Genomic DNA, 72,089 nt, shown 5'->3' on the forward strand with positions numbered 1-72,089 from the left:
CTGATTTCATGATACGCCCCTGCCCCCAAAGTACGCAAAAAAATATGTAAAAAAACATATATTTTTTAGGGGGGGGGGGGGGGGTGTCCCTGAATGGCAATTTGGAAATGTGGTCACCCTAGTGCAGACCTTCAAATCTATACAGATCTATCAGTAGAAACACTGGAAAGAAGAAGACTTCTTAGGCCATTATTGGTTCAAATGAGAACGGCTAATATTAAATATAGCTGGGGGTTCCCGACATCCCTAGTAACCCAGAAAGAAGGTAGACCTGTGAGACTAAGATACCCAGAGGACTAATGGCGTGTACAAACGGGCGGACTTTTCAATGGGAAGAACTCTGGCGGAATTTCCGACGGAAAAATAGAGAACCTGCCCTCTATCTAAGTCAGTTGAAAATTCCGAAGGCGGAAATACACACGGCAGGAATAGCCAACGTAAAGCTCCCATCTTTTCTGGCGGAAATTCCTGCCGTGTGTACGCGGCATTAGAAGATTTCTGTAAGGAAATAAGTGTTCCAAAGCTGGATATACCGGGATGGACAGAAGGATGAAGTCATGAAAGAGGAGGAAAAAGATATTAGCAGAAATTGCAGAAAATCGCAAGAAGCACTTAAAAAGGAGAAGAGACTATTCAAGTGGACTTTGGGTGGTTTGTTGTTACATCAGAGGGGGGCGGGGTCACCCCTCGCGTCACTGGGAAAGCCTGGGTTTTCCCTTGCGTCAGAGGGGGACGGGGTCACGTGACGGGTGGCCCTGCCCTCACCTACATAAGAGCTGTCACTGGCTGAAGCCGCGTCATTCCCGGGCTGTCTCCGATGGATACAGGTGATGCGCTGCACTGGATGGACATCTCATCACTGTCCCCAAACACTTTTTAGGACAATAACTTGCATATTAGCCTTTAAATTAGAACTTTGACCAAGTGACCAAGATTTCAAACGTTTGAGTCCCATAGACTTTACCAGGGTTCTAAAGTTCACACAAACATTTGGTCTGTTCGCAGGTTCTGGTGCGAACCGAATGGGGGGGGGGGGGTGTTCGGCTCATCCCTATTGTCAATATATACGTGTATGACTTTTTTCTGAACACATTCATGACCTGTTAAAGTGGACCTTTGCTAGACTTTTACCAATTGTATGATCTTAGTCCTCCCTTTTACACATTTGAAAACTTTTTTGGGAGGTCGAAAGTACTTTTTTCCAGCAGGTACTTGTTTCAGGGCCGTCTTTAAAGTGGGGCAAAAGGGGCAGCTGCCCTGTGCCCTGTCATTGTTGTGGGGCCCAAAGCAGCAGCCTCATACTTGCCAACTGTCCTGGTTTAAAGGGGTTGCAAAGGTTCATGTTTTTACACCTTAATGCATTCTATGCATTAAGATGAAAAAACATCCGATGATTAGCTGCCCCCCAGTCCCCCCGTTTACTTACCTGAGCCCTCGAAAGTCCTGCGTCGTGAACGCGTTGGCCTCTCCACCAGGCTTTTCAGCTCTTCTCGGCTCATTCATTGGATGATTGATAGCAGCACAGCCATTGGCTCCCGCTGCTGTCAATCAAATCAATGATGTGGCACGCCGGGGGGTGGGGTTGAGTGATACAGTCGGCAGCTATAGCTGCCGTCTGTATCACTGTATCATGGGAGCGCACCCACCGGGGAGGTAAAGGAGCATGCTTGAAAGTCCTGCCTTCAACTGTGGTCATTAACCTGTTCCTTACCGAGCCATAGTCAAATGACGTCAGCAGGAACCATCCCTACTTCAGAGTGGACGTCATATGACGTCCACCGCTTCTCGCCGCTACTGCAGGCCCCTGGCTCTTTAACACGTGACCGGCTTGTATGGGAGTTGGCATTCCCACTCTTCCAAAAGGGATATCACATATACATGGACAATTACTACACCAGTCTGCCCCTTTTTCGCCACCTATTCCTGAATAAAACTTTGGCCTGTGGTGCTGCAAGTAAAAACAGGAAAGGCTTCCCACAGTGTCTAGTTACCACAAGGCTACAAAGGGGGGAATCGGCAAGCCTGAGGAACGAGTGGAGGAATAAGAAAGACATTTACATCATGTCCACCATCCATGATGACACCTCCGTGGAACTTCCCAGGAGACACGGTATCGTTCAAAAGCCTTGCTGTATCTACGAATACAATAAGTTCATGGGGGGGGGGCGGTGGATTTAAACGATCAAATGCTGCAGCCCTATCTTTCAACACGCAAGTCCCTCTTTTGGTACAAAAAAGTTGCAATATACTTAATCCGTATGGCCCTTTATAATGCAGATGTCACTTATCAAAAAACAAGGGAAATGCCCATCCCCCTTATCAGATTTATTGAAAAAATTGTCACTGCCCTGATCTATCAGCAAGGCTCCCCCCAGAAAGCATTCGCTCCGATTGTGTCAGCAGACTGCATGGTCGCCGTTTTTCTGACAATATTCCACCATCGGAACCAACCGGAAGAAGACGCCAAAAAAAATGCTGGGTGTGCCGCAAAAGTGTAATTAGGAAAGACACCAGTTTCCATTGTCCCGACCAACCTGGCCTATGTAACGGACAATGCTTCAGGCGATATCACACTCTCGAAGACTATTAACCCAAATTTCTAATTGACTGCCATTTCCCCAGTTTCAATTTTTGTGCTGATTATTTTCCTGCTGCCTCAACAAACCAACCTAATGCCTCAACTCAACTGACCCTGGACTGTTTCTCGACTATGCCTCTGCCTGCCGTCTGCATTGTTTATCCGCCATGTTTCTGCCTTTCACATGAACTGACCATGGACTGTATCGACTATGCCTCTGCCTACCGTCTATTTCAGCCTTTTACCTGCACTGACCTCGGCTTGTTGACCATGTTTTTGCCTGCCCCTTGGACTGATCTTTCACCCTGCTACACAGGGGTCTCACATATGTGAGGGGCTCCAGAATAGTGTTCGGAGTTCAGAAAACCATTTTTTGGTTTTCTGTGTTCCCAGAAAGAACAGGGTCTGGTTGCCCGGAGGCTTCAAAGCGATTTGGGTGGGAGAAGCCTCTACCCCTGTCTCCATTCTTCCCTGACGAGGCCCTAAACTTGATGGTCCTGCCTGCTGCCTGGACCAATACTTTGGCCCGCACTAACCATATCTCTGCCTGTGGCCTGTACTATGGACAGTATTCCTGCCTGCTGCATGGACGATCCTTTTGCTGCTGCTGACCACATCTGCCTGCTACCTGGACCGATGCTCTGCTCTGTGGACCACTGCACTACTAAAACCGCAGGTAATCTTTTTTTTTTACTTTTTGCTCATAAGAATGTATTTTGGTTTGCAATTGGTATGTACAGTACATGCTATGGGTTAGAAATATGAAGGACCTTCATCAATGTCATAGGTTGGCAGGAATTTGTGTATGTAATTTATGCTTCTAGAACGCCTGTAGGTGCTACTTCAATGTTGGACCTCTGTATGTGGCCAGACTATGTAAAAGTCTCACACATTTGGTATCGTTATACTCAGGAGGAGTAGCAGAATGTATTTTGGGTAGGGCTGTTACTGATCAAAATTTTTGTGTTCGATTAATCTTTTTTTTTTTTTATTGATTAATCCACTAATTTCAATTAATTATAACGCACATACAGATCCAACTACTTTTAGCTGATCTCCTTGCAGGCTGATTCCCAGTGCAGCTCCCAACCACTGGAAAAATGGATAGCAGGATACAAAAAACACACAAAGGCAGCGCTCGATGGGAATAGCATTAAAACGTTTATAGTCTTCAAGTGGGTAACAAAATAAATATTGCACTGGAGATAAAATCGATGTAGCTACATAAACTGTAAAAATGGTGCGAGTAATAGCAAACGGTAGCAAAAGCAGTCATAAAAACATGTAGCTAAGTATGATACTGGTATAAAAATGTGTACAACGATACCACTGCTGAATCAAGATGAGGAGAGGTTAACATCAGTCCATCGGCATTTAAATGTCCAATGAAGGGAACTATCACAACTCTCAGTGGATGGCTGTAGAATCCCAGGTTGATAGAGGGAAGTGATAGAGAGAAGTGATAGAGGGAAATGATAGAGGGAAGTGATAGAGGGAAGTGTAACAGCCCTTGTGTGTGACAGATAGGAAGGTCCCACCGGCATGCAGATATGAAGGCACAGCAAAGGAGCCCTTCAGATGGACACGACTAGCCCCGCCGGTGTCCGTGACATCACCGGATCTCCCTGAAGGCCCGGAAAGCCGGGGGAGAGGTGAGTACCAATCAGAAGAATTTTGATCGATCAAAAAAAATTCGATCGATCAAAAAAATTAAAGATTAATCAGTGAATTAATAGGGAATGTATCTGATTTGTACAGTTGACCCCCCCCACATGGTCTATTATGAATGATAATCCCATAGGCATGCGCAGAGGGTGTGCCGGGGGTGCCTGGGCACACCCTAATCACCCTGTGCAGTGCAGATTCCCTCTGCTGATATTTCACAAAAGCCCCCTAATGCGGCTCCTATTTTTATTTTGTTTTTAAATAATAAAATAATAGAAATAAAAAAAACGACTGACAACATCCACTGCCCTACTGATATCAACCACTACCCTACAGAAAAGCCCACTCTGCTCTACTAACACCGTCAATGTTTTATTACCTATTGATAATCCCCATTGCTCCCTGGCAGGATGTGGAAGGGTCGGGATTGTTGTGATTTATTCTATTTCTGGGAAAGTATTTTCAGTTGCTTTCACTTTCCTTTTCCCAGAATATTCGAGATTTCCAGAGAGAAGAAGCAGCTCCCGAGGACTCTCAGACGGGTACGTTTTATATTTACACCAGGACCTGAATACAAAGAGTCTGGAAGGGATATTTTCCAACAGATTTAGGGATTTCCAGGGAAGTGACCCAGACACTAGAGAAGAGAACTTCACCACTGACTGTATAGATCCCGACACTTTACCCCTTCAGATAGAATTGGCAGATCTCCTCCCCCACCCTCCCTGGACTTACATTCTCACAAAAGTCAGATCATCCCCTGCTTCTGCATCTTTATTTTCTGCCAATTCTATATATTTTATATCTGTCTGTATAATATTTATTTATTCATATTACTTTATTATCCATCTTTCTATCGCCCATCTGATTATGCGTGTGTAAAGGCAGGCGTCCCAATACTTTTGGTAATATGGTGTATATGCAGAATCCAGAAGGTGGACTTTAAACATGGGTGTAACATGTCTGTAAATTGAGTAAAACAACATAAATCCTTTCCCTTTGGCAGGTCACTGTAAGGCTCCATGCACACTGAAGCTGATAAAAGCTATAAAAAAAACTCCAGTAGCTTTGCAGGGAGCCTTTCAACATTTTTTTTAGCGTTTTTGCAATAGCTTTAATCAGCGTTTTTCAGTGTAGCTTTTATTTATTTTTTTACTTTTTATTTTTTTTCAATGGATTAAAAAACGCAAAAAAAAACGATGGCACCGTCGTTTTTGAGCGTTTTTGAGCGTTTTGCGTTTTTTAGCGTTTTCTCCCGCCAAAAAACGGCACTTTGAACGTAAATTTCGGGTGTTCAGAAAAAAAGCCAATAAACTCCAAAGCTCATTAACACTAAAAAACGCCCAGGTGTGCATGGGCACATAGGCTAACATAGAGTTCAGTTTATGGGCTTTAAAAAGAAAAAGCCAAAACGCCAATAAACTGCAGTTTATCAGCTTCAGTGTGCATGGAGCCTTATGGTTGTCATGATATTTGTATTGCTTTATTTGTTTGTGATGTTTTTTATTTTTTTGATACTGTGTCAATAAATGTATCACATTTTTTATATATTTTCGTTTTGAAATGATCCATTTATTTTGTACCGGAATAGTCCACCTTGCCCGCTTCCCCTTTCTATCTAGTCTTGGATGATGGTACTACTACTAAATTTATTTTGTATTTTTTATTTAAGAGGCTAAAATTTATTGAAGAGCAAAATACAAAAATGTACACTTTGCAATCTATTTATTAGGAACTCCTGTACACCTGATTTTCATAAATCAGACAGCAATGAATAAAATCACAAAGGTATCTACTGCTCCCTGTCATCGGGAGCAGTGATCACCGTCATGTCACAGGTAGCCCATCCCCCACGCAGTTAGTTTCACTCCCTAGGACACACTTAACCCCTTTCTCGCCCCCTAGTGCTTAACCCCCTTCCCTGCCAGTGTCATTTACACAGTAATCACCGCATTTTTATAGCACTGATCGCTGTAAAAATTACAATGGTCCCAAAATAATGTCAAAAGTGTCCAATGTGTCCGCCACAGTGTCGCAGTCACGATAAAAATCGCTGATTGCCGCCATTAATAGTAAAACAAAAAATAATAATAATAATAATAAAAATGCCATAAAACGATCCCCTATTTTGTAGACGCTGTGGGCCAGATCCACAAAGAACTTACGGCGGCGTATCTATTGATACGCCGCGTAAGTTCTGCAATGCGCAGTCGTATCTTTGTTTTGTTTCCACAAAACAAGATACGCCTGAATGTGGGCTAGAACCGACTGAGGTACGTGTTAGTACGCCGTCAGATCTAAAGTGCATATTTACGCTGGCCGCTAGGTGGCGCTTCCGCGTCGAGTATGCAAATTAGCTAGATATGCTGATCCTCAAACGTACGTCTGTTTGTCACATGACCCTCTTCCTATTGAAAAAACAAAAGTTGGATTCAAAATGGCCAACTTCAAAATGGCCGCCATGGTCACCACCCATTTTGAAAAGTTTCCCCCCTTACATATACTAATGTGCCACAAACAGGAAGTTAATATCACCAACCATTCCCATTTTATTAAGGTGTATACATATAAATGGCCCACCCTGTACATTGACCAATGTGTAGAGTCAGTGGGGCAGATTCATATACAATGGTGCAGATTTGCACCGGCGTGGTGCATCATTTTTAGACTACACCGGTCCAGCGTGGAGAGGCAGTTAGGTGATTCAAGAAACTTTTTTTGTCTACGATGCCCCAGCGGGGTGGATTTTAGACGGCGTAAGGCGGGGTAAGGCCAACTGGGAGTCACCCTATGCTAATGAAGTGCCGACCGTGGCGCAGGGGTCACGCCGGGGCGCATCTTAGACCGCACATGCTCAGTGACATCCAGGGGTAAATGCCCCAATCTGCACATGCTCAGAACTGCGCCCTGGCGTGATCCCTGAGCTACGCCGACCCACTACCAAAGCCCAGTCCATGAATCAGCCCAGACTTCCGCCCTGCAGGTGCAAATGTACTGAAGCTTTTTTTTTCCAAGCTAGGTGGTTTGCATTGTGGTGGGGCAGTTATGGCTGATGAGGAATCCTCAGGTGGGCGGATGACTAATTTCAGCCCAGAGGAGAGGGCTGTAATTATTGAGGGTCTCTCCCAACATGGGGACCGCCTCTATGTGTTGTCCAGCAAGTGTTGTTGCTCAGTGCGTTTGTAACGCTGCTGCTTTAGCTGCTCTCCAGCTGACCTCTGCAAGTCTGGTGCAAAGTTACCCCTGCTTTTATGAGGGGTAACTTTGCACCGGAAATTTCAGCTCCGCTCACCGGGAGTAGCCTGCGCCGGTCAAGCTTAAGTTGATGAATCGGCCCAAAAACCTAATTTGCATATTTAAAACAAAAAAACCATGGCCACGCCAGATCGGACCAGAGTAAATCTGCACCAACGCTGCGCCGGCGTGGAAAGGTTACACTGAGGCGATGAAGTCTATTTGGAGGCGTAATCTGGTTCTCTGGGTACAGCGCAGCGATCCGCCGGCGCAAATCTGCACTTACGCCGTGCATCTACCAAAAAAACGGTGTAAGTGCTTTATGAATCTGGCCCAGTCTGTTTCTTGAACAGATAGACTAGTTTTATTTGAAAAGTTGGAGTTCTTGTATTATATTGTAAAAAAGATACGTGGAGTGTAGCATGGATGGTACAGACTGGTGTAGGATTATACAGAACGTGTAATTAATTAGACAGATAACAGAGACATACTCCTAAAAGGAGAGATATTCTAAACAGGAGGAGAGAGACACATTCCACAGGGATGGGTGAGGAGTGTATTCTGCAGAAGTGGTTATAACATACGTTTCTAGACTCTAATGCCCCGTACACACGACCGTTTTCCTCGACAGAATCCATCAGGAAACTTGGCGGCAGAGCTTTTTTGCCGAGGAAAACGGTCGTGTGTATATTTTTCATCGAGGAAACTGTTGTGGATCTCGACGAGAAAAAAAGAGAAGTTCTCTTTTTCCTCTACAGGAGTCTCAATTTCCCCGTCGGGCTGGTTTTCGACGAGAAACACGTTTGTGTGTATGCTAAGAAACCCGCGCATGCTCAGAATAAAGTATGAGACGGGAGCGCACCTTCGGTAAAAGTAGGATTTGTAATGGAGAGAGCACATTCGTCACGCTGTAACAGTCTGAAAAGTGCAAATTGTCTCTCACCAAACTTTTACTTAACCACTTAAGGACCGGACCAATATGCTGCTAAATGACCCAAGGGGTTTTTACAATTCGGCACTGCGTCGCTTTAACAGACAATTGCGCGGTCGTGCGACGTGGCTCCCAAACAAAATTGGTGTCCTTTTTTCCCCACAATAAGAGCTTTCTTTTGGTGGTATTTGATCACCTCTGCGGTTTTTATTTTTTTGCGCTATAAACAAAAATAGAGCGACAATTTTGAAAAAAATGCAATATTTTTAACTTTTTGCTATAATAAATATCCCCCAAAAATATATATATAAAAAAAAAACATTTGTTTCCTCAGTTTAGGCCGATACGTATTCTTCTACATATTTTTGGTAAAAAAAAATCGCAATAAGCTTTTATCGGTTGGTTTGCGCAAAATTTATAGCGTTTACAAAATAGGGGATAGTTTTATTGCATTTTTATATATATATATTTTTTTTACTACTTATGGCGGCGATCAGAGATTTTTTTCATGACTGCGACATTATGGCGGACACTTTGGACAATTTTGACAAATTTTTGGGACCATTGTCATTTTCACAGCAAAAAATGCATTTAAATTGCATTGTTTATTGTGAAAATGACAGTTGCAGTTTGGGAGTTAACCACTAGGGGGCGCTGAAGGAGTTTCGTTTCACCTAGTGTGTGTTTACAACTGTAGGGGGGTGTGGCTGTAGGTCTGACGTCATCGATCGAGTCTCCCTATAAAAGGGATCTTACGATCGATACGCCGCCACAGTGAAGCACGGGGAAGCCGTGTTTACATACAGCTCTCCCCGTTCTTCAGCTCCGGGGACTGATCGCCGCACTCCAGCGGCGATCGGGTCCGTGGGACCCGTGGTCCCGGTCACAGAGCTTCGGACCGGGTCGCGGGAGCGCGCCGTGGCCCACGGCTGGGTACTAGTACAGGACGTACCTGTACGTGGATGTGCCCAGCCGTGCCATTCTGCTGACGTATATGTGCAGGAGGCGGTCCTTAAGTGGTTAACACGCAGTAACATGAGATTAGCAAAAGCAGCCCCAAGGGTGGTGCCAGTGGAATGGAACTTCCCCTGCCATTGTATGTGTTGTACGTCACCGAGTTTGAGAACGAGGAGATTTGGTCTTGCAGTGTGTACGCAAAGCAAGCTTGTCGAGTTCCTCCACAAGCCTGACAAGGAACTCGTCGAAGAAAACGAAAATGGTCGTGTGTACGCGGCATAAGGAAACAAAGTACAGGAACATATCAGGAACACGCCTAGTACAGGGGATTTCTAATGATTAACTCGTCTCTAGTCATAACGAAAGTGAATTTGCTACCAACAGGAGAGCAAACAACCCGGCGTAGAGTAATATTAAGGGTCTTTATGCTGGTCATAGTTTCCCAACGCCTTATGGGAATTAGTACAGGAAAAACGAGCAGGATTCAAGCCTCTGCGGTGTGCAGTACCGCATTTGGCCAGAGGTGACACTCGGAGCTGTTCGTAAATACTCAGAAACACTCGGAAATACTCCATTCCCCAGTGTTTCCAAGCCTTTCCAAGGGTCCCTGAATGTTCCAGAGCATTTCTGAGTCTCTTCGGCGCCCCCCCCACCTCTGGCCACATGCGGTATTGCATCCAAAATAAGTCAATTTGGAACCAATTATCTTCTTTTTTTATTGACTTCTATGGGGAAACTTGCTTTGATATGCAAGTGCTTTGGATTACAAGCATTCTCCTGGAACATATTTTGCTTGTAACCCCTGTATCTGAAATACTTGCAACAATACTTGCATTGGAGTAGGTACTGCTATCAAACAAGTAGTCGTCAAGTCAAGAGGGTTATGTATATCTAACAAACAAAAGTTGGAGGTATTCGTCAGATTTTTTGCCATATAAAACCATACATTTTCGGGTTGCTTAAACAGTTCCTACGGTTGCCTGTTAACCACTTAAGGACCCCTTCACGCCGATATACGTCGGCAGAATGGCACGGCTGGGCACAGGCACATAACTGTACGTCCCCTTTAAGAGCCCAGCCGTGGGGTCGCGAGCGCGCTCACGACCCGGTCCAAAGCTCTGTGAACGCGCCCGCGGACCCGATCGCCGCCGGTGTCCCGCGATCGGTCACCGGAGCTGAAGAACGGGAAGAGGTGTGTTCTTCTCTGTGGCAGTGTCAGTGATAGTCTGTTCCCTGATATAGGGAACGACGATCACTGACGTCACACGTCCATCCCCGCCCCCCTACAGTTAGAAACACATATGAGGTCACACTTAACCCCTACAGTGCCCCCTTGTGGCTAACTCCTAAACTGCAAATGTCATTTTCATGGTAATCAGTGCATTTTTATAGCACTTTTCGCTGTGAAAATGACATTGGCCCAAAAATGTGTCAAGAGTGTCCGATGTGTCCGCCATAATGTCGCAGTCATGAAAAAAATCGATGATCACCGCCATTAGTAGTAAAAAAATAATTAATAACAAAAATGCTATAAAACTATCCCCTATTTTGTAAACGCTATAAATTTTGCGCAAACTAGGGTTGTCCCGATACCACTTTTTTAGGACTGAGTACGAGTACCGATACTTTTTTTCATGTACTCGCCGATACCGAATACCGATATTTTTTTTAAAATGCAGCCATGTCCCTGATGCAGCCATGTCCCTAATGCAGTCTTGTGTCCCCTAAGACAAAGCTAAGTCCCCCCCCCCCCCGCCGCTGCCGACATCTAGTTGATCAGCGCTGGGGGGACATAACAGCTTTCATTTGAATAGCTGTGTGTTCCCCGCTGCGCCTCGTCATGTATAGACAATCCCCCTTGCCCGGGCACTTTGACAGACAGATCACCCGTCCAATCCTGGGACGGGTGATCTGTCTATCAAAGTTTCTGGGCAAGGGGGAGTGTCTATACATTAGGCGCGGCGGGGAACACACAGCTATTCAAATGAAAGCTGTTATGTTCCCCAAGCGCAAATGAACTATATGTCAGCAGCGGCGGGGGGGGGGACTTGGCTTTGTCTTAGGGGACTAGGCGGCAGCAGCTCTCCTCTACTCCATACAAGGACTGCTCTGCTCCGCTCTCCGCCCCCTCTCCACCCGCACTCCACCCCCTCTCCACCAGCTCTCGGGGAAAGAAAGAAAAAGTATCGGGTCAGGCATTGGGAGTATTTGCGCGAGTACTCGTGCAAATGCTCAGTATCGGTCCCGATACCGATACTAGTATCGGGACAACCCTAGCGCAAACCAATCGATAAATGCTTATTGTGATTTTTTTTTACCAAAAATATGTAGAAGAATACGTATCGGCCTAAACTGAGGATAAAAAATGTTTTTTTATATCTTTTTTGGGGATATTTATTATAGCAAAAAGTAAATATTGCATTTTTTTTAAAATTGTCGCTCTATTTTTGTTTATAGCGCAAAAAATAAAAACCGCAGAGGTGATCAAATACCACCAAAAGAAAGCTCTATTTGTGGGAAAAAAAGGACGCCAATTTTGTTTGGGAGCCACGTCGCACGACGGCGCAATTGTCAGTTAAAGCGACGCAGTCCCGAATCGCAAAAAGGGGCAAGGTCCTTAGCTTAAGTGGTTAAGTTTGATATTTTTTTGTATGGATAGATATAGAAAAATTATAAACATATTATACCTGGCGAAAACACTCTTGGATATTTCAGTATCGGACAATATGGATTTCAGGAAGACCCCATTTTTTTTTTTTTTCATTGAAGCTATAAAATATCATAAAAAAAACAAATCATCAGCAGAAGAGAAAACATAAACCTGCCTGATAGCTAAACCTAATGCGGCCGACACACGACCGTTTTTCATGACTTGAAAAATTACTTTTTTTTTTATAAATGTCATTAAAAACGATCGTGTGTAGGCAAGGCGGGCTTGACAAGAATTGGGTTGAATTAAAAATGGTCGTGTGTACGCGGCATAAGGAAACAAAGTACAGGAACATATCAGGAACACGCCTAGTACAGGAGATTTCTTATGATTAACTCGTCTCTAGTCATAACGAAAGTGAATTTGCTACCAACAGGAGAGCAAACAACCCGGGTAGAGAAGACAGCCGAGAAACTCCTACAACATTGCTAAATCGAGATGAGCTCAGGTAAGTATTGGGGGGGCTGAGGGGGGCTGCAGCACACAGAACGCTTTTTATCTTAATGCATAGAATGCTCCATCTGCCTTTACAACTCCTTTAACCGATTGCCGACCGCCTCACGTAGATATATAAAAAAAAATAATAATAAAAATGCCATAAAACTATCCCATATTTTGTAGACACTATAACTTTTTTTTTTCAACAAAAATATTTAGAAGAATACATATCGGCCTAAACTGAGGGAAATATATATATATATTGGTAATATTTTTTAAAGCAAAAAGTCATAAATATTGCTTTTTTTTTTTTTCAAAATTGTCGCTCTTTTTTTGTTTATAGCACAAAAAAAATAAAACCTGCAGAGGTGACCAAAAGAATGCTCTATTTGTGGGGAAAAAAGGATGTAAATTTTGTTTGGGTACAACGTTGCACGACCGCGCAATTGTCAGGTAAAGTGAGGCAGTGCGAATCTCAAAAATGGGCCATTCAGCAGCCAATTCTTCCAGGGGCTGAAGTACTTGATGGTAATTTCTTTATTTTCTTTTTAATAAAGTCCCACAATGGTACCATAACGCTGAACCATGGAACATACTGTATATGATTATACAGGATTTATATAGTGTAAACAGTTTGCGCAGCGCTTTACAATATAAATGGGGGAAAATATTAAACAGTTCAGAACAGAAGGAATAACGGCCCTGCTCATGAAGCTTCTAAAGGAAGGTGGATGTATATATCTTCTATTCCTCTCTTGTTTATTGTATATATGCCTGCTTTTGTGCCCCCCACTTTTCCAGTACAGAAAGTGAAGGGATATCTTTCAATGAGAACACAAAAAGAAATAAAGGAGCTATAAGACGTCCTCACCCCAAAAAACCTGCCCGCACCCTGAGGCCGCGTACACACGGTCGGACCAAACCGATGAGAATGGACCGAGGTTCAGTTTCATCGGTCCAAACCGACCGTGTGCATAGCCTATTGGTCTGTTTTCCTTCTTGTCCAAAATTTTAAAACATGCTTCAAAATCGAACCGATGGACCGCTGACCGATTGGGCCAAACCGATGGTTAGTACAGAAAAGCATTGGTTCAAAACCCGCGCATGCTCAGAATCAAGTCGACGCATGCTTGGAAGCATTGAACTTTGTTTTATTCAGCACGTCGTGTGTTTTACGTCACCGCGTTCTGACCCGATTGGTTTTTGGAATGATGGTGTGTACGCACATCAGACCATCTGGCCACTTCATCGGTTTTGAACGACCGTGTGTACGGGGCCTACGAGGCCTGCAATGGGAGGGCCCGTGGAATGCAGAAGCTTTTACAAAGTATGAGCCAGGAAATAATGGACATATCTTGGATTGCTTCAACATGGGTCTGTAATTCACAATATATTCTAGGAGATCTGGAAGAACTATTTACAGGTTGTTGATTCTGAACTCAACAGGTTAATTGAAAGAGTGATTCATTCAATGTGGGAACACAGACTGTTAGGTGTTAATGTCGTCTGTTGTGATGTAAATGAATCTAGTTTGGGTATCTGAAGTATCTTCCATTGTGTGGTGCAAATTGACCCTGTATTGTGTGACGGGCTATTGATGATAAATGTGTATTGCAAGTTAATAGACAGTCTAAAGGTCAGATGTCTGACTTATCAGCTGTAGTTAATTAGCTCATGTAAATTATGTATACTAAAGGAATGTGTATTGTATAGCAGGTGTCTATCTTGAAAGGTCATATCTCGGAGTCACCTTGTCTGGGTAAATGATTAGTTAATTAGCTCATGTAAATTAGATCGAGAGCTGGTGCCAGAAAGTCTACCCAAAAGATGTGTATTGGGCTCCTTGTGTCATGTTGTGGGTGGAGTTGAGTCATTGTTCATTGTTGGTTACTGACTGTATATAAGAGCCTGTTTTTTTCATTAAAGGGTCGATTCGTTTTGAACCTCAAACAGAGCTGTGTCTCGTTACTGGGGGAATTCGTATGGGTCATGTTTGCTGGATTGTGGAGTGTCGATAGCTGTCTTGGGTTCGGAATGGAATAACTTAAATGGCTTTAACCCCTGTCCCATTTGGGGTTCCATTACAAGGCCTATATGTATTTATTTAATACTTACCTATTTTTAAATACCTTCAGTTCTGCCACATGTAGAGTTGCCACCTCAGCTGAAGTCTCACGGCCTGTATTTTTTTCCCCCACAGAAAATTTGGCAACCTTAGTCACATGACACACAGGATCTTCTTCTTCTTTGCCGCTTCTTTAGAGCTAGGAATTCTTCAATGATGCAGAACTCATGATTACATTGGCACTGTTCTCTGTATTATAAGAGGGCACCATTGTGACAACCCCCTTGGGGAGGGTCCTTGATGCTCTGTACTGAAGGTGAGGATTGAATGAAAGTGGTTTGCGTGAATCTTGGTGGCCTTCAACCCAGAAGACCAGGGCTGGATCACAGAATGTGAGTCAGCAGGTCAGTATTATAAGGATATTCAGATCTCAAAGACTGTTTTCATCCTTTCTTATATTTTCTCCCCACAGGTCATCTAAAAACTGGGGAAATGAATAACAGCAAAGTGCAAGTGGCTGTGAGGGTCCGTCCTTTGAATCCGAGGGAGGAAGGACTAAACTCAGAGTGTGTTGTTCAGGTCACTGAGAACCAGATTACCCTTCTGCCACCCATTTCCTGCAAGGAAAAAGCCAGAAAAGAACCTCATATCTTCATATATGACAACTGTTTCTGGACAGAGGATAAATATGATACTGGGCAGGAAGATGTTTTTAAACATCTTGGAGATGGAGCTCTTGAGAACATATGGCTTGGTTACAATGTGTGTATCTTTGCTTATGGCCAAACCGGATCAGGAAAAACATTTTCAATGATGGGAACACATGACCAACCTGGTATTGTGCCAAAAATCTGCTCTGCTTTATTTAATAAAGAGTCCAATGACTTGGAAACCATCAGGATTGAGGCCTCTTATTTTGAGATCTATAATGAGGAGGTGAGAGATCTTCTAAGGTCACAAAACAATCAAACAAAACTAAGAGTTAGAGAAGACCGACTACTCGGTCCATATGTAGAGGAGTTATCTTGTCATGCTGTTCAAAGCTATGAAGAGATTAAATTGCTGTTGGACCAAGGTAACAAACAGAGGGCCATTGCAGAAACCAAGATGAATGAGCAGAGCAGTCGTTCTCATGCCATACTAGCACTGACCGTTACACAAGCATGTCACAAAATGTCACATGATCACAAGTCTGGAGCCTCCAGAGAGTTGGTGAGTAAAGTCAGCCTAGTAGATCTGGCGGGAAGTGAGAGGTCCTACAAATCTGGAGCCCAAGGCAGTCAGCTTAAGGAGAGTTGTAATATCAATAAATCCCTCTTAACTCTCGGCCTAGTCATAAATTCATTGGCTGAAATCTCGGGAAAAAAAAGGAAGAGTCAATACGTGAATTATAGAGACTCTGTGCTCACCTGGCTGCTAAAGAACAATCTTGGAGGAAACAGCAAGACGATTATGTTGGCCACAGTCAGTCCTGCAGCAGATAATTATCAGGAAACGCTCTCCACCCTAAGATACGCAGACAGCGCCAAACGAATAGTCAACCAAGCCGTGGTCAATGAGGATGTGAAATCCAAAGCCATAGAGGAGCTACAAGAGGAAATTAAAAGGCTCAGAGAGCAGCTGACAACAACAGAACACGTCAAAACAGAAGTACAAAAACTGAAGTCACAGTTGGAGGAAAAAGAAAATCTTCTCAGTGATCTGAAAACCTCGTGGGAAGAAAAGCTGAAAAGGACCGAGGTCGCCACTCAGGAATGGAAGAAGAATTTAGAGCACATGGGCGTTATTCTTAAAAAACAGAATGTCACATTTAGTAATGACTGCTATCTTATGCAACGTGGTACATCATTAACTATCCATAATATAAATGATATCATCAAGATTGGCTCTGGATTTTCCCAAGACATCCAGATCTCCGGTCCTGATGTTGAGTGTGAACATTGTGTGATCCGGAAGACAGAAGAAGGAGAGGTTTTTCTAATTGCAGTCAACAATTTAAAAACCCACGTCAATGGCTGCTTATGTAAGACAAAAACCCAGCTGTGGCATGAAGATAAAATACAGATAGGAATAAATGTATTTGAGTTACACCAACCCAGCAGACCAAAGCCAGAATATATGAGGACAAATGTTTCATCTGAAGCTGAGGTTCAAACATATGATGAACTGAATACAGAAAATGGCAGGTCACCCATATTATCTGAAAGCGACGGCTGGAATAGTAACATGATTGAGAATGAGAAATCCAAGACTAAATCTGCATTTTACAAGGCAACCGAAAGTTCTGCACCAACCATTCCAGCCTCTGATGATGACCTTAACTCTTCTGAAAACAAACAAACATCTGATATGTTTACCCAAATCTCTAATGAGCCCAACCGTCAGCCTATTGATATGGAAGTTAATACCACCAAATCCGAATATTTGGAGATAGGTGAAGGCACAGAAGACATCATGGTTCCATGTTCACCGCAGTATGGCGAGACCAGTTCTCAAACTTCAGAAATTTTAGGAAACAGTAATGGCCTGCAGAGCATTCAAGATCTGGAAGATCGTGCTAATTTTCCAAGGTATTTTTTTTTTTTTATAACACATGTACCGTAATAGTAAATTGCAGGTGATATATGACCCATAAAGGCATATATCAGAAATTCTTTTTAATTTGGGCATCCTGTAAATACTGGTGAAAATTCTTACTAAACTAGGCAGCAACCAAGTCAGGTCTTGTAGCTGGGCTGGGTACACATATTGCAAATTTTCCTAAACTCCCGTGTAGTGCCCCCTGGGTCTACTGGGAGCAAATGGGTACCTCCAGAGGCAAAAAGCGAGCTTAAATTCACCCCAGAGCAGAGTCCATGGCTATAATGCGAAGTTAGAACAGAATTTGGGCGCTAGTCACTTTAGGTATTTTTCAATGCTTTAATGAGAACTTGAAAGAAGTAGTAGGAGAAAGGATCAGGGGAGGTTTCAGATACCTTTTAGCAAGTCACTTACAGACTCCTTGAATCCAAAGGGCAAAAACAGCTTTCTTTTAGAAGATCTTGAATACCTGGAGAGGTCTCTCACACAGACCTAGCCACCGGTATGATTTCGGGATAAGCCTCTCTCACAGGACTTAGCAGCCAGTAGACAAGTCTCTCTCACAGACTTAGCAGCCAGTAGCACTCTCGGATAAGTCTCTCTCACAGACTTAGCAGCCAGTAGCACTCTCGGATAAGTCTCTCTCACAGACTTAGCAGCCAGTAGCACTGTCGGATAAGTCTCTCTCACAGGACTTAGCAGCCAGTAGACAAGTCTCTCTCACAGACTTAGCAGCCAGTAGCACTCTCGGATAAGTCTCTCTCACAGACTTAGCAGCCAGGAGCTAGTTACCTTGATTTAGATTTGTAGAACAGCTTCACAGTACCAGAACCTTTAAGTCGACCCGGCAGTACTGTAAGGATAGTTTAGATATAGGTGCGTCCTCCAACCGAGTCACCAGGCCCTCCTGAGAGACCAGCCTTCATCCTGGTTCTCTCCAGCAAGGGTCCGCCCCTGCATCTCCTCAGCTTGGCTTCTTCCAAACAAGGAAGACAGCCTGGGACCACCTCGGAATTAGTAGGCCCCAGACAGGCTTCTGGGCCTACTTGCAAAGCTTGCAGTAACGTAGCCTCAGGCCCGGAGGGCCACAAGGTGAGGAGTGACTAGAGCGCATAGATAGGGGATTCGACATGGCGCTGATAATAGCGATCTGTGTCTATTGAATCTGCGGTTGAATGTGCCTAACCTTACTCTATTAGTCCGAGATTATTCTACATAGAGAGAAAAGATTCTACATAGAGAGAAAAGATTTGACATTATAGAGACAGTGTTGGGGTAGACCATTCCACATGAACAACGAAGATTAGACAAAGCAGCAAAAAACACACAAACATCGAATCTGTCATTGAAGGCTTCAATGTTGAAAGTTCTAAGAAGATTCGACAAGCAGCTAAACTGTAGGACGCCGCGATCGTACATTTCTGGCCAAATGCTCCGCCCATAGGTTATAGAAGAATTCTAATACTGGTTGACTAGTAATAATAATTTATAAATATAATTATTACTAGTGTCATATAACATTAGAATTCTACTATAGCTTGTGGGCGGAACATTAAACCGGAAATGTACGATTGTGGCGTCGTACAGTTTAGCTGCTCTGTCGAATCTTCTTAGAACATTTGAGAGACATTATAAGCCTTCAATGACAGTTCAACCTTAATTCATTCAGATTTTCGGACGAATGCATTTTTTAATGGAACAAAATAAACAAAAACGAATTTCGGGAGTAACTAAGGCTGCATTCACACCTGAGCGACAGCCGCGATCGGCGGTAGTGGCGTATTTTGCCGCTAGTGTGAAACCTTCGATTTATTTTATTTTTTTCTAAGTCTTCCCATTGCTGTCAATGGGAAAACGCCTATGTCGCTTGAAAAAAAGGGTCCGGGACTTTATTTCAGGCGACAGGCGTTCAGCGTCTATGAGATGTAAACCATCTCCATAGACAGCAATGGGAATTCTCCCCTCTAGCGGCAGAAGCGTCCGGCGTCGGGCGTTTTGTCGCTCAGATGTGAATGCAGTCTTAATGAAAAAAAAATTGGGACGAAAACGAAATTCCAAAGCGAAATATTTCAGTGTGCACATGTCTACTTTATATACTGTAGTTTTTTTTTAGATATGTTGATTCACAAGAACGACACACATATCATACATTTTTTTGTTATTTTATGTATTTATTTAGTTTAGGCACAGCAGTGCAACATTTACTTATGTACTTTTCATTAATGATGAGTGCTTATAGTCGGGTAAAAAAAAACCTATAATTTGGCAATTTATCTGATTTGTACAGTTGACCCCCCCATGGGTTATTATGAATGAGAAAACACAATGGGGGTTATTTATGAAAGACAAATCCACTTTGCACTACAAGTGCACTTGGAAGTTCAGTCGCTGTAGATCTGAGAGGAAGCTCTGAAATGAGGGGAAGCTCTGCTGATTTTATAATCCAAAGATGTGCAAGCAAAAATGCTGTTTTTTTTTTTCTTCCTTGCATGTCCACTTTGGAGCTACAGGGACTGCACTTGCAGAGTACTTGTAGTGCAAAGTGGATTTCCCTTTAGTAAATAAACCCCATTGCTCCCTGGCAGGATGTGGAAAGGTCGGGATTGTTGTGATTTATTCTATTTCTGGGAAAGTATTTTCAGTTGCTTTCACTTTCCTTTTCCCAGAATATTAGAGATTTCCAGAGAGAAAAAGGAGCTCCAGAGGACTCTCAGACGGGTACGTTTTATGTTTAAGGGATATTTTTCAACAGATTTAGGGATTTCCAGGGAAGTGACCCCGACACTAGAGAAGAGAACTTAACCACTAACTGTATAGACCCCGACACTTTAACCCCTTCAGATAGAATTGGCAGATCTCCCCATGAACCCTCCCCCACCCTCACTGGACTTACATTCTCACAAAAGTCAGATCATCCCCTGCTTCTGCATCTATATTTTCTGCCAATACTATATATTTTATATCTGTCTGTATAATATTTATTTATTTATATATTCATATTACTTTATTATCCATCCTTCTATCTCCCATCTGATCATGCGTGTGTAAAGGCAGGCGTCCCAATACTTTTGGTAATATGGTGTATATGCAGCTTCCAGAAGGTGGGCTTTAAACTTGGGTGTAACATGTCTGTAAATTGAGTAAAACAAAATTGCAGAATCCTTTCCCTTTGGCATGTCACAGAAAAAAAATGTCCTAAATCTCAGAAGCCAACAATCCCGGGAGATCTGGTCATCTCTCTGTGTATGTTTATAGGGGAGTTCTGGCTGCTGATCTCCTGATCATTCAGCTAATATTTATTGAAGAGCAAAATACCAAAATGTACACTTTGCATTCTATTTATTAGGAACTCCTGTATACCCAGAGGCGTATCTATTAAAAATGGCGCCTATGGCAAGCACTGAATCTGCGCCCCTGTCAAAACATTTTAAACCCATCTTTCAGATAACCATAGCAAAAAAAAACAGCTAACAAAATTAGTGATATTTATCATCCCTTGTGACACCTTGGGTAGTGACCTATCCACTTTATGGAGAAATCTGGGGTTTATTAGACCCCCTGATCCCTCCTCTGACCTCCAAGGCCAGGTAAATGCAAAACCAATACTGGAAGTGATGAAATCTTCCTCACTTAAGGCCTCCGTTTTCACAGAGGAGAGGGAGAAACTGATGTTCCTCCTTCTTCTTTGTGCACTGCCAATCTGACCAGATGGAATGGGAGAGCCTGGAAGAACAGGGCAGGGCTGTGGCTGAACGTAGCAGGGATAGCGCTGCCATTGTCCATTAGCAAAGGTGCTGAAAAGGAGATCCTGCCTATGCTTGGGAGGAGGGAAGAAGAGACCCTTAGACCCTGGTAAGTGCCTTGCTGCCCAGCCACTCAACAGCGCCCCCTTCATATGGCACCCATGGCACTTGCCATGGCTGCCATACCCTAGATCCGCCACTGCCACCAGGGCCGCCATCAGGGGGGTACATGCAGTACACCTGGTTTTCATAAATCAGACAACAATGAATAAAATCACAAAGGTATATATTAGAAGCTTCAGATGATGATCACGTCAAATGCTAGAATGGGAAGAAATGTGATCTCAGTTATTTTACCCGTGGTGTGATTGTTAGTGCCAGATGGTCTGGTTTGATTATTTCTGTATTTGTTGATCTGCTGGGAAATGTATACACAACGGTAGAACAGGAAATTCCCAACATGAATGTGCAGCTGAGAAATCTACAGGAATTGTGTGATGAAATCTTGTTACCATGGCACAGAATCTCAAATAAATATTAGAGAAATGTGGAATCCACTCCATTAAGAATTGAGGGAGGCCAGACTCAGGGAAGTAATGCAATATACAAAGTAATAACTAAATATAAACTATATAACTTTTCTTCCGAAAGATGGTTACAGATATATGTATTAACTTGTCTATTCCCATAGTTAGATAGTCTATAAAAACTCTGATAAGCATAATGATATAAGGTTAGCTATGAAAACAAACACATCTGCTTAGTAAAACAACATCTTCCTAGAAAATAGGAATATGCTAACATCAAACACTAAACAGCAGAATATCAAAAATACTTATCACAATCCTCTAGACATAGTCTCATCGGCTGGGCTCTGGATGGCAAAAGAGGGCCATAGCCATGAGGCTTAGGCCCAAGTCAGGATCCAAAGGAAAAGGGAAAAGGGACTATTTCTCTTTTGTGTTACCTTTTTACTCATACATTCACAGCGACTCGTAACCACCCCCACTTGCCTTCTGTCCAATAAGATATTGACAAGAGGTAGTCCTTTTCAATAGATGATATTACTGTCCGTCTTGCGGCCTCTAGGAGCAGTATTGTAAATGTATCATCTCCAGGAGCTTGTTGATTTTTTGATCTTTGTCATCAATCATCCTGGCAGCCATTGCTCTCTTTGAAGCTTGGTCGGCCTGGAGCCAGACCTCTTGCTATGCAGATTCTGATACGCTACAAAGTTTTGAATGTAACTTGTTACCTTACAACTTGGGGCCATCTGCCTGTATTAACCAGGAAGAGAAATTCCAGAACTATGATATTAATCCAGGTTGCCTTCCAACACTCAGTATGAATATAGTATTCCCAATAAATTGCTCAGTGAATCTACCATAGATCTGTGCTCTCCGATATCACCAGCATGTTGTTTCTAAATAGTTTGATAGAGCTTTACATCTTCCTGAAAAAATAAAATATCCATTGCCACAGCATGTGAATTCCTGTAGGCATCCATGTCTTGTATTAAGGTTGTAGAAGATTTCAAATGTGACCAAAATCTTGATATTACAGGACATGTCCCATCCATCTCCAGATAATGAGATGGAAGAACCCGACATCCCACTATGTGACAAAATCCCTAATGACCCTGTAGTCACATCACAGAATGATACTTGTGAAGAAAATCAAAATGTGAAAACCCAAAATGTTCCACCTCAGCAAAGCAACTCTGACACATGCAAAGCAAGTCCACATGAGAACGTTCTACACCCAGAATGTGACTCCTTCTCAGAGAAATCTCAAGCTGAACCTGACCTTAACACCTCATCAAAGAGAGAACCCCAGCAAAATGACAAGGACCACTGTGACAATGACAGAGAAGTTGACAAAGAGTTGGCTTCAGATGGACCCCTGAGGACTCACAGACAGGTGAGATTTATGTTTTAATGAACTGAATACAAAAAGTCTGGAAGGGATATTTTCCACAAAAAATCCAGGGTGCACCAGTTCTAAGAAAGGAAGAGATAAGAGAAGAATGAGTAGACTGGTTGGAGCCGGCAGAATGGCTGCATTCATTTAGATAATCAAAATGTACAACTGTAGTGAGCAGAAAAGCATCTCAGAATACTCAGCATGCCACACCTTAAGGAGGAGGGGCTACAACAGGTGAAGACCATGTCGGGTTGCTATCAGCCAAGAACAGGAAGAGGAGGCTGCAGTAATTGAGCTTTACATCTTCCTGAAAAATGTAAAATATCCATTGCAACAGCATATTCACATTATATAGGCATCATGTATCCATGTCTTGTATGTTTCTTTAGACTTTAAAAGGTTTATATCTAACCAAAATCTTCATATTACAGGACATGTCCCCGACATCTCCAGGTGATGAGATGGAAGAATACAACATCCCAACATGTGACCAAATTCCTGATGACTTTCCTGATGACTCCGGAGTCACATCACAGCACAACACTTGTGAAGAAAACCAAAATGAGAAATCTGAGGAAGTTCCACATCAACAAAGCAACACTGACAACTACAATACAAGTTCACATGAGAACGTTCTACAGCAAGAATGTGACTCCTCCTCTGAGGAATCTAAAGCTAAACCTGACCTTAACACCTCACCAAAGATAGAACTCCTGCAAAATGACAAGGGCCTCTGTGACAATGACGGAGACGGTGACACCGATATGGCTTCAGGTGGACTCCAGAGAACTCGCAGACAGGTGAGGTTTACGTTTGCATATAAAATGTCTGGATGGATTTTTTCCAGGAAGATCCAACAGATTTAGGTATTTACAGGGAAGTGACCACTGAACAGGGAAGAGAACTTCACTGCCTAAATAGACCTTTAATATTATTGTATATGACTTTAAAAAAAGATAAGATTACTAGTCATCACGTTGTCTGTATGTTTTCTTAATGGTTTTAAAAGGTTTATATTTTATCAAAATCTTCATATTACAGGACACATCCCACCCACATCCAGATGATAAGATGGAAGAACCTCACATCCCACTATGTGACAAAATCCCTGATGATCCCATAGTCACATCACAGAATGACACTTGTGAAGAAAATCAAAATGGGAAAACTCAAAATGTTCCACATCAGCAAATCAACTCTGACACAAGCAAAGGAAGCCCACATGAGAACGTTCTACACCTAGAATGTGACTCCTTCTCAGAGAAATCTCAAGCTGAACCTGACCTTAACACCTCATCAAAGAGAGAACCCTTGCAAAATGAAAAGGGCCTGTGTGACAATGACGGAGACGGTGACACCGATATGGCTTCAGGTGGACTCCAGAAGACTCTCAGACAGGTAAGGTTTATGTTAGCAGTAGAAGTTGAATCTAAAATGTCTGGAGGGATTTTTTGCAGGAAGATCCAACAGATTTAGGTATTTTCAGGGAAGTGACCATTGCACCAGAGAAGAGAGCTTCACCACTGCCTAAATGGACCTTTATTACTATTGTATACATCTTTAAAATAGAAAGACTAGATTACTAATCATCATGTGTCTGTGCGTTTTCTTAATGATTTTAAAAGGTTTATATTTGACAAAAATCTTCATATTACAGGACACATCCCACCCATCTCCACATGTTGAGATTGAAAAACCTAATATCTCTCCAAGTGACAAAATTCCTGATGACTTCCAAGTCACATCACAGCACAAGACTTGTGAAGAAAACCAACATGAGAAAACTGAGGGAGTTCCACCTCAACAAAGCAACTCTGACACAAACATAGCAAGTCCACATGAGAACTTTCTACATCAAGAATGTGAGTTCTCCTCCGAGAAACCTAAAGCTGAACCAGACCTGAACACCTCATCAAAGATAGAAATGCAAAATGACAAGGGCCTCTGTGACAATGACAGAGAAGGTGACAAAGAATTGGCTTCCGATGAACTCCAGAGGACTTGCAGACAGGTAAGGTTTATGTTTTCAGCAGAAGTTGAAAACAAAATGTCTGGAGAGATATTTTCCAGGAAGACCCAACAGATTTAGGTATTTACATGGAAGTGACCACTGAACTAGAGAACTTCTCTGCCTAGATGGACCTTTAGTACTATTGTATACAACCTTTTAAAAAGATTAGATTGCTAGTTATCATAGGGTTCATTTACAAAATTGCAGAGTGTAAAATCTGGTGCAGCTGTGCATGGTAGCCAACTGTCAGGGCTGGGCTCAGCCCTTACTTCTCTGAGCTAGCCGCTCAGCTGTCGGCTAATTGCCAGCTCATATCTCTCCACATTGACTCACCTGTTGATGATCCTGCTCGTCAGTCCTGCCTACTTAAGCCTTCCAGCTCAGTTGCTCTCTACCTTCCTGGTCAACATCGCAGAGACTATCTCCTGCGTTCCTGTTAAAGACTTGCTTGGCTGATGTCCCTTATGGCTCCTGATCCTGCTTGCTGTTCTACACGTTCTTCTCTGGCTCTCTGACATTTGGCTTGGCTGACTACCCGATCCGGTTCCGGAACTCTGGCTATGTTTTGACTGCTCTTACTCTGTTGATCTTTTTATTATTATTGATAAACAAGTGTGATTGTACTTCTGTCTCGGTCTGATTCATGGTTTCTGACACCAACCAGCTTCTAACTTCAGTTTGCTCAAATAAACTTTGACGGAAAAAAAATTGTAAGCCGACTGGTTTCTATGCAGAGCTGGACCTGATTTTGTAAATTGTTTTAGTAAATCTCCACCATGTGTCTATATTTTATTTGTTTATAATGGTTTTAAAGGGTTTATATCTGACCAAAATCATCATATTACAGGACATGTCCCATACTTCTCTAGATGATAAGATGGAAGAATCCAACATCCCACCAGGTGACAAACTTCCTGATGACACATCACAGCACCAAACTTGTGAAGAAAACCAAGATGAGAAAACTGAGGAAGTTCCACATCAACAAAGCAACACTGACACATACAACGCAAGCCCACATGGTAGTGTTCTACATCAAGAAAGCGACGACTCCTCCGAGAAACCTAAAGTTGAACCAGACTTGAACACGTCATCGAAGAAAGACCTCCCACAAAATGACAAGGGCCACTGTGACCTTGATGGTGAAAATGACACAGGGATGTCTTCAGATGACGATTTTGTAGAGTGTTCCTCTGAGTTCACTCTTAATGGAGAGCATACCTCTTGTGAAAGTACTATACAACTACAGAATGCAGCTAAGGATTCAACAGATCATAAAGAACCTGATATTGACCCCAATACTTTATCCTCTGAGACTTCCACTCCCAGGTGAGCAAGTTCAAGATTATAAACTGGTTATTATGTGTTAAACCTGAATTCCAGACACAGATAAATATGAAATACATATGTTGGAGCTGATTTACTTGCCAAAAGATTTGCATGCCTGTCCATCTAGGCCTGTTGCTTTCCACTTTTTTCTCTGCTTAATCGATTTATGGTCTCTTCTTTCTTGATTGAAATTACCATGTCCTGTGCCATTAGTATGTAGCATTTACCCAAGAATGAGCCGCTGGTGTTTGGGTCCCCTGACACCGAATCACATTGACATTGACCCTTTCAGCAATTCCACCCCCGCCCCCCACCACACCAACCAGAGGGATTGTGGTGAGAAAGATAGAAGGACACTGCATTACCGGAATACCAGTGGTATATAGCAGAGGAGATTAGAGTCAACTGATGTGCCTGATTTTATATCTCAGAGGTGAGAGTTCTGGGAGACCGGTGTAGGATTTACACTATGGTTCAATACTCCAATTGAGGACATACTATGGATGGGTATTACATTACTTCATAGTCTTTGGCAGTATCCGAGGATTAAATTCCCTTACTGTTCGTCCAATGAAAAGAATTCATGGACAGCCGCACACCAAAATAAACCTAAAAAGGTAGCCTTTTATGGTGTAAAAAGGATAACAAGCTCTACAAAACACAGCACAGCAAGCAGTGGGGTAAAGAAGCTGACGCAGTTCGTCCATTGTATGGGACTCTTCCAGAATACATCTACCCATCGATTGTCATTGAAATATTGAACTATTTTTGCACCTTTACACATTGTTATTGCGTATGGCACGTTTTTGCACATTTGCACATATCTATATTTGTTGGTTCCTTTTACCATATCTATCATGTTCACTTTGATTTTCATTGGTTATTTGTGACTTAGTTGGTGTCACATTGCACTATATTACACTTTGTGATACATTTGCCTATATGTCTCAGTGTAATTCTCCCTGCTTGCCCTGTGTTATTCTGTCCTGGCTAACAGGTTATTGACGTGCTAATGTCCCCTCACTATTTCTAAAGGTTAATTGATCAATTGTGTTGTGTGAAGGAGATCTGTGTTTAAGTGGCTTGTGTTAATTATTCTGATTGCTTCATTGTGGTAATTATCTCTCTATATGCGGGGTCGAGCGGTCTAGTTAATGTATTTAGTACAACTAGTACTCAGCGTCCTTGATGTCATTGTCTAAAGAAAATGTGTTTTCAGCATCGGCCCCGTCGTGTCTACCTAATCATCTGTATGGAAGCCCCAGTGTGAGGGGGCGGAGATTTGTCATTGTAACAGTTTTGGAAATGACATATAAGCTGTGTGATATAACATTAAAGTCTGTCTTGTTCTAGCAGTAAGCCTGGACTAATGTGTGGCTTAATGGGCGATCTCAGGAATATTCCTCCTCGTGGAATATTGGGGTGATGTTCTTATGGAAGAAGGGAATCTTTGACGGGGATATCATACCGATACCGTCACAATTGGTTTGTAGCAGTGGGATTTTCCCTTCTATTACCCTTCACACCCGGATTCCAAGCAGACACTGGAAGAACTACTGGAAGTTCGTGGAAGGATTGCTAGCAACAAAACCAAGCGGGTCATCATAGCAGAATCAATGGAGATAGACCAGGAGGACGGGATTGCAGCAACGCCAGCAGTACAAGAGATGGAGACACCAGTGATTCAGGAGGAGGAATCGCCAGCCAACAAGCTAATGAGAGAGAAGCTAGCATGGTTCGGCCCGAACCCAACGACTGATGTGGTGCTGAAAGTGATGGACCTGTTAGCAAAGGCAGAACTACAGAAGGCTAAACAAATAAGAGACGCAGAACTACAGGAGGCTAAACAAATAAGAGACGCAGAGCTACAGAAGGATAAACAAATAAGAGACGCAGAGCTACAGTTAAAACTGGCAGCAGTCCAACAAGCAGCCGCACATTCTCCAAACAGTGAGTACAGCACAGCAGACACAAGGAAGATTCCGTTTAGCGCTTTTAAAGCTTTTGATGAAAAGGACTGTGAAATTGATAACTACCTGGCAGATTTTGAGCGACAATGTAACCTGCACCGAATAGCTAGAGGAGAGTGGGTTGCAATATTGTCAGGCAAACTGTCAGGCAAAGCTTCTGATGCTTTCCGGACCGTGCCAGATCAGGATATCCATAGCTACGCCAGGGTTAAAGAAGCGCTCCTGGCTCGTTATGCAGTAACCCCAGAGTCCCACCGACAGAAGTTCAGGGACTCACGCAAAACCACGAAAGACTCTTACGCGGAATGGGCATGCCAGTTGTCCCTGTTGGCCTCTAACTGGGTTAACAGCAGCCAGGCCACCACCGCAGAGGACATTTTGCAACTAATGCTCCTGGAGCAATTTTACAATCACATCCAGACGGACGTCAAAGATTGGGTGAGAGATCGCAGGCCCATGACTCTACCAGAGGCCGCAAAGTTGGCGGATGAATATGCGGATACTCGCAAGACAAACCAGGTCACATCACGGGTACAACCTCCACGACCAACGGTGCCCTCACACCCACCAGCCGCTAGATACCAACCTCCTAACAGACCGGTGACATCTAGCCCTCGCTATCCACGCCAGGAGGACAACGAACAACGCTGCTTCCGGTGCAAACAGCTGGGTCACTTCAAGCAGAATTGCCCCATGAACAACAACACCAGGTCAAATTGGTCTCAACCGGGGTACCGCCCACCAGCAGCAGCCCATTGTGTAGACTCGGCTTGGGATCTCCAGGAGCTGGGTCCGGAAGAACCATTGGACACCATTTACGAAGTCCTCACGGTACAATCTGGTATTACGGACAACAGGGAACACCATTGTCAGCTGGTCATGGGCGACAGCCATGAGCCGGAGGGGCCCTGGAGGGAGCTGGGCAGAAAGAGGCACCGCCGGCTACCCCCCAAGAAGAAGAGGTCCTGGAAGCCGTATAACAAGCTGACCTGGGAGGAGAAGAAGCGACTGGAGGAGAGGGAGTCGCAGCGGGCGTCCCAGATGCGGGCCGAGATGTTCGCCAAGGGCCCACCGGTGGCCCCTTACACCACCACCCAGTTCCTGATGATGAAGGACCACGTGGAGAGCCTGCAGAACATGAGCAAGCAGGAGCTGATCCGTGAGTACATAGAGCTGGAGGAGTGCCTAAGCCGCATGGAGGAGGAGAACAACCACCTGAGGTCACAGCAGGCTGACCCCCCCAGGCTCCATGAACTGGAGATGGAGCTGGAGAAGCTCAAAGAGGAGAACTGGCGGCTGCGGAGGGAGCAGAGGGTGGCTGACCCTATGGGGCCCTGATTCCTCCCCCCCCCCGAACTCTGAGCACCGGTGCTACAGCATTTCAACAAATATAACTTTTTATTTTTATGAATCCCCTGTGATTGTCACTTCAGAGCCATAACCTGCCCCTCCCATAGCGGGACACCTAGATGGCGGCGCACAGACCCATTCGCCGTCTTCACACTGACTTCTGGTGACTCTGCAGATCGCACAAAGACTTGGGGACTGAACGGCGTGTGATCTGACGACCCGGTGGCATACCTGAGTCTGAAGCAGTTGCCAAGGGAGGTCAGTCACGCCAAACGGAGTTAACCTCGGACTAAAAGCTCTGAACCCGTCAACCCTACTGGACCAGGGAAGGTCCAACCGGGTTTTCCGGAGCAGGGAGAAAAAGGGGGGCCATTGTGATACATTTGCCTATATGTCTCAGTGTAATTCTCCCTGCTTGCCCTGTGTTATTCTGTCCTGGCTAACAGGTTATTGACGTGCTAATGTCCCCTCACTATTTCTAAAGGTTAATTGATCTATTGTGTTGTGTGAAGGAGATCTGTGTTTAAGTGGCTTGTGTTAATTATTCTGATTGCTTCATTGTGGTAATTATCTCTCTATATGCGGGGTCGAGCGGTCTAGTTAATGTATTTAGTACAACTAGTACTCAGCGTCCTTGATGTCATTGTCTAAAGAAAATGTGTTTTCAGCATCGGCCCCGTCGTGTCTACCTAATCATCTGTATGGAAGCCCCAGTGTGAGGGGGCGGAGATTTGTCATTGTAACAGTTTTGGAAATGACATATAAGCTGTGTGATATAACATTAAAGTCTGTCTTGTTCTAGCAGTAAGCCTGGACTGATGTGTGGCTTAATGGGCGATCTCAGGAATATTCCTCCTAGTGGAATATTGGGGTGATGTTCTTATTGAAGAAGGAATCTTTGACGGGGATATCATACCGATACCGTCACACACTTTATTCTGAGCTATCGGCTGGATTCACCTTTTTCAGCAGGACATTGCTTCCTTTCATAGCACTTTATATTTATTGTTCGTTAGCGCAAGATCACTTTTTTATTCTTATCGTAATTAAATACTTCGTCTTTTTCTTTTCCAGTGTTTTTTCAGAGGAATCAAGAAAAGAAAATCAAAATGGTGAGTTATAAATAAATATGAAATCAACTACAAAATACAGAATAGTTGATGAAAAATAAAAATATGGTATTAATTATGAATCTAATTATTAAAGTAAAAAAAATACCAGTTAACTTAAAAAAAACAATTATTCAAGCCCTAAAGACTCTATAAAAAAAATGGAAAGGATGTAAACTCCAAATATAAGAAAACAATTTATCTGCCCCCCCCCCCCCCCCCCGCAAGTAAACATCAACATGTGCTAGCATGCATTGCATGTTACTAGCATACTAGCACGTTATAAAAGATTACCTTAAAACAAAGGCCTTTTATCTTCACCCAGTCTTCCTTCTGGGTTTGTGGGCTCCAACCACTTGAATGGTTGAGCTACGATGTTCCTCCCGCGCATTGCACATGGGAGTCACAGTCTTGGCACAACACTCTCAATGGACAGCATACTCGAGTATGTCATCCATTCAGAGCGCAATGCGCACGTGCCAGTGACATCACCAGGTGCAAAGCATGCGCATATCTCATAAGTGCTGCACGTTTAGGAGATATTCATTTAACCTACAGGTAAGCTTTATTATAAGTTTACCTCTAGGTAATAGTGACAAAGTGGTTTTTACTACCACTTCAAGCGTTGCTTTGTAAAATTCAAAGAAGTTTGATGCCTAACCCAACCCCCATTAAAATCCAAGAGAATTAAATCTTAAAAACACACACAGACCCATCTAGCTGTCTGTTGTGTTTTTGGCCGATTTTTGAAAGGGGATCTGTGTGCTCTGTTTCTTTTTTTGCAGCCAACAATGTACTGTAATGTCTTTTGCTGGTAGTTAGAAATTGTATAATTTTTCGTCGTAGATGTCAATTTTGCTGTAGCACATCTTACAGCAAAAACAAAAAAAAAATGCGTAGAGTCCTCCCCAAATACATATTAAACCTTACCAGTCTAGTATGGATTCCGATGTGGTACTCCATGCAAAAAAAATGTGTGCGGTTCCCCAGGAAATCAATACAAGGCCCTTAATAAAAACATGCAGCCTGGCTGGCCAGGAAAGGGGGTAAGAGAATGTATTCTCCCCCCTAACCATGCCAGGCCACATGCCCTCAATATGGGGGGGCAAAGTAAAGCATGTGGGCAGGGCCAGGAGGTTGATACCTAAGTTAAAGGAATGACACCAAAAATCTAGGAAAAGGTTGAGCAGTAATTATCTTGAAGCATTGTATGTAGAACAGATGACAAGGCAAACAGCAATCTATACTACTACTATGGCTGTGGCAACTGTGGCAGAACATTTGAGGTAACAGTTCCAGGCACGCTTGTATTACCTAAACTCAGTAGCACTGACGGTAATGCTGGTGGTACATGGTATCTCTTCAGCACTATACAATATTAAACAGGCATAGACTACATTACCGGGACAGCACCTGTAAGAAAGGTGGATGACTGGCAAGGTGGTAACACAGGTGGGTCTTGAAGAAGCTGAAAAGTCCTATGCAGTAAGTCTGGAGGCCGGTGCTTAGAATGCTCCAGGTTCCGAGTCTATAGAAGAAATAATGTCCCATTATCCATGGGATAAACAATGCCCCTGCATTTGTGTTGGAGGGAGGAGGAATGCTCTAACATTGCTTCCCATGTGATGAAGCATGCCCCAGAGGAAGGAGGAATGCCCTAACATTGCTTCCCATGGGATGAAGAATGCCCCAGAAACAGTATCTGTTGCAGGAAAACTCTGCATTCACTGTGTCTGTGGGAGGGGGAATGCCCTGGTCTTGGTATCTATGAAGAAAGAATGCCTTGGCATCCCTGTCAGTGTTAGGAATATTTGGTGCATATGGGAGAAAGTCTTCCCTGGCATTAATGTCTATGTCAGGAAGGACACCCCATCATCTCTGGTCTGTGTGGAAAGAATGCAACAATGTTTGTGTTAGTGGTTGGAAAAATGTGTTATTTGGTGTTAATGGACAAAAAAAAATGCTCCATTGTTGATGGTCAGTGGGACGAAGAATGCCCTGCATTTGTGTCTGAAGAAAGACTGACCCTCAGGGGCATCGCTGTCTGAGAAATGTTGCCTTGCCATCAGTATCTGTGGGAAGAAAACGATCCCAATATTGTTCAATTGGATTAGGAATGCCCCTGCATTTGTATATGAGAGAGAAAAAATACCCATTATTGGTGGTCAGTGGCCGATGAATGCCCTGGTATTGGTATATGTGGGTGGACGAATGACCCAATGATGATGTCCTGGTTAACTGTATCCATGGAGGAAAAATACCCTGGCATCAGTGTCTGTGGGAATAAGAATGCTCTGGTGCTGGTGCCTTTGGGGGGAAAGAATGCTCAATGTCTATGGGAGAAAGAATGCCCTGGCTTTAGTGTCCATGGCAGGAAAACTGCCCTGCCCTGCGTGGTCAGTGTAAGAACAGTGTTGTGGGTCAGTGGGATGAAGAGTGCTCTATCAATTGTGTCAGAAGACGAAGAATACTCTAATATTATGGTGTTCAAAATTACCCAGAGTCACTGCTTGTGGGAGGAAGAATGTTCTGGCTTCGATGTCTGTGGGAGGAAGTATGCCCTGAAGTTGGCATCTATGGAACAATTTTCATTACTAATTCCATTTCTTTAAGGCAATTTTTGGCCTTCTAACAGATTTGCTCAGTCATTCTTCATCCCATTGACCTGCAAGACTGGTGCATTGTTCTTACACTGACCATAAAGGAAGATAATTTTTCCTGACATGGACACTGTTCCCAGGGCATTCTTTCTCCCACAAACACAGACACTGGGGAATGGTATCCATGGGAGAAAGAACAACTCGGCATTGGTGTCCTTGGGAGAAAGAATGTCTAGGTGTTGGTGTCAATGGGGAACCCTTTCTTAGCTTGGGCAACTTACCAGTGTGGGAGCTCCATGTATACATTGCTGCAGCTAATACTGATGATTTAGCGTGTCAGACCTACAGTTGTGTTCAAAACTATTCAACCCCCCAATGCTGTAAAGGGTTTTAGGGAATTTAGTGTACATTTGTAATTGTATTCAGAATGAAATCCTACAAGGACTTCTTAAAGAACCATATGCAACTAAAATGACATCAATTGGTTTTGTAATACAGTAGTAAATGTTTATTTTGTGAATTCTTCATTTACACGATTATTCAACCCCTTAAAGACTACCACTCTGAAGAACAGAGGTTCATTGAAGTGTATTCAATCAGGTATTAAAAACACCTGTGGATGTCAGGGAGCAGCAATAAAGCCTAATAAGCACCAATTAGGCAGCTTTAACATGACTGTGATACTCAGCTCCTTCTAGACATTTACTGGTGTGGTTAAAAACATGGTGAAGTCAAGAGAATGGTCCGGGAAGACAAGAGAAGAGGTGATTACTCTTCACAGGAAGGGCAATGGCTATAAGAAGATTGCAAAGATGTTAAACATACCAAGAGACACCATAGGAAGCATCATTCGCAAATTCAAGGCAAAGGGCACTGTTGAAACACTACCTGGTCGTGGCAGAAAGAAGATGCTGACTTCGGCTGCTGTGCGCTACCTGAAGAGTAGAGTGGAGAAAAGTCCCCTTGTGACTGCTGAGGAACTGAGAAAAGATTTGTCAGATGTGGGTACTGAAGTTTCTGCTCAGACAATACGGCGCACACTGCGTAATGAAGGCCTCCATGCCAGAACTCCCAGGCGCACCCCCTTGCTGTCTCCAAAGAATAAGAAGAGTCGACTGCAAGATGCCAAAAGTCATGTGGACAAACCACAGAAGTTTTGGGATTGTGTTCTGTGGCCTGATGAAACTGTTTGGGCCCATGGATCAACGCTATGTTTGGAGGAGGAAGAACAAGGCCTATGATGAAAAGAACACCTTGCCTACTGTGAAGCATGGCAGGGGTTCAATCATGCTTTGGGGCTGTTTTGCTTCTGCAGGTACAGGGAAGCTTCAGCGTGTGCAAGGTACCATGAATTCTCTTCAGTACCAGGAGATATTGGATGACAATGTGATGCAGTCCGTCACAAACCTGAGGCTTGGGAGACGTTGGACCTTTCAACAGGACAATGATCCCAAGCATACCTCCAAGTCCACTAGAGCATGGTTGCAGATTAAAGGCTGGAACATTTTGGAGTGGCCATCGCAGTCACCAGACTTAAATCCGATTGAGAACCTCTGGTGGGACTTAAAGAAAGCAGTTGCAGTGCGCAAGCCTAAGAATGTGACTGAACTGGAGGCTTTTGCCCATGACGAATGGGCGAAGATACCCGTAGATCGCTGCAAGACACTTGTGTCAAGCTATGCTTCACGTTTAAAAGCTGTTATAACTGTAAAAGGATGTTGTACTAAGTACTAAGATTGAATGTCACTTGGGGGTTGAATAAAACTGATAATGATGTGAGCACAGAAAAGACATTTGTGGTTATTTCATTATAAATGTTATGTTATATTTGTCTGACCTACACGTGCCTCTTTGATTTAATTGTAAGCAGGATGACTGAATGATCAAAATCAATGTCAAACTGGCAAAAACAATCAATTTCAGTGGGGGTTGAATAATTTTGAATACAACTGTATGTGACATAGTTACAGGAGATCACTCTGTTTGACAGTGTTGGCACAGGTCTCCTCAATTAACTGAAATACAGCACAGGTCTCTTAGATCCAGAGTTGTAATGAAATCCTGAGACACTCATTTATTTTTTATTGATTACATTTAATAAATACCAACATACAACTCATAATAATGTGTACAAATGTGTTTCTGGTGTTACTTTTATTTATGATAATTACATCTATTTCCAGAAAAAGAAAATATGTTCAAGGAGCTGCTGGAGAAGATGAAGATTGACACTAAACAAACCTCAAAACTGACTCTACAGAAAGTTCTTGAAATTGGTCCAGAAAGTTTAATGACAGACGACCCTTCTGATGATGATAATGCATTATGGTATTTTGTAAGAAGGTTGATGTCACTAAATGGGGATGCCAGAAATATAAATAAGCTTTTTATGAAATCAGAGGAGAGCGGGGGTAATAAGGATGATAGTTTTATATTCTTTGATGAAAGCGACTCACAGAATTTTATCCACCCTCTTGATGTGGTTTCTGCTGCCTTTCATTGCTCAGACCATTTCTTGCAGCAAGAAATGATATCAAAAATGTCAATGTGTCAGTTTGCAGTCCCTCTAATGCTGCCTGATGCTGATGGCCCAGAATGCACCTTCATGTTGTGGGCGATGAGGGGCATAGTAAAGAAATGGAGACCTAAGTCATTGGCAGACAGCAAAGGAGTTATGGAGGACAGCTTGGTCAACGTCCAAATGCCAACGATCTCATTTGTAAGACTGGGGAATTGTAGGCTATCAAAGTCAAAAATTCTAAATCAGCTTTTGGGCACAACACAACACCAACATGAACATTTTATCCACAGGTATATGGAAGGTGGAAATGCCGCAAGGAAAATATCAGATGGGTTGGTAGAAATTTCCTGGTATTTTCCTGGTGGTAAAGGTAAATTTCCAGAGCCCGTGGCTTTTACCAATCTACGAGGAAACCTGGAGTCTAACCTGAAGCAATTTAACTTTCTGACAGAAATCTCATCAGTCATTGTGATTCTTACAGAAGGCATCAGTAAGGACCAGTATGAACTGTTAATGAAGTATAACAGCCGCAATACAAAATATCTCTTGATAATTATGAAAAAGAAAATGTAGCGCCCAAAAAAATATAATAAAGACCCCTAAAAAAGGGTGAAATCGATGTGTACTCAGAAGGTAAGTGGCCCAAAGTTCAAGCCTAATACCACATAATACACAATAGTGAAATTGTGGAATTAATTAACTGATACAAATCCGTGCTGTGAAAATCAGCAAGTAGGTATACATATGTGGAATACCTGTTGTGTAATCACATGTATGCAAACAAATGTGTAATATATACAGCAATGTGATAAAAAACAAAAACTGGATGTTTGATACTAAAACGATGCAGAGTCAGTTGTAAAAACAATCTTCAAATAGCAACGTTCCACTATTCCACTATTAATCAGGTGTGCCTCAAAGGCCTCAACCCAATCGTGCAAATACACAAAGTCTGCTGGGAAACGTGGGTTCTAAGTAGTACATATAAACTTCCAGTGTTGGGTGGAGCAGGTGTCTTCAATGTTAGAACTCTTCAGTGTCGGACAAATAAATGGATAAATAAACGGGTGGGTACCCTTACCAGAGTTGGTGGACCCTCTCAACCACCATACGGTGGGAGGGTCATCAAGGCTTGTATAGACCGATTGTCTGGGTCCAGGGGTCCTCACTCCGCGTGTCCAATCCAGAAATGGTTACTGAAGCACTTGTTCTTTCAAATTGGATAGCTGGGATCGATTGATCGATAATGGCTCAAAAACACCCAAAGTAGTAAGAGAAAAAATAGAGGTGCTCCTCATAGTGTAAAAACATTTAATAAAAGCGTTGCAAATATACACTCGTGGCAAAAATTGCAATAAATATAAAATATGAAAAAACTTCAAATGACCACACATGAGAAAAGTCACTCTGCTAACAGTCAAAAATGAAAAAAATAGCAAAAAGTATAAGTACAGCAGCAAACTCCCACCTTGGATAAAGGTGTAGGGAGTGTACCAGCAAAGTTTGAGAATGCAATGGGGATGCAAATGGAGTAATCACCCGACCGGTTTCGTCGCTAACGGACTTCGACTGGGGTATTTACACCCAATATTTGGTTTGCGCAATATTGTATATACACATCTCTTGATAATTAGCCCAGAGAACACCAGGATGAAGGAGGACACACAAAAAAGACTAAAGCTTTTGGCACCTGTGCTAAATTTTACTCAAGACAGTATTTCAATGATTCCAAGAAATACAAATGAGACAACAGCTGGTTCAAAGCTTTATTTATCACTTCTATCATTGGTTCAAAACAATATCAAAACTCTCAGTCTAGAAACAATATCTAAACAAGCCTCCAGACACGGGATCCGAATAGATGAGGACTTTGAGGAATGTCAGAAAGCAAAATTGGCAGCAAAAGAAATAACAGAGGAAATCGAAGATGTTGAGAAATACAAGAAAGAAACAATGAAATTACAAGCCGGACCCCTGAAAGAAATGGCCAAATTAGAAAAGGAGATGTGCCAAATGAAAGGACAAGGGAATAGTAATGGGGAGAAATACAAATCTGAACTCAGAAAAAAATGTAACTCAATAAGACAAAGCCAATGGGAATGTGACATTCCAACTGGAATATCAAAATTTGTAAATGCGATCACGTCAACAAATACATCAGAAAAGTTCTATTTTTTACAGTGGTTAAAATTTCATCTTGATGTTGAGGCAAGAAAATGTCTTTACCCTTTACAAGCTCAATATAAAGAAACATGTAATTTGCCTGACAAGCAGAAAGAGCTTGCCAAGTTGGATCAGAAGATATCTGATAGTTCGCTGGGTATTGAGCACTTTCTGAGAGAAGTGGGTCAGTTCTATGAAGCCTGGCATTATATGGGAAAAAAGGAGAAATCAACAACCATAAACTTTGAATCTCTTCCAAAGATAGCTGCAGATCTTCTGTTGGATGGGTTTCCGCTGGAGCTTATAGATGGAGATGCGTCCAGAATTCCCTTGCAATGGGTAAGAGATGTGCTGTGTGAGTTGAACAAGAAAATCAAAAGACAAAGCAGACTGAGAGTAATAACAGTTCTTGGGGTGCAGAGTACAGGGAAATCCACCCTTCTGAACACCATGTTTGGGTTGCAGTTCCCGGTGGCCAGCGGGCGATGTACACGAGGAGCCTTCATGACTCTTCTGAAAGTGAAGGAAAATTTCCAGGATGATTTGAGCTGTGAGTTCATTTTGGTGATAGACACTGAAGGACTGAAAGCTCCAGAATTGGATTCTCTTGATGGCAGCTATGAACATGATAATGAATTGGCGACATTAGTGATTGGATTGAGTGACATCACTTTATTTAACATGTCCATGGAAAATACAACAGAAATGAAAGATATTTTACAAATTGTCATCCATGCTTTTCTTAGGATGAAAGAAATTGGGAAAAAACCCAGCTGCCAATTTGTACATCAGAATGTAAGTGACGTATCGGCTCCACTAATGAACATGAGGGGGAGGAAGAAGCTGATGGACCAGTTGGATGAAATGACCAGAACTGTGGCAGTTATGGAGAAAAAGACTCAGTTTAAATATTTCTCTGATATCATGGAGTATGACCTAGAACATGACAATTGTTACATTGCTGGTCTGTGGCATGGGGTCCCACCAATGGCTTCCGTCAGCAGTGCGTACAGTGAAAATGTCAATGAACTCAAACAAAATCTACTAAAGATCATGAAACACAGACGTAATAAGACACAAAACATTAATGAATTCTTTATATGGGTATCTGGCTTATGGAGTGCAGTAAAACATGAAAACTTCATATTTAGTTTCAAAAACAGCTTGATAGCAAAAGCCTACAACCAGTTATCTATAAAATATTCTGAACATGAATGGAAATTCAAGAAACTGATGCATGAATGGTTCACTAAATCTGAGACACTGATCAAGAATCAGTCTGATGAAACGCTGGAGGCCAAAGCCAATGAGTGTCATAAGGAAGCAGAAATTATTCTCACAAGTGAGGAGAAAAAGATTTTAGCTTGGTTGGGAGAGTATTTCAGTAAAGAGACAGATGGTGCCCAACTAATAAAATACAAAACAGACTTCGAAATCAGTGCTCAGAGCTTGAGAAAAAGTCTTGAAACATCTTCAATCAACAAACTTAATGAAACTATTCAGATCCAAAAAGAGCAACTCAGGATAGATCATTTATATGATCAACAAATTGAAAAAATTGAAAAAAAGGTCTCAAACTTTATAGAAGAGTGTAGAAAGAAAAAACAAGAGCTGAGTGATAATGAACTGGAGAAGGAACTTGAAAAAATCTGGGAGGATGAAACCAAAGATCTAGATGTAAGTCATCGGCCAGAGCGTGACATTGAAGGAGAGATGTTACTGGTGCTCACCAAGGACATGAAAGAGAAAGGTTCTGCTGTTAATGCAAAATTACAGCAGACAAAGCATTTTCCCAAACCCAAGGAACAGCAGAAACAAATAAAAATCTCATTTTTTCAGGCTATTTGGAATTATACAATGGGGAGACAGAAAAAAGAATTCCAATATGAGGATTTTTTACAGAGTGTGTTGAATAAATGCATTAATGATTTAGGAAAACAAATACAAAAAGGTTCTGACTACGATGACACATACTGCAGGGAAATATTGAAGATAATTGATGAAAACTGTAAACATTCTGATGCAAAGAATTATTTTTCAGCTGACCTTGAATTCGATTTGAAGTTGACCATTTTGGGACACGTTCTTGTTGATTTTCAGAAGATGCATTTGACATTTTTACAGAATAATGACCCCCATGCTAAGCTCAATTCCCTGAAGCCACTATACTTTGATACATTCAAAAATGTTTTTCAGAAAAAAAATGAGAGCAAGAGCCTCACTGAACGAGTCTGTAAAGATGTTTTTAAACCATCACTAGCTGATCATATTAACAGAAAACTGGGAATAGAAGTGGTAGATGACATCGCAAATAGCAAAGGTTCTGAAAAATATAGCTCTCGAATGTTTTTCCAGTTCACTGTTCTAGAGAACCTTCTGGAGGAAGACAATTTCGAAAACTATGTGGAATACTCAAGTGACTATAAAAACTTTGTAAAATCCTGGATAACTAACTATATTGTAAAGGAATATAAAAATATCAGTACTTTACAAGAGAGAATTCTGTCTGATATCATGGGACGGGTCAGATCTAGTCTCACAAATCCCCCAACTTTAAACCTTCGAGGGGTTTCAGAATTTTTGCCCCATCTGTGTGAGAAATTGAACAGTGATCTGGTGTTACCACAGAAGACAATGAAGGCAATCATTTTTGAAAATTCGGCAACTATTGAGGATTTTATTGATTATATGAAGAACAGCCTGACTGATACAGAAGAAGAGATCCGAGCTGAACTTAAATCTCTGAGTACAGAGGATGTTCTTTCCAGACTTGTAGTGAAGCCTCAGGATGAACTGTTCAAGAAGGTGTTTGGGTGCGGGAAGCAATGTCCTTTCTGCAAAGTCCCCTGTGAGGCTGGAGGGACGGATCATAAAGAGCACTTTGCGTCTGTACATCGCCCAAAAGGACTAGGAACTTACAGAAGCACTAGAACAGAAGTTCTTTTTCATGATATTTGTACTACCTCTGTGGTTGGCAATGCACGTTTTAAGAATGAGCTCACAGAATGGAAAAGTCATCCCTACAAGGATTATAGAGATGTCTACCCAGACTGGAAAATTCAACCAGATGAGAGTATTGAAGCTTCTGACTACTGGAAATTCATTCTCAAACAGTACAATAAGCAGTTTGCAGAAGAGTATAAAGCTAAACCAGCAAACTATCCTGAGGAGTGGAACAGTCTGACCAGAGAGATGGCAAAGAAAAGTCTCCAGAAAACATTCAATATGTAACAAGACAATGAATAAATGTCTCTCATCTAATGTATGTGCAATGTCCCTGTTATAAAGAAAGCCAGAAAGATATTAATTTGATTATTCACATGAAAATCTACTTCAGGCTCAGACTTATCTTTTCATTGTGTTTCACTTATGCCTCATACACACGATCAGTCCCTCCGATGAAAACGGTCCAAAGGACCGTTCTCATTGGTTAACCGATGAAGCTGACTGATGGTCTGATGTGCCTACACACCATAGGTTAAATAACCGATCATTTCAGAATGCGGGTAATGAAAAACACAACGACGTGCTGAAAAAACGAAGTTCAATGCTTCCAAGCATGCGTCGACTTGATTCTGAGCATGCGTGGGTTTTTAACCGATGCTTTTGCATACTAACGATCGGTTTTGACCTTTCGGTTAGGCGTCCATTGGTTCAATTTTAAAGCAAGTTCCTATTTTTTTGACCGAAGGATAACTAACCGATGGGGCCCACACACGATCGATTTGGACCAATGAAAACGATCCATCAGACCATTCTCATCGGATGGACCGATCATGTGTACGCGGCCTAAGTGCTCTTTCTCCTTCGTGTTTACATTTATTTGAAGTCCATTTGAATATATGGCCAATAGTTTGTGGACTACTGATAACTACACCCATATTGGCTTGACACCATGAGATTTAATAAGAAGTTGCCCACTTTCCCCTCTTCTGGGACATGATTTTGGAGGGTGTCTGTGGGAATTAGGGCCATCAGTGAGGTTAGGTACTGACGTCGATGAGAAGACCTGGCTCACCATTGGCATTCTAATTCCTTCCAAAGGTGTTCAGCAGGGTTAAGGTCAGGGCTCCCAAGTTCCTCCACAACAAACTTGTCAAACCATGTATTTTTTGTAATTGTAATTTTTTTGCTAGTAAATTTAAAGTGTTACGAAGCAACCTTATAACAAATGAGCATAGCCAGTTGACATATATATATTCAGAAAAAAAATGAAAACAGAAAAAACTCAGAGAACAGGGTAGGACATGAATGTGTCACATGACTAGAAAAATAACATTTAAGGGAGCATAATATATTACACATCACATGTACTGGATTAAGGATGTACCATGAAGAAAGTAAGGCATGGACAATTCCAATGCAAAAGGTATTTGTAACGGCTACCCAAGTAGTGTGAGGGTCTCAGCCGTTGGAGACGGCCTTTTCCCTGGCAAGCTGCGATATGCAGGTACCGCCGGTATATCCCATCGAACGCCCTTCCAAGAAACGAGACGGGCTACGTTTGCAGAGTCAAGCAGGACTGACTTTTAATGCCACATTTTTCTTCCTTATCTCTGGTTACAAACTGTACAGAGACAAATGACACTCCCCCCCCCCCCCACCCAGGGGGGACTTCAATACACACACTTTGAAACAATGACACTCCCTTGAGCCAATCAGTCGCTAGCCGTTTTGGCTCCTTAGCTTGATCAGACAATAGAATTCAATTAACCTTTAAAACAATTATCACTCACACATAATCCCCATCAGCATACACCTCACAGGGGGGCTGTTACCTACACAATAGAGAGTTCATTAGCTATGCGCAGGGTACATTAGCATTCAGCAGTGAAAGAGACCTGTCCAATTAACCCTTTGAGCTCAGAATACAATGTGGTACATCCAATTGTGACAAGCCATGCAGTTCCTTGTAGTCCTCCCTGCATGAAGATTATCGATGTCCCGGCAGCATGCATAGGTCCGTTACACTACTCCCCTTTTGTGGAACACTCCGGCAGACCCGGATTGATCCTTTTCGGATCAACTTGGGGATGTCCGGTCTGCTGTTAGGGTAAAAGTTCAGTTTGCCTGGACAGTCCGTCGGCCTTCCCATTGGCTTACCAGGTCGGTAGCTGATGGTGACGGTGAATAATAGAATTCAATTCTGGAACAGTCACTTGCTTTGCTCTCTCAATGGCTCCCAAAACCTGTTGCTGATGCTCTTGGGACAGATACGGCACCACCTGGATGCAAATCCCATTTAATCTTTTGACAATTTCCGCCTGTTTGTGCATTTCAATGTTCAAGCCACGGGACATCTCATAATACATGACATAGTGTCGTTGCATCTCTGATTTCTCACTGGCCAACTTGTCACATTCCCATTTTAGACTGTGATATTGTGCCGGATCTACAGTACATGTCGGGGAAGGTAGTCTTACCCGGTTCTCAGCAGCAAGCGGGTTGATTCCAGCAATGCGGGTGGTCACGGCACAAGCAGCAGCAGGTGTAGGGAAATAAGCCGAAGTCAGAGGGCCAATGTCGTTGCCCAGCACCACCTCGGCAGGTAGGTTGTCCATGATACCAACTGTGGTCTTTCCTGACCTGGCTCCCCAGTCTAAGTGCACCCGTGCGGTGGGTACGCGAAATACAGCACCCCCTGCGACCCGGACGGCAACTGTGCGAGTGGACACGTTCTCTGGCGTTACCAGATGTTTTTGAATCAGAGTGATAGTAGTCCCGGAATCTCTTAGGCCTTGTGCTACTTGTCCATTCACTCGTACCTCCTGACGGTGATGCTGACGGTTATCCGGAGAGGCCGCTTGTATTGGGTCTGCCTCTTACCAAATTCCCAGACATTCCTCAGGGCCCCCCTCGGTCTCCAGGCAGTGGGCCGCAGAGGGACGTGATGGAGTGACCTCTGTGTTGGGTGTTGTGTGTCTCCAATTGTTATTTGTAGCTCTCAAAGGGCAATAACGAGCAATATGTCCCGTGTCGCTGCAGTGATGGCACGTCACCCTAGGCGAATCCCGGGGGTAGTTGCTAGGCCCCTGAGGACCTGGTGGGACTGGAGCCCGAAACTCTGGGCGTGGGGTGACGGTTGGAGTACGCGGTTCTACCTTCTGAGCCAGCCGCATAGTACCCTGGCTTACTTTCCTTGTCTCCGCGTACTCATCTGCTAGCCGAGCCGCCTCGTTTAAGTTAGCGGGACGGCGATCTCGTACCCAGTCTTGTATGTCTGCGGCCAGGTCTTGGAAGAAATGTTCCATTAGGAACAGCTGCAATACTTCCTCCCCGGTGTTGGCCTTGCACCCTTGGACCCAAAGGGATGCCACCCTTTGTAACTGGTTGGCCCATTCCATGTGGGAGTCCACAGCCATCTTCTTGGACTCCCGGAAGCGCCGGCGGTAGGCTTCTGGCGTTACGGCGTATCGGGTTAGCAGCGCCTTTTTAACTTGCTGGTATTGTAAAATATCCTCTGGAGCGAGAGCCCGAAAGGCTTCATTGGCTTTGCCCGACAATTTCCCCGACAAAATAGTGACCCATTGGTCTGGTGGTACCTGGTGTAGTGAGCACTGCCTCTCAAAATCCGCCAAATATCCATCGATTTCCTCCTCACTTTCTACAAAAGCTTTAAATGCAGTGAACGGTATTTTCTTTCCTGTAGCAGCAGGTGGGGGGGTAGGAACTGCAGGTGTAATGGGCTGTCTCGCTCTTACCAGTTCCAGTTCTTGTCCCCTCTTCGTTTGTATCTCCTCCCTTGCTTCCCGGAACAGCTGGTTGATTAGTTCCACGGACGTTTCTGGATACAAGGATAATCTCCGCTGTACAATCCCAGTAATTACATCTTCTTTGCTGACAGGTGCAAGGGGCTCAGTTCCTTCCATGGATCCATCCATTTCGTCCAGCCCCAGCAGTTCAGCTATCAGCTCCCTCCGTGGTCTGTTGCTGGCGCTCCTACCACGACTCTCCAATAGATCTTTTAGTGTGGATCTTTTCAGCCTGGCGTACTGTGACTCCATTCAGCACTTGCTCTTTGGATAAAAGCACCATCCCACCGCTGCCAACCAATGTAATGGCTACCCAAGTAGTGTGAGGGTCTCAGCCGTTGGAGACGGCCTTTTCCCTGGCAAGCTGCGATATGCAGGTACCGCCGGTATATCCCATCGAACGCCCTTCCAAGAAACGAGACGGGCTACGTTTGCAGAGTCAAGCAGGACTGACTTTTAATGCCACTTTTTTCTTCCTTATCTCTGGTTACAAACTGTACAGAGACAAATGACACTCCCCCCCCCACCCAGGGGGGACTTCAATACACACACTTTGAAACAATGACACTCCCTTGAGCCAATCAGTCGCTAGCCGTTTTGGCTCCTTAGCTTGATCAGACAATAGAATTCAATTAACCTTTAAAACAATTATCACTCACACATAATCCCCATCAGCATACACCTCACAGGGGGGCTGTTACCTACACAAGAGAGAGTTCATTAGCTATGCGAAGGGTACATTAGCATTCAGCAGTGAAAGAGACTTGTCCAATTAACCCTTTGAGCTCAGAATACAATGTGGTACATCCAATTGTGACAAGCCATGCAGTTCCTTGTAGTCCTCCCTGCATGAAGATTATCGATGTCCCTGCAGCATGCATAGGTCCATTACAGTATTAAACGTAGGAACCAAGGGCCAGATTCACAAAAAGCGGGCGCAACTTAACTTTTCCCATTTAAGTTACACCGCCGTAAATTTTCTGCCTAAGTGCCTGATCCACAAAGCACTTACCTGGAAATTTGCAGCGGTGTAACTTAAATCCGTCCGACACAAGGCGTGCCTAATCTAATGGGGCGAGTCCCATTTAAATTAGGCGAGCTCCCGCGCTAGACGTAATGCGCATGCTCCATCGGGTAAATTACCCAACGTGCATTGCGCTAACTGACGTCGCACCGACGTCATTTGCTTAGACGTTAACATAAATGGCGTCCAGCGCCATTCACGGACGTCTTATGCAAACGACGTTGATGTTTAAATTTAGACGTGGGAACGACGGCGATACTTATCATGGCCGTCAGTAGATACGCCGTCGTATCTCGTTTGTGAATCTGGCCCCAAATCCCCTGGGGGAAGTGGGGTACACAAGAAAAATAAAGGAGGCCTAAAAAAATTGAGGCAAAATATTACCATCAGAAGAGCTCAAAATGAATGCGTAAAAACAAGGGTTTTTGTCATTGAAGGAGTCTCACCATACTTTATCGTAGACATAAAGGGACTCGATTCTCTGTATTGCAATATCAGTTGCTGAGTTCAAACCATGTCTTTATGGCGCTATCTTTGTGCACAGTCATCCTGGAACTGAAAAGGACATTAGAAGACTTGCCACAAGGCTGAAAGTGCCGGGGAAGTCTAGAACCGCCATCATCCATAAGAACATCTGTGAGGTCAGGTACTGATGACTAGGGACGAGCCCATCACCCCCGGTTCGGTTCGCAGAAGATCATGCGAACAGGCAGATATTTCTTGCACCTACAGTTAAGCCTTTAATCTCGGCTTACCTGTAGGTAAAAGTGGTCTGTAATGCCTTGTACACACAACCGTTTTTCACGACGAGAAAACTGCCATTTTTTATATTGGTCGTGAAAATCGGCCATTTGTATGCTCCCTAGCAGTTTTCTTGACAAAAAAACAGCCTGCAAAAAAATTGAAACCAGCTCTTTTTTTTCTCACCGTGTTTCCCGTCAGTCTTTTTCTCGTCGTGAAAAACGGTCATGTGTATGCTTTTCCGAGGAAAAAAAAACGCTCATGCTCAGAATCAAGTATGCAGCCCAAAAGCAGCCCAAAGGGTGGCGACAATTGAAAGGAACTTCCCCTTTATAGTCCCGTACGTGTTGTACGTCACTGCGCTTTGGTCAGGCTTTTTTTGCATGAATGTGTGTCTGCAAGTCAGGCTGGAGAGGAATCACGTCGGGAAAACGTTGTTTTTTTTCCTGCCGAGAAAAGGGGTCGTTCGTACGAGGCAAAATTCCGTGTACATTTTTTCGGGTCCTAAAAAATGAAGTTTTTCAGGCTCTAGAAAAAATGACGTTTTTTTTCAACCCAATCATTAAAACGGCCTTGCCTACACACGATCGTGAAAAAAAATCCTCTAGCAAAGCGCGGTGACGTACAACACGTACGACGGCACTATAAAGGGGAAGTTCCATGCGGATGACGCCACCCTTGGGGCTGCTTTTGCTGATTCCGTGTTAGTAAAAGACGATTCACGCTTTTCTGTCTGTTACGGCGCGATGAATGTGCGATCTCCATTACGAACGCTAGTTTTACTAGAACGAGCGCTCCCGTCTCATAACTTGCTTCTGAGCATGCGCAGTTTTTTCACGTCGTTAAAGCCCGCACACGACCACTTTTTAGAACCTTAAAAACGTAGTGAAAAATTAGAGCATGTTCGAAATTTTTAATGCCCATTTTTTAGATCGTGAAAAATGCTCTGGAGCCCACACACCATCGTTTTTAATGACATTTAAAAAAAAACTTTGATTTTTAGAACCCGAAAAACAGTCGTGTGCACGAGGCATAAGGGTTTTACAACCACTTTAATTGAATACTACCTTTCGTAATTTTGCAATGGTTAAATTGTAAGATCTAATGAAAAGTTGAATTTTCTAGAACATATTTAATGATTTGCATGATAATCTTTAAAGTGGAGGTTCACCCAAAAACTAAATTTTTAACATTAGATTGAGGCTCATTTTGTCTAGGGGAATCGGGTGTTTTTTTAAAAATCTAAGCAGTACTTACCGTTTTAAAGAGCGATCTTCTCCGCCGCTTCTGGGTATGGTCTTCGGGACTGGGCGTTCCTATTTGATTGACAGGCTTCCGACAGGCTTCCGACGGTCGCATACATCGCGTCGCGATTTTCCGAAAGTAGCCGAACGTCGGTGCGCAGGCGCCGTATAGAGCCACACCGACGTTCGGCTTCTTTCGGCTACTCTTGACGCAATGTATGCGACCGTCGGAAGCCTGTCAATCAAATAGGAACGCCCAGTTCCGAAGACCATACCCGGAAGCGGCGGAGAAGATGTATCTCTAAAACGGTAAGTACAGCTTTGATTTAAAAAAAAAACACCCGATTCCCCTTCACAAAATGAGCCTCAATCTACTGTTAAAAATAGTTTTTCGGGTGAACTCCCACTTTAAAGCTCTGTACTATGTTGTTCAGTTTATGTGGCTCTACCAAACCAAAAACTAAAGCAACCTTTGTAACCTGCTAACACAATTATGAAGACTTTGATTTTTAATATGAATGGTCTATATACATTATTTGCTATTTCTATATATCAACTGATCACACTTATACAAATGTTGACAATTATTTCTGTGCTTGCTTTAATTAATAAATCAAAACATAATTATGAGATTACAATCGGATATGTGTGTACTAGCCGATCATTAAACCACATGGCAGTTCTTGTTCCCGTTCTAAAGCCTCGTACACACGCACGTTTTTCTCGGCAAGAAAACTGCTGGGAGAGCTTTTTGCTGAGAAAACCGAGCGTGTGTATGGCTTCTCGTCGGGAAAACTGCCGGGAATCTCGACGAGAAAAATAAAGAACCTGTTCTCTATTTTCTCGTCGAGATTCTCGGCAGTGTTTTCCTGCCGAGAAACCAGAGCGTGTGTGTATGCTTACCTGGCCCCGGTAAGCCCGCGCATGCTCGATGAGACTTTGACGAATGCGCGGTAGCTTACAAGGCATAGTATAGGGTGTATCAAGATGGCAAAGACGGAATCGAATGTGACGAGCCCATTCTCGTCGTAGTCAATGACGTCACCGCGTTCCTGCTATTCAAAAGAACGGCAAGAAAGCTTGCCAGGAATCTCGTCAGGAAAGCCAACGTTTTTTTCCTGACGAGATTCCCGGCTTAATAGTATATTCTCTATAAGGCATTTTTCTATTGCAATAAACTTTACAGCTGAGCATGTGTTGGCACAAACTGATATAATCATACAAATGTATCTATCCACTGTGTATGAAATATAAAGACTTGTCAATATATACAGTACGTGTGTGACTTTTTTTCTCATTCATGACCTGTTAAAGCGGACCTTTGCTCAACTCTTACCAGTTGTATAATCTTGGTCCTCCTTTTTACACATTTTTTTTTTTTTTTGGGAGGTAGCAAGTTGTTCTGCCCTCACTATACAGGGCTGAGGTATAATTAGACAGACAGATAACTCTCCTCTCTCAACAACTCATTGAGGCAGGCGCAAGGTCCTTTTTTCAACTTTTATTGCAGGGAAGTTAGAGTAAAACTAAAATAAAAGAAATAACATACAATCAGTATACACAATATACCAGGCCTCGACAAAATCCGGGCACCAGGTCGCAATTGCGATAAGAAATTGCGACCTGGCGCCTGGGGAAGCTTAGGCCTGCAGAAGGCTGCAAAGCCACTGCCTCAATTACTGGCCGGCGAGTGGTGCGATCGCGGCGGACCTGCGTATGCCGTAATTGAGGCCACGGCTTTGCGGTCTTCACAGAAGGAAGCTGAGGCCTGCAGAAGGCCGCAAAGCCGCGGGCACAATTACCGGCCGGCGTGGGCTGGCCGGTAATTGAGGCTGTGGCTTTGCAGCCCTCACAGAAGGAAGCTGAGGCCTGCAGAAGGAATCTAGGAGTGGCCGTTGGCATTACAGGTTACATTACAAGTAGCAAAAAACAGCAGTTCTAATGTGTTTTTTCACTGTTTTCACTGCCATCTTCCCTCTAATTGTAACCCCCAAACATAATATATATTTTTTATTCTAACACCCTAGAGAATAAAATGGCGGTCGTTGCAATACTTTCTTTCACACCGTATTTGCGCAGCAGTCTTACAAGCGCACTTTGTTGGGGGAAAAAATACACTTTTTTAAATAAAAAAATAAGACAACAGTAAAGTCAGCCCAATTTTTTTTTTATATTGTGAAAGACAATGTTACGCCGAGTAAATTGATACCCAACATGTCACGCTTCAAAATTGCGTCCGCTCGTAGAATGGCGACAAACTTTTACCCTTTAAAATCTCCTAAGTGATGTTTAAAAAATTCTACAGGTTGCATGTTTTGAGTTACAGAGGGGATCTAGGGCTAGAATTATTCCTCTCGCTCTACCAATCGCGGCGATACCTCACATGTGTGGTTTGAATACCATTTACATATGCGGGCGCTACTCACGTATGCGTTCACTTCTGAGGCGCGAGCTTGGCAGGACAGGGTGCGTTTTTTGTCTCCTAACTTTTTTTAGCTGGCTCCTAGATTCCAAGCAAATTTGTCAAACCCTGCAATATAAAAATATACAGTCCTAACACACTAGTCAAAGGGATATGAACATACCGGCGATGTTTCCATTAGGCTGACATTAGAATTGCAGCTGAGAAGGTGTGGAGTTCTCTGGAGAAGGTGCATGGATGAAGAAGGAAGATGGCTACTGGGGGCTGTCTCTCAGACCTCATGGTATAGTCCACAGGAATTATGGGAAGCTACGGTGGCTTTTAAGCAACAATCTCTATCTACCTTCAGTAAATTATTCACAGATATTAAGAATGTAAAAGAGCCACTAGATGGCGATATTACAATTTACTTTACATCTATTAGCATATTCAACAATTAAACAAAAGCACATAACAAACACTTGCTGGAGGCATGACACAAGTACTTATTTTTTCCTGCAGGTATTTGTTTCCACATCCTCATATTGGCTAGAATAGTTGTGTGCTGGGTCCCCCCCTCCCACCAGAAGTCTCCTGGGATCACATCACACAGTCGGGGTCTGGCAGTGACTGATCAGATAACTCCAGCCAGATCCTGAATCCAGGATAGCAGCACAAGAACAAAGATGGTGGTGAAGACTTGAAGGAAGACGGTGCTTGACTTTTTGGGCTGGAGAATATATGTTTTTTAAAAGTCAGCAGTGAAGTTCATCTTTATAGTGGACCTAGCATTAGAAAGATCGTCATGCCCACTGCAGTATGCATTGCTAAGTAATGTGGCTCTGAGGAAGAGGGGATCTCCCCTTGAAACGTGTCAGTATCTGGAAGGTCCTCTTACTTGCTGGGAATAGTCTGGATGACCCGGTTGCTTTGTCTCTACTATGGACTATGATATGCTTTTATCATTGTTTGTAAGTATACTTCTTTTCATACATTATTTAAGATACTACTTGGGTAATGCGCTAGGTCGGTGCACCCTCCTCTTCGTTGTTTTACAGTGTTTCTCCCCAACCCTCAGAGGGCAGCAATACCGTTTTTGCTTCTTTTTTGAACCACCAAGATTCTGTGATACATCCAACACCATTACACCACTGAAGTAAATGATGCAATACTATACAATATAACTATTCTTTCCGAAAGGTGGTTACGGATTCCCTCTATCTATTGCATATACAGTGGAACCTCGGATTGCGAGTAACGCGGTTAACAAGTGTGTCACAATACAAGCACTGTATTTAAAAAAATCCTAACTCTGTTTGCTAGTGTTGTTGTTACGAGCAGGATTCAAGCCAAAGCGGTGTGCAGTACTGCATTTGGCCTGAGGTGGGGGCGCTGAAAACCCAAGCAGAGCTGAGCGGAGCCGATCGGAGCCACTTGGAAATGCTCAGAAAACCTTGGAAATACTCTGTTCCTGCGCCTTTCCAAGGTTTTCCGAGTTCAGCCGAGCTGTCCTCTCGCCTTTCCAGGTGTTTCTGAGGCTCTCTGGCGCCCCCCACTACTGGCCACATGCGGTATTGCATGCCATTGAAGTCAATGCAGAACAAATTATTATCGTTTCCATTGACTTCTATGGGAAAACTCGCTTTGATATGCGAGTACTTTGGATTACAAGCATTCTCCTGTAACAAATTATGCTCGTAATCCGAGGTTCCACTGTATGTATTAACTTGTGTAAGCCTATAATTAGCTAATATATTAAGACTCTGATAAGCACAATGATATAAGGTTATCTATGAAAGTAAACACACTGCTTAGTAAAACAATATATTTCATTTATTTCCCAAGAAAATAGGAATATGCTAACATCAAACACTAAACAGCAGAATATCAAAAATACTTAGCACAATCCCCTAGAGCAGGGGTCTCCAAACTACGGCCCGTGGGCCACATCCGCTGGGCCATCTTTTCCGGCCCGCAGCTTGAGTCCTTACACTGCAGGGATCGGTCTCTTTAAGTCTCTTTAAACTTTGACGGGTTGCAGGACTTTCGCTGCATACTCCCCTCCCCCCGCACTGTACAGAGCAGGTCCTGCAACCTGACAGCCCGCCCCTCCCGGCGCCGTACTGTGCTATTGGTTGCTAGGACCACCTAGCAACCAATGAAGTACTTCATTAGAGTCCACCTGTTACAGCGTCTTTTACAGAAGGTGCCCATGTAACAGCAGGACCGGAGCTGGGAGGTGCAGCAGATCTGCACTGAAGCTGGTGATACATAGGGATTTCTGACGGGAAGGCAAATGTGCTAGGGGGGCTCTGAGGGGGATATAAATAAGGGGTAGGGGACTGTCAGGGGACATAAATGTGCATGGGGGGGCTCTGAAAGGGACATAAATGTGTGTAAGAGGGCTCTGAGGGGGGACAAAAAATTACATGGGGGCTGTGATGATTACATAATAGTGCCTGGGGGGGCTGTGATAGGGACATAAAAGTACAAGAGCTCCAAAGTTGGTCAAATAGTTGTGAGATAGGAGGGAGGTGAGGGCAGTCCGCTTGAGATATGTCCCTATTTGGACCAGCGCATGTCCTCTTTAGTTAATTTGTTATGTATATGAATTACGGGCACGTTAAAGAGGAGTTCCACCCAAATTTGGAACTTCCTCTTAACCCACTCCTCTCCCCCTTACATGCCACATTTGGCATGTAATTTTTTTTGGGGGGGAGTGGGGGCTTCAGGACGAGTGGGACTTCCTGTCCCACTTCCTCCTTCCTGTAGGCGACTAAGCTTAATCGCCTTCAGGAAGTGGCTGCTGTAGGCGATCGCCTAGGACACGTCACAGGTCCTAGGCGATCTCCTGGCCAATTACACGGCGCGGCGCCGGGCCGCGCCGCTCGCGCATGCGCAGTGGGTGCCCGGCCGTGAAGCCGAAAGCTGTCAGGGCCGGGTGCCCACACTGAAAATGAAGACGCCGGCCGGGGAGGGGGGGAGAGGAGCGGAGCCCCGGCCGGCGCATCGCTGGAGCGCTGGAGCAGGTAAGTGCCTGTTTATTAAAAGCCAGCAGCTACACTTTTTGTTGCTGCTGACTTTTAATAAACATACAAATGGCTGGAACTCCCCTTTAAGAGACATTCTTTCTAATACGTCCATCTATCCTCCCTTACGAGAGCTTTGGCTCTTTAGAATTGGAGAGGAGCGGGGTGATTGCATATACACCTGGAGGGAGCTGCTTCAACTGCTTTGGTTCTCTGTGTCTCATCGAGGTAGTGTTCGTAATGGAGATAGCACATTCGTCACGATGTAATGGACTGAAAAGCGCGAATCGTTTCTCACCAAACTTTATTAACACGAGGATCAGGAAATGCAGCCCAAAGGGTGGCGCCATCCCAATGGAACTTCCCTTAATAGTGCTGTCGTACGTGTTGTAGGTCACCGCACTTTGCTCGAGCATTTTTTTTCACGATCGTGTGCGTGCAAGGCAGGCTTGTCAAGAATCACATCGAGAAAAACATTGTTTTTTCCAGAACATTAAAAACGGTCCTGTGTATGCGGCATTAGAATGGCCCAGTCACAGTCCAGACCTAAATCCCATTGAGAATCTGTGGCAAGACTTGACAATTGCTGATCACAGACGCTCTCCATCCAATCTGACCGAGACAGAGATATTTTACAAAGAGGAATGGGCAGAAATGTCCCTCTCTAGATGTGCAAAGCTGGTAGAGACTAGTGTTGCTCACGAATATTCGCATTTCGAATATTCGTTACGAATATGGCATATTCGAATATTCGCGAATAACTCGAATTTCGCGGCCAATATTCGCGATTCTGAATATTCGTATTTTTTCAAATTTATTTTTAAAACAGATCACATCCTATCGACGTCTAAAAGCATTGCTGGTATGATTAGAGACCCTGGGCCGAGTAGCTAAGCTGAGGCGATCCTTTTATGTTGCCGAATATTAGCAATCGCGAATATTCGATTTCCGAATATTCGCGAATACTTTCTCCACCCTTCTTTTGCATCAGAGCCAATCAGAGTTCTCCTACCACAGTTGTCAAAATCTCGCAATCAATTTCGCATTCGCATTAGCGAAATTTCGATAAAATATCACGAATATTCGATTTCCGAATATTCGCGAATACTTTCTCCGCCCTTCTTTTGCATCAGAGCCAATCAGAGTTCTCCTACCACAGTTGTCAAAATTTCGCAATCAATTTCGCATTCGCATTAGCGAAATTTCGCAAAAAAATTTTTTTTTATAAAATATCACGAATATTCGATTTTAGCGAATATTTCACGAATATTCGGCTATATATTCGTGATATATCGCGAAATCGAATATGGCGTATTCCGCTCAACACTAGTAGAGACACCCCCAAAAATACTTGCAGAGAAAGGGGATTCTACAAAGTATTGACTCCGGGGGGCGCCATACAAATGCCGCCCACACTTTTAACATACAGTAGTTATATGTAAAAAAAATGTTGAAAACCATTTATCATTTTCCTTCCACTTCACAATTATGTGCCACTTTGTGTCGGTCTATCACATAAATACAGAAAAAAATCCTCTATGGGACTTTGGAAGGCCTTCTTAAAGCGGTGGTTCCCCCTAAAACAAATTTCTAACAATAGATTCATAAGACCCGTTACACTGCGGGTAGGCTGGCTTTTGTTTTTGTTTTTTCGTACATACCGAGATCTCGCCGTTTCGTCCCGTGGCGGTGGGCGTTCCTAGTTGATTGACGTTTCTCCGACGGGCGCATACTGCGCGTCACGACTTTCCGACAGAAGCCGAACGTCATTGCGCAGGCGCCGTATAGAGTCGGCTCTATACGGCGCCTGCGCAGCGACGTTCGGCTTCTTTAGGAAAGTCGTGACGTCACGTATGTGCCCGTCGGAGAAACGTCAATCAACTAGGAACGCCCACCGCCAAGGGACGAAACGGCGAGATCGAGGTATGTACTAAAAAACAAAAACAAAAGCCAGCCTACCCGCAGTGTAACGGGTCTTATGAATCTATTGTTAGAAATTTGTTTTAGGGGGAACCACCCCTTTAAGTACCATGGAGGAAATTGTGTCTGTATTAGTCACAATTAGGGATGTGTGCAGCAACTCCTACTCTACAGACCTTTGGCATAACTTTAAAGTCTATCACATAAAATCCCAATAAAATACATTTACGTTTTTGGTTGTAACATGAGAAAATGTGGAAAATGTCAAGGAGTGTGAATACTTTTTCAAGGCACCGTACAACCCCCCAATTTTTTTTCCTAACTTTTTGGGGGCCTTGATAGGTGATTTGACTAAAGAATGGTGAACCGCACCCCAGGCCCGTCGCTACAGCACAGGCAAAACAAACAATTGCTTGGGGCCCTGATCATGCTGGGTGTGGTGTGTGTCTCCTGCAGACAGACAGGGCTGGACTGGGACCAAAATTTGGCCCTGGACTTCATCCAGACTGGCCCACTTTGACAGGTCTCTCCCATGGCGGCCGGACAACTCCCGCACCCCCCCCCCCCCGCCATCGGCCCACCGGGAAACTCCCTGTAGTCCCGATGGCCAGTCCATCCCTGCAGACAGACAAGGGCAGGATGAAAAGAATCAATATAGTCAAATACTTTTTAAAGCATTATTCATTCCCCTAACATTCCAAGATAGTAATCTAATTGATTGATTTACCATAGGTACAGTAACAAAATACCGCTACTGGTCATCCAACCTGCACCATATACAAAGATATGACATATGAATATAAAGCATAATAGTAGATACTCCAAGAACCCCCCCCCCCCCAAAAAAAAAAACAGACCCTCACAGGAAAAAAGCCAAGCAAGAAAAAAAAAACATTCAGGGCCAGATTCAGGTACAATAGCGTAACTTTCGGCGGGCGTAGCGTATCTCAGATACACTACGCCGCCGTAACATACAGCGGCAGGTCCCGTATTTTTTTAGAAAGAACTTGCGCTGTAAGTTACGGCGGCGTAGTGTAACTGTGCCGGCGTAAGCCCGCCTAATTCAAATGTGGAAGAGGTGGACGTGTTTTATGCCAATTACTCGTGACCCCACGTAAATGACGCTTTTTACGAACGGCGCATGCCCCGTCCGTGAACGTATCCCAGTGCGCATGCTCCAAATTACGCCGCAAATAGTCAATGCTTTTAACGTGAACGTAACTTACGCACAGCCCTATTCGCGAACGACTTACGCAAACGAGGTAAAACGTAAAAAATTCGACGCTGGCCCGACGTCCATACTTAACATTGGCTACACCTCATATAGCATGGGTAACTATACGCCGGAAAAAGCCTTACGTAAACGACGTCAAAAAATGCGCCGGGCGCACGTACGTTTCTGAATCGGCGTATCTACCTAATTTGCATATTCGATGCGTAAATATACAGAAGCGACACCTAGCGTCCAGCGTAAATATGCAACTAAGATACGACGGCGTAAGAGACTTACGGCGGTCGGATCTTAGGGAAATCTATGCGTAACTGATTCTAAGATTCAGGCGCATAGATACGACGCCGCACACTCAGAGATATGATGGCGTATCTGGAGATACCCTGCCGTAACTCGTACCTGAATCTGGCCCTCAGTGGCTATTAGTGATTAGGCCTCCGATTGGCTTCTAATGGAAGAGAAAAAGAGAAAAAAAATGCCCATTCATTTCATACTATATACATTTACTGAAAAAATAGGCACGTCACCCCAGAGTCTAAGCAACTCCTACTCTTCACACCTTTGGCATAACTTTAAAGTCTATCACATAAAATCCCAATAAAATACATTTACGTTTTTGGTTGTAACATGAGAAAATGTGGAAAATGTCAAGGAGTGTGAATACTTTTTCACATCACCGTACAACCCCCCAATTTTTTTTTTCCTAACTTTTTGGGGGGCCTTGATAGGTGATTTGACTAAAGAATGGTGAACCGCACCCCAGGCCCGTCGCTACAGGACAGGCAAAACAAACAATTGCTTGGCGCCCCGAGCTGGCCTGGGGCCCCAACTTCCCCTTCCCAGGCTGTAGCGTGGCCGAGCTCCTCTTCCTTCCTCCTGGAGTAATGTCAGTCCGACCGGGTACCGTGTGTGGTACAGGAGATTCAGTTTCCTGTTCCCCGCCGGACTGACAGGAAGTGCACACTGAGTGCTCACTTCCTTTCAGTCCGGCCGGGAACACAGGAAACTGAATCTCCTGTACCGCGCGGTACCCGGCCTGGGCACTATCTGATAGGGGATCCATAATGATAGAACACCGGACTGACAGGAGGAAAAGAAACTCGGCCATGCTACAGCGGCAGCCTACAGGGAAGAAGGGGAGGTGAGAAGAGAAAAACATAGGGGGCTAGATTCAGATAGGTTAGTGGATCTTTAGATCCGCGTAACCTATCTGATTTACGTTACGCCGCCGCTATTTTTTGAGGCAAGTGCTTTATTCAGAAAGCACTTGCCTCTAAAGTTGCGGTAGCGTATCGTAAATCCCCCGGCGGAATTCAAATTCTGTGGCTAGGGGGCATGTACTATTTAAATCAGGCGCGTCCCTGCGCCGATCGTACAGCGCATGCGCCGTCCGCAAATTTTCCCAGCGTGCATTGCTCCAAATGATGTCGCAAGGACGTCATTGGTTTCGACGTTAACGTAAATTACGTCTGCCCGTATTCGGGAACGACTTACGCAAACGACATAAAAAATGCAAAACTCGGCGCGGGAACGACGGCCATACTTAACATAGGATACGCCGCACTTACCCCTGCTATAGCAGGGGTAACTTTCCGCCGAAAAAAGCCGAACGCAAACGACATAAAAAAAAAACGCTGGGCGGTTGTTCGTTTCTGAATCGGCGTAAATGCTCATTTGCATATTCAACGCGTAAAAGATATGAAAGCGCCACCTAGCGGCCGGCCTGGAATTGCAGCCTAAGATCCGACGGTGTAAGTCACTTACACCTGTCGGATCTTAGGCATATCTTTGCGTAACCTGATTCTATGAATCCGGCGCATTGATACGACGGCCAGACTCAGAGATACGACGGCGTATCAGGAGATACGCCGTCGTATCTTCTTTCTGAATCCGGCCCAGGGACTAGGGAGGGGGGGGGGGAGTTAGAACATGGGTGTAAAAAATTTGTGTAGCGCTAACGTAGGCTTTGCTTTGGGGCCCCCATTTTGCTTGGGGGCCCCCAAATTCCTTCAAATGGCCCTGCCGCACCCTGGTGATTTTTGATCTATTCTATCCACATTAGGAGGGTTAGGTTTACTTTGACGTATTCTCGGTTGGGTAATTGTCATTTAGTTTCGTTTCTACAGAACAGAGAGTATCCGATTTCTCTTTTAAATAGAGGAGCGGCTCCAGAGGCAGGTGAGGTTTATGTTTGCAGTGCGAGCTGGAAGGAATTATTTGCACCAGTGAAGAGAGCCTCACCCTCACCTAAACACTTCGCCCGTCTAGAACGACGTGATAGAGTCTCCTGAGAGCTGCCAAGGGCTGTGAAGGTGAGGTGGGTATTATTGGGTGGCGGGCTGGGAAATAATTGTTCTGCAAACTATTGTCACTATTGTCACTATTGTCACTATTGTGCAAACTTCATAAATCATTTTTTTAGATTTACTAAAGCTATTTAATATGATGACATGACTAAACCACAAACAAAACAAGCAGGCTCTTACATTACATATTGTACTTAATGGTATATATCTAAAGTAAATTTTGTAAATCCGCAGGTTAAGGCCCCTTTTTGTGATTCGGCACTGCGTCGCTTCAACTGACAATTGCGCGGTCGTGCGACGTGGCTCCCAAACAAAACTGAAGTCCTTTTTTCCCCACAAATAGAGCTTTCTTTTGGTGGTATTTGATCACCTCTGCGGTTTTAATTTTTTTGCGCTATAAACAAAAATAGAGCGACAATTTAAAAAAAAAATGCAATATTTTTTACCTTTTGCTGTTATAAATATCCCCAAAAAAAGATATCTAAAAACATTTTTTTTCCTCAGTTTAGGCCGATACGCATTCTTCTACATATTTTTGGTAAAAAAAAAAAAAAAAAAATCGCAATTTATTTATTTGTTTGCACAAAAGTTATATAGCTAGATTCAGAGAGGGCGTCCTAACTTTGCGGCGGCGTAGCGTATCGTGTTTACACTACGCCGCCGTAAGTTAGCGAGGCAAGTACATGATTCACAACGTACTTGCCTGCTAAGTTACGGCGGCGTAGCGTAAATCGGGCGGGCGTAATGGCGCCTAATTCAAATTTAGCTGAGGGGGGGCGTGTTTTATGTTAATGGGGCTTGACCTGACGTGATTGACGTATTTTACGAACGGCGCATGCGCCGTCCGCCTACATATCCCAGTGTGCATTGCGGCAAAGTACGCCGCACGGTCCTATTGATTTAGACATGGACGTAAATGACGTAAAACCCTATTCACGGACGACTTACGCAAACGACGTAAAATTTTCAAATTTCGACGCGGGAACGGCGGCCATACTTAACATTACTATTCCAGCTATTTGATGGAATAACTTTAGGCCTGATAATGCGTTACGTAAACGGCGTATCTGTACTGCGTCGGCCGGGCGTACATTCGTGAATAGGCGTATCTAGTGATTTACATATTCTACGCCGACCGCAATGGAAGCGTCACCTAGCGGTCAGTCTAAAAATTACACTTTAGGATACGAGGGTGTAAGACACTTACGCCGCTCGTATCTGAGCCTAATTTAAGCCTATGTGGTTACCAGAATACGCTTAAATTAGCGCCGACGCAAATTCAGACTTAGGCCGGCGTATCTACTGATACGCCAGCCTAAGTCTCTCTGAATCTAGCTAATAGCGTTTACCAAAATAGGGAATAGTTTTATGGCATTTTTATTAATATTTTTTTTTTTTACTAGTAATGGTGGCGATCTGTGATTTTTTATCGTGACATTGTGGCGGACACATTGGACACTTTTGACACATTTTTTGGGACCATTGTCATTTTCACAGCGAAAAGTGCTATAAAAATGCACTGATTACTGTGAGAATGACAATTGCAGTTTAGGGGTTAACCAGGAGGGGGCGCTGAAGGGGTTAAGTGTGACCTCATGTGTGTTTCTAACTGTAGGGGGGTGGGGCTGGACGTGTGACGTCAGTGATCACCGTTCCTTATATCAGGGAACAGACGATCACTGACATTGCACCAGAGAAGGACGGGGAAGGTTTGTTTACACTCACCTCTCCCCGTTCTTCAGCCCCTGTGACCGATCGCGGGACACCGGCAGCGATCGGGTCCGCGGGTCCCGCGGGTGCGATCCACGGCTGAGCTCTTAAAGGCGGCGTACTTGTACGCGCCTGTGCTGTGCCATTCTGCTGACGTATATCGGTGTTAGGCAGTCCTCAAGTGGTTAAACTTAAATTTCAGTTTAGATTTAAAACAGTAATGGTCATATTTTAGGCTAATAAGCTAGTGATTATCAAACTAATGGCATGGGGGGGTATTAAAAAAAACATTTAACCACTTAACCCCCGGACCATATTGCTGCCCAAAGACCAGAGCACTTTTTGCGATTCGGGACTGCGTCGCTTTAACTGACAATTGCGCGGTCGTGCGACGTGGCTCCCAAACAAAATTGGCGTCCTTTTTTTCCCACAAATAGAGCTTTCTTTTGGTGGTATTTGATCACCTCTGCGGTTTTTAGTTTTTGCGCTATAAACAATAATAGAGCGACAATTTTGAAAAAAATTCAATATTTTTTACTTTTTGCTATAATAAATATCCCCCAAAAATATATATAAAAAAAAAAAAAATTTCCTCAGTTTAGGCCGATACGTATTCTTCTACGTATTTTTCGTAAAAAAAATCGCAATAAGCGTTTATTGGTTGGTTTGCGCAAAAGTTATAGCGTTTACAAAATAGGGGATAGTTTTATTGCATTTTTATTAATATATTTTTTTTACTAGTAATGGCGGCGATCAGCGATTTTTTTTCGGTACTGTGACATTATGGCGGACACTTCGGACACTTTTGACACATTTTTGGGACCATTGGCATTTTTATAGCGATCAGTGCTATAAAAATGCATTGGATTACTATAAAAATGCCACTGGCAGGGAAGGGGTTAACACTAAGGGGCGGGGAAGGGGTTAAGTATGTCCCTGGTCTCCCGGTCCCCACTCTGTAACGAGCAATCGCGGGTGCCCGGCGGCGATCGCGCCCACCGGGCACACGCACGGGAATCGGGGGCGAGCGGGGGGTGCTCTAAGAGCCGACGTTATACTACGGGCTCTCGCCCAGGAGAGCCGACCTGCCGCCGTAGAATGACGGCGGCTGGTCGGCTACTAGTTAAAAAAAAATCTCTTTGGTGATTGCCCAGGCCAATTTTCAGCTGTTAGTGCTGTTACTCTTTAAATGACAATTACACATGCAACACTGTATCCATACGAAATATTTTTTTTGTATTTTTTTTAACACAAATAGAGCTTTCTTTTGGTGGTATTTGATCACCTTTGGCTTTTTTATTTTTTTTGTGCTATAAACAAAAAAAATGACTTAAGATTAAAAAAAATATGGGCCAGATTCACAGAGATCGGCGTATCTCTGTGCGAGCGTAGCGCATCTCATATGCGCTACGCCGACGTAACATAGAGCGGCAAGTACAGTATTCACAAAGGACTTGCTCCCTAAGTTATGGCGGCGTAGCATAAATGGGCCGGCGTAAGCCCGCCTAATTCAAAGTAGGCTGGTAGGGGGCGTGTTGTATTGAAATTAATCGTGACCCCATGTATATGAAACGCCGAACGAACGGTACCCTCTTCTTCAGCGGGCAGTCCTCTTTCAGATAAAAGTGGTCTCTGTGGCGGATGCGCCACAAGATCACTTTTATCGGCACTCGCATGCTCAGAATCACGTTGAATTTACGCCCTAAGATACGACGGCTCAATCGCAACGACGTGAACGTAACCTACGCCCAGCCCCATTCACGTACGACTTACGTAAACAACGTAAAATCCAACAGCTGTTCCGTCGTCCATACCTTAGCATTGGCTGCGCCTCATACAGCAGGGGTAACTTTACGCCGGACGTAAGCCTTACGTAAACGGCGTAGCGGGCGCAAGTACGTTCATGAATCGGCGTATCTAGCTCATTTACATATTCAATGCGTAAATCTACGGAAGCGCCCCTAGCGGCCAGTGTAAATATGCACCCAAGATACGACGGCGTAGGGGACTTACGTCGGTCGGATCTAGCCGAAATTCAGGCGTATCTGATTCCCTGAATACGGCGCATAGATACGACGGCGCATCACAGAACTTACGCGGCGTATCAACAGATACGTCGGCGTAAGCTGACTGTGAATCTGGCCCAATGTTTTTTTCTTACTTTCTGTTTTAAATTTTTATTCAATCACCACTGGTGTTTTTTTATTTTTTGCACTATAAACAAAAAAATGACTTAGAAAGTAAGAACAAAACATATATTTTTTTTAATCTTAAGTAATTTTTTTGGTTTATAGCGCATATATGCGGGCGCTACTCACGTATGTGTTTGCTTCTGCACGCAAGCTCATTTGGACGAGCTTTTAATGCAGAAAGACCGCATTACAAAGGACCAACTGCAACATTTGGAAGCTGCACAGGACCACTTCATCAGGAGTGTGACAAACTGCACACAGTGATATGACCAGGGCTTTTTTTCAGCGGGAACGCGGGGGAACGCAGTTCCGGCACCTCCAGAACTGAATGTATGTAATGGCAAGGGGTGCCGGTGGGTGCTGGAGGGTCAATTGATGATGACTGATATTGCTATTGTTGCTGGAGAGGGTCTATTTTTGCGAAAGAAGAGGGCCTGGGGAGTTCTTCTGTTGCTCGTGGGGGATCTATGGTTGCTAGGATGGGTCTTATGTTGCAGTCGTTGCTGGGAGGGTTGTACTGTTGAGAGAGGGGTCTCTGTTGCTGGCTGCTGGAGGATCTATTTATGTTGGCTACTGGGGAATATATTGTTGCTAGAAAGCATCTGATTTTGCAGGGGGGGTCTGTAGTTGCTGGGGATGTCTACTGTTGCTGATGGGAGATCTATTGTTGCTAGGGGTGGGTCTTATGCTGCAAGGAGGTCAATCTTTGCTGGGAGGATCTACTGTTAAAGGAGCGGTCTAATGTTGCTGGCTGCTAGAGGAACTTTTGATGCAGGCTGTTGGGAGTCCATTGTTGCTGTAGTGGATCTATTGTGCGCTGGAGTGTCCATTGTTGCTTGATCTATTTTATGCCTTTCTTGTTATCATGAACAAATTTCATGCAACATACTTAACACCACAAAATGATACTTGGTTCTGTATTCTCTAAAAGGGGCAGCACTGGGAGGTAGGTAGGGGGTGGAACCAAGGGATGTTGCTCAGAGGCGGGTAGGGGGTGGAGTCAAGGGGCAACTCAGACAGGTGGAGTTCCTGCACCTATTCTCTGAGAAAAAAAGCCCTGGATATGACAATATTTAAAAGTTCAATCCACGAATCGAAACATATAACATCACCCTCATATGTCGTAATCATTCCGCCAAAATTAACATATTTCATAACAGTCTATATTCAACACTCCAATATTGCGAGTTCTTTTTAAAGTGGAGGTCTGGGCAAAAAAAATATTAAAAGTTAGCAGCTACACATGCTGCAGCTGCTGGCTTTTAATAAATGGACACTTACCTGTTGTAACGAGACCCTTGCTCGCTCGCTTCCGCTATCCCGACACTCTTCTGCTACTAGTGAGTCAGCTTGCAGATCGCAACGTCTGATGGTTCGGTCATCCAAGGCTCCGGGATCCGAATTACAGCTATGTGCCATTCGGAATCCATTAGAACAAACACCAGGCAGGCTGTATGTAAGTTCAAACAGGAAGACCTTTATTGGAAGCACACAACACACTTTTAAACAGAATTTGGAACATCCCGCCCCCAACAATCGCTTTCCTATTGGTCAATTGTAAAGTACATGGAGTTCTCCTTCAGGTCCTCATAACCATGCAAATGAGGACTTGAAAATGAGTTCAGCAGGGATTGGTCCGATAGCTTGAATGGAGGGACTGTTATGTGTATTGAGACAGAAGCCCCAGGGGGCAATCAATGTACACAATAGCCAGACACAGAACAATGGAGCCGTCTGGAGCTTTAAGACAGGGAAGAAGACCCCCCACTGTGTAACAGATTTCAAAGAGATACACTTCAGCATTCCAAGGTCCATGACACCTGTCCTGGAGTCCCTTGATGTTGGCACCACAGCTGATGTTTCACATCAGCTGTCGGGTGCTTCCGTCGCCATTGCGGGTAAAGGAACCCGGCAGTGTAGCCTTTCGGCTTCACACCGGGAACCCTACTGCGCATGTGCGAGGCCTGCTCCTCTCTCCTATTAGCCCGGCGGCCAGAAGAAGGAGGAGGAGGTATCCTGTCCCCCCTCCCCCCAAAAGGTGCCAATTGTGGCACCGGAGGGGGGAGGAATCCGATGAGCGGAAGTTCCATTTTAGGGTGGAGCTCCGCTTTAACCACTTCAGCCCAGAGCACTTTTTACAATTTGGCACTGCATCGCTTTAACTGACAATTGTGCGGTCAAACGAAACTTGCGTCCTTTTTTTCCCACAAATAGAGCTTTTTTTGGTGGTATTTGATCACCTCTGCGGTTTTTATTTTTTGCGCTATAAACAAAAAAAGAGCGACAATTTTGAAAAAAAAATTTAAATTATTTTAATTTTTTTCTATAATAAATATCCCCAAAAATGTCTTTAAAAAACAAATTTCTTCATCAGTTTAGGCCGATATATATTCTTCTATATATTTTTGGTAAAAAAAAATTGCACGAATGAACAAAACTAAAAAAAAAATTACAATGCATATCAACAAATATACCATATTTTTTGGCATATAACACGCACCTTACTTTTTCAGGAAAAAAACGTAACTTTTAAATAAACAACTTTGAAGCAAAAAAAGGGTCAGTGCCCATCAATGCAGCCTGATCAATGCCCATTTGAACCCTTATAATTGCCCATCAATGCAGCTTGATCAATGCCCTTCTGCAGCCTCAAAATTGCCCATCAATGCAGCCTGATCAATGCCCATCTGTAGCCTCAAAATTGCCCATCAATGCAGCCTGATCAATGCCCATCTGCAGCCTCACCATTGCCATGAATGCAGCCTGATCAATGCCCATCTGCAGCCTCACCATTGCCATGAATGCAGCCTGATCAATGCCCATCTCAGGGAGGGGGGCGGGATGATAGACAGAACTTCTGGTGATAGACAGAACATTGGTCCAATGCCGGCCCAGGAGACAGGACTTCGTATTACAGAGGCCGCTGAGTAAACAGGAGATTCTCACTGTATGTAATCTGACAGCGCTTGTCCTACCCCCCCCCCCCCCCGTTCTCTCCGAGTCGGCGTATAACACGCACACACTATTTCCAACTGATTTGCTGGGTGAAAAAGTGAGTGTTATATGCCAATAAATACAGTAATTATTAATGAATCGATGTAAAAATTAAACACATTTTCCCGATTTGCACATGTCTAGTGGATAGCGGACGTGTGTCTGCTCAGCTCCCTCCCCCTACCCAGCGCCATTTGCTATGTCACTCCTGGGCCTGCAGATGGGCAAGCGGAGCCCAGGATACATGGTGGGAGTCACTTTTATGGGGGATTTGTGGAAGCAATCGAACAACAGCGCAGCTGCCTGAATGCTTCCATCTGACAGGCAGGAATCTGCTTGTAAGATTTACACACAATGCCGGTGGTGGTAGCCATTGGAAATGTGTGTAAAAACACCAAGTGTCAGGTCCATACAACGTACAGACCTGGCAGCAAAAGGGTTAATTTAGTCATTTTGCGTCAACGGTTTGTATATTTGGCTTTAAACTGTTTATATCTTAACCAAAGTCTAAATGTTACAGGATATATTCCATCATACTCCAGATGATGAGATGGAAGAATACAACATCCCACCATGTGACCCAATTCCTGATCACTCCGGAGTCACATCCCAGCACGACGCTAGTGAAGAAAACCACAATGAGAAATCTGAAGATGTTCCACATCAGCAAAGCAACACCGACACCTACAAAGCAAGTCCACAAAAGAGCGTTCTACAGCCAGAATGTGACTCCTCCTCCGAGGAACCCAAAGCTGAACCAGACCTTAACACCTCATCACAGACAGAACCCCTGCAAAATGTCAAGGACCTCGCTGATAGTGACAGTGACATGGATATAGAAACGGCATCATATGTACTCTGTGCAGATTTTTATGGTGAAGAGCATACATTTCCCGAAAACACCGCACACAGGTGAGTGAGTACAAGACTATAACATAGTTATAGTAATTTCTAGGCAAATGGCTGAGCATGAAGATGAATTACACATATGAGAGCTGATTTACCTGGCCAATTTTTAATCTTCTTTAAAATTTGTGTTCTGTTAAAGTGGATGTAAACCCTCACATATATCCAGTGAAGTGAACAGCCTCAGATGATACAGAGAGATGAAACACATCTCCTTTAGGAGTTAACCACTAGGGGGCGCTGTAGGGGTTATGTGTGACCTCATATGTGTTTCTAACTGTAGGGGGGGCGGGGCTGGACGTGTGACGTCATTGATCGTCTTTCCCTATATCAGGGAACAGACGATCACTGGCCCAGATTCAAGTTGCGCGGCGCAAGTGCTCCTGATTCAGGAACCTCGTTACACCGACTGCAGCCTAGGATGTGACAAACATAAGCCTCCTTATGCCTTCACATCCCAGGCTGCATTCTTGCGTTGGCCGCTAGGGGGCGCGGCCTTTGTGATCGGCGTGTAGTATGCAAATTGCATACTACCACCGATTCACAAAAGTTGTGCGGGCCCTGCGTACGCAAGGTACGGAGTTTCCGTACGGCGCCTTTAGCATAAGGCTGCTCCTGCTAATAGCAGGCGCAGCCAATGCTAAAGTATAGCTGCGCCTCCCGCCCGTGAAATTTAAATTTCACGTCGTTTACGTAAGTGAACCGTGAATGGCGCTGGACGCCATTCACGTTCACTTAGAAGCAAATGACGTCCTTGCGACGTCATTTGCCGCAATGCACGTCGGGAAAGTTTCCCCACGGAGCATGCGCTGTTAGCTCGGCGCGGGAGCGCGCCTAATTTAAATGATTCCCGCCCCCGGCGGGATCATTTACATTAGGCGCCCTTACGCAGGGCTAATTAGCATAGCGCCCGCGCAATTTACGGAGCTACTGCTCCGTGAATCGCTGGGCAAATGGAAATATTTGCGTGGGCGCAGAGAAAAATCTTTGCTCTTTGCCCACACAAATATTGCTCCATTCTACCTGAATCTGGGCCACTGACATTGCCACTGTGAAGAACGGGGAAGGTTTGTTTACACTCACCTCTCCCCGTTCTCCAGCTCCTGTGACCGATCGCGGGACACCGGCGGCAATCAGGTCCGCGGGTCCTGGGGTCACGGAGCTTCGGTCCGTGTCGCGGGCCTGCGCCGGCGACCCACGGCTGGGCACTTAAAGGGGACGTACCCTTACATGATTGTGCCCAGCTGTGCCATTCTGCCGACGTGTATCGGCGGTCCTTAAGTGGTTAAAGGGGTTGTAAAGGTACAATTTTTTTTTCCTAAATAGCTTCCTTTACCTTAGTGCCGTCCTCCTTCACTTACCTCATCCTTCCATTTTGCTTTTAAATGTCCTTATTTCTTCTGAGAAATCCTCACTTCCTGTTCTTCTGTCTGTAACTCCACACAGTAATGCAAGGCTTTCTCCCTGGTGTGGAGTGTCATGCTCGCCCCCTCCCTTGGACAACAGGAGAGTCAGGACGCCCACTAACATACAGCTCCTTCCTCTATCTGAAACATAGAGAGCGTCCTGACTCTCCTGTAGTCCAAGGGAGGGGGTGAGCATGACACTCCACACCAGGGAGAAAGCCTTGCATTACTGGATAACGGTGATAGCGCCCTCTTGGGTCGCTTTATGTGCTTATTTTGAATGTTATTGATGTACATAGTTAGGTTTAAGTGTCTTCTAGTGTATGGGAAACCTTGGTTCAATAAACAGGATTACACTATTTGCTGCTGTTCTTGTTTTCATGACCTGGTTTGGAGCTCCTGTACCTGCTGATCCTGCTGGATGGCGATGATCCATTATAAAGTGACTGATGAGACATCTCACTTAAAGCGGGAGTTCACCCTAAAAGAAAAATGTAACCTTAGATTGAGGCTCATTTTGTGAAGGGGAATCGGGTGTTTTTTTAAAAATCGAAGCAGTACTTACCGTTTTAGAGATAGATCTTCTCCGCCGCTTCCGGGTATGGGTCTTCGGGACTGGGCGTTCCTATTTTGATTGACAGGCTTCCGACGATCGCATCCATCGCGTCACGAGTAGCCGAAAGAAGCCGAACGTCGTTGCGGCTCTATACGGCGCCTGCGCACCGACGTTCGTCTACTTTCGGAAAATCGTGACGAGATGAATGCGACCGTCGGAAGCCTGTCGGAAGACTGTCAATCAAATGGGAACGCCCAGTCCCGCAGCCCATACCCAGAAGCGACGGAGAAGATCGCTCTCTAAAACGGTAAGTACTGCTTAGATTTAAAAAAAACACCCGATTCCCCTTCACAAAATGAGCCTCAATCTAAGGTTAAAAATTGACATTTCCGGGTGAACCTCCACTTTAAGGCCCATTTTTATAAGCCTTCTGGCGAGTTTAACCCCTTGGGGGTGTGTGCATCAGGAGGTGGATTGCGATTACTGGTCTTTCTGGTGGAAGGTGCACACTAGGATTACCACTCATACATACACCATTCAACACTTTGAACTGTTTACATCACCTTTACTACATATTAATACTTTTTAATCAGTGGTTTTTACCACGGGTCTATTACTATTTAATTCTTAGCTCTGTTTTGTGTATTTTAATGATTCAGACACTGGACTGTTTTATTGTTATACCGTCATATATATATATATATATATATATATATATATATATATATATATATACCTTAATGAATTGCAGTAACTTTATATTTTTTTACTCATATAAATGACCCAATTAAAAAATAAATAGTTTGGGTTCTCGCAGTTAAATATCTTGTCCCCTTTTTCTCAGTGTTTCTCCAGAAGAGACTCCAGAAGAATCCCAAAAGTCGAGAAAAGAAATCCAAGATGGTGAGTTATATAAAACTAGTATAATTAATCAACACAGAAGTACAACATACAGAATATATGATAAAAAGTAACATAGTATTATTAATAAATCCAATTATTTATAAAAGACAACTTAAAGGAGAAGTATGGGTTTGTTTTAGGGTTAGGGTTGTCCCGATACCACTTTTTTAAGACCGAGTACAAGTACCGATACTTTTTTTCAAGCACTCGCCGCTACCGAATACCGATACTATTTTTTTATGTCATGTGTCAGTATTTTTTTTATTTTACAATTTTAATTTTTCAATTTTTTTTGTTGTTTTTTTTACAATGCTTTCTTGGGGGGGGGGGGGGGGGTGGATGTGTCAGTGTGTTTTTTATTTTAATATGTATAATTTTTTACAATTAATTATTTTTATTATTTATTGCTATTTTTATTTTCTTAGCCCTGTTGGGGGGCTTTGGTGAGATATCAGGGGTCTTAACAGACCTATGACATCTCCCCTTTGAGACAGAGAAAGGCACTAAGGACCAGTCCCTTTCTCAGCTGCACTGGAAATGAATGGACAGGAGACAGAGGCTCCTCTCCATTCATAAACTGAAACATCGTAAACACAGTTTACGATGCTCAGTTATATGAATGGACAGAGTCAGTGATCACTAACTCTGTTCATTCGAAAAAGGTAGGAGCCGGGTTTAACGGCTCCTACCGCCGCTCTCCATCCTGACAGAGGGGGCGGAGGAGGACATGGAGGGGGACACAAATTACGGAGGGGGTAAGCAGCAGCACGGAGGGGGGACATGGAGGGGGAGAGCAGAACAGAGGACAGCAGCAGCACGGAGGGGGAGAGCAGAATGGAGGACAGGGAGAGAGTAGAACGGCAGTGGCACGGAGGGGGGAAACGGAGCATGGAGGGGGAGAGCAGAACGGAAGCGTCACGGAGGGGAAACACAGGAGCATTGAGGGAGACAGCAGAACGGCAGCGGCACGGAGGGGGGACACGGAGCATGGAGGGGGAGAGCAGAAAGGCAGCGGCACGGAGGGGGGAAACGGAGCATGGAGGGGGAGAGCAGAACGGCAGCGTCACGGAGGGGAAACACAGGAGCATTGAGGGAGACAGCAGAACGGTAGCGGCACGGAGGGGGGACACGGAGCATGGAGGGGGAGAGCAGAAAGGCAGCGGCATGGAGGGGGGACACAGGAGCATGGAGGGAGACAGAAGAACGGCAGTGGTACGGAGGGGGGACACGGAGCATGGAGGGGGAGAGCAGAATGAAGGACAGCAGCGGCACGGAGGGGGAGAGCAGAACGGCAGCGGCACAGAGGGGGGACACGGAGCATGGAGGGGGAGAGCAGAACGGCAGCGGCACGGAGGGGGGACATGGAAGGGGAGAGCAGAACGGAGGACAGCAGCAGCACGGAGGGGGAGAGCAGAATGGAGGACAGGGAGAGAGTAGAACGGCAGCGGCACGGAGGGGGGAAACGGAGCATGGAGGGGGAGAGCAGAACGGCAGCGGCACGGAGGGGAAACACAGGAGCATGGAGGGGGAGATCAGAAAGGCAGCGGCACAGAGGGGGGACACGGGAGCATGGAGGGAGACAGAAGAACGGCAGTGGCACAGAGGGGGGACACATAGCATGGAGGGGGAGAGCAGAATGAAGGACAGCAGCGGCACGGAGGGGGAGAGCAGAACGGCAGCGGCACGGAGGGGGAGAGCAGAACGGCAGCGGCATGGAGGGGGACACAGGAGCATGGAGGGAGAGAGCAGAACGGATGGGGAACTGGAGGAGGATACAGGGAAAGTCAGGTATCGGTAAAGTAAAAGTATCGGAACATTTTCCCCGAGTACAAGTACTCGGGGAAATGCTTGGTATCGGTCCCGATACCGATACTAGTATCGGTATCGGGACAACCCTAGTTTGTTTGTTTTTCCCTAATCATACCGAATTATACCTACCTAGGTGCTGCATCTGTCCCCCAGCATCTCTGCACTGATAACCGAGCCATCGAACATCGGCAATGGCTCGGTTCTCTTGGCTCCCCAAAAGGAGAGCTACTGACTGTCAATCAGCATCTCTCCTGCACTGCTGCTCTATACTCACTGGAGTGCTGAGCTGTGGAGGGGCGGGGAGCAGCTCACTGAGAGGCTGAGGCTGCCATCAGTCCAGATACCTGGCGGAACCAGATTTCCAAAGTCGAGATGACGCGGTACCTGGACTGAACTTGGTGACATCAGCAGGGAGCGGACTACAGACCACTCTCTGCTGAAAACAGGTCACAGAAGTGACCCTTAGGAGAATCCCAGCCAAACAAGTCCAGGCTGGATTTCTCCTTTTAAAAAAAAAAGAAACACTTATTCAAGTCTAACAGAGACTATATAAGATATCAAAAACGAAATGCAGTTTATTGGAGATGCCTGCCTATAGCACAGGGGTGTCAAACTCAATTTCATTGTGGGCCGCATGGGCATTATATTTGTCCTCAAAGGGCCAGTTGAGCACCACCTTACACCAGATGTTACGAGTCACCCACCCTCTCTTACATCACAGTTCACACCCTTTACCTTGTGCAGCTGCCGGGAAGAAGCTGGAAAGCAAAAAGTGCAGGGTCTAGAGGTAGACCAGAGGGGGGTTGGAGCCAGCTGAATGGCGAGACCAGGAGAGGGCAGAGACCAGGGGGTTCTGCGCCTAGATCTGTAGGAGGCACGGGTTCAGTAGAAGGAGTTATGACCTCCTCTCTGCTGCCAACTGCTGAGATGGGGAGGGGGGGGGGCAGAAATGAGACTCTCTGCAGCTGCACAGAGAAGGGCAAGATCTGGCAGAGGAGATATGTGCTCCTCTCTGCTGCCAGGGTTATAACCCCTTTAAGTGTGGCACCCTAATAGTGGTAAACAACTGGAGCTATAGAAGGAGAATG

The 72,089-nt window shown here is 44.2% G+C and overlaps 2 protein-coding genes across 3 annotated transcripts in view; both read left to right on the plus strand.

Annotated features, from left to right (window-relative positions):
- The first annotated feature begins 15,009 nt into the window (after positions 1-15,009).
- On the plus strand, positions 15,010-41,180 carry LOC120942918 (interferon-induced very large GTPase 1-like). Its single transcript, XM_040355870.1, has 10 exons — positions 15,010-17,148; positions 19,825-19,876; positions 22,465-22,821; positions 23,256-23,624; positions 23,866-24,222; positions 24,482-24,835; positions 25,683-26,164; positions 30,559-30,596; positions 35,377-36,255; positions 37,333-41,180. The coding sequence occupies exons 1-10, from the start codon at positions 15,071-15,073 to the stop codon at positions 41,106-41,108; spliced, it is 8,742 nt and encodes a 2,913-aa protein (XP_040211804.1). The 5' UTR covers positions 15,010-15,070; the 3' UTR covers positions 41,109-41,180.
- Positions 41,181-58,390: 17,210 nt separating this feature from the next.
- The window catches only part of LOC120942919 (interferon-induced very large GTPase 1-like), a 20,567-nt gene continuing 6,868 nt past the window's right edge, over positions 58,391-72,089 (plus strand). Inside the window, exons 1-3 of one of the 2 annotated variants that reach the window (XM_040355873.1) lie at positions 58,391-58,536; positions 65,942-66,333; positions 69,134-69,192. In XM_040355873.1, coding sequence (XP_040211807.1) covers positions 65,972-66,333; positions 69,134-69,192 — 421 coding nt within the window. In that variant the 5' untranslated portion in view covers positions 58,391-58,536; positions 65,942-65,971. The remainder of the gene's footprint in view (positions 58,537-65,941; positions 66,334-69,133; positions 69,193-72,089) is intronic. The other variant, XM_040355871.1, reaches the window with a different exon arrangement.

The sequence above is a fragment of the Rana temporaria genome, chromosome 6, assembly GCF_905171775.1.
Source record: "Rana temporaria chromosome 6, aRanTem1.1, whole genome shotgun sequence".
Lineage (NCBI taxonomy): Eukaryota > Metazoa > Chordata > Amphibia > Anura > Ranidae > Rana > Rana temporaria.

Excerpts from the sequence above, each read along its gene's own strand:
- LOC120942918 (XM_040355870.1), top strand. The coding sequence starts at position 15,071 with ATGAATAACAGCAAAGTGCAAGTGGCTGTGAGGGTCCGTCCTTTGAAT. Across the intron at positions 24,836-25,682 it reads TCCAGAGGACTTGCAGACAG|GACATGTCCCATACTTCTCT; the intron begins GTAAGGTTTATG and ends ATCATATTACAG. Across the intron at positions 30,597-35,376 it reads AAGAAAAGAAAATCAAAATG|AAAAAGAAAATATGTTCAAG; the intron begins GTGAGTTATAAA and ends ATCTATTTCCAG.